The sequence below is a fragment of the Malus sylvestris genome, chromosome 1 (assembly GCF_916048215.2).
Source record: "Malus sylvestris chromosome 1, drMalSylv7.2, whole genome shotgun sequence".
Taxonomy (NCBI): domain Eukaryota; kingdom Viridiplantae; phylum Streptophyta; class Magnoliopsida; order Rosales; family Rosaceae; genus Malus; species Malus sylvestris.
The window spans coordinates 11981108-12053196 of NC_062260.1; the positions used below are offsets into that span (position 1 = coordinate 11981108).

General features: G+C 36.1%; 3 protein-coding genes, 1 long non-coding RNA gene and 1 pseudogene across 4 annotated transcripts; 1 reads left to right on the top strand and 4 right to left on the bottom strand.

Moving 5' to 3' along the window:
• Positions 1-25499: 25499 nt before the first annotated feature.
• LOC126634158 (small nucleolar RNA Z107/R87) lies at positions 25500-25593 on the bottom strand (annotated as a pseudogene).
• Positions 25594-30266: 4673 nt separating this feature from the next.
• LOC126603690 (transcription factor bHLH93-like) lies at positions 30267-32063 on the top strand. The gene is made up of 4 exons (XM_050270974.1): positions 30267-31011; positions 31277-31447; positions 31525-31692; positions 31780-32063. Exons 1-4 carry the CDS (start codon positions 30268-30270, stop codon positions 31864-31866), a joined length of 1170 nt encoding a protein of 389 aa, XP_050126931.1. The 5' UTR covers position 30267; the 3' UTR covers positions 31867-32063.
• An 865-nt stretch (positions 32064-32928) lies between these two features.
• LOC126602935 (uncharacterized) lies at positions 32929-39148 on the bottom strand. The gene is made up of 3 exons (XM_050269948.1): positions 38717-39148; positions 37696-38624; positions 32929-33871 (listed from the first exon to the last, which is right to left on the bottom strand). The coding sequence occupies exons 2-3, from the start codon at positions 38563-38565 to the stop codon at positions 33131-33133; spliced, it is 1611 nt and encodes a 536-aa protein (XP_050125905.1). The 5' UTR covers positions 38566-38624; positions 38717-39148; the 3' UTR covers positions 32929-33130.
• Positions 39149-56438: 17290 nt separating this feature from the next.
• On the bottom strand, positions 56439-58499 carry LOC126606807 (uncharacterized). The gene is made up of 3 exons (XR_007617489.1): positions 58320-58499; positions 57561-57622; positions 56439-56505 (listed from the first exon to the last, which is right to left on the bottom strand). It is a non-coding gene; the product is annotated as an uncharacterized LOC126606807 (long non-coding RNA).
• A 5562-nt stretch (positions 58500-64061) lies between these two features.
• Positions 64062-65027, bottom strand: LOC126605861 (uncharacterized protein At5g65660-like). Its single transcript, XM_050273569.1, has 2 exons — positions 64648-65027; positions 64062-64358 (listed from the first exon to the last, which is right to left on the bottom strand). The coding sequence occupies exons 1-2, from the start codon at positions 64876-64878 to the stop codon at positions 64191-64193; spliced, it is 399 nt and encodes a 132-aa protein (XP_050129526.1). The 5' UTR covers positions 64879-65027; the 3' UTR covers positions 64062-64190.
• Positions 65028-72089: the final 7062 nt, after the last annotated feature.

Consider the following 72089-nt stretch of genomic DNA (forward strand, 5'->3'; position numbering starts at 1 on the left):
GATAAGTTGAGGGACCAATGGTAATACATTTTTAGTTTAGGGACCATTGCTTCAATTTGATTAAAATTAAGGAACCATTGCTACAATTTACTCTCAATAAAATAAGGTTTAGTTTTTTTTTTTTTTGGCGTAGTAAATCTTTGATTAACTATGAATTTTTCTTATACGAGCGATAATGGGATGAGGGAGAAATATTTACCCGCTTAAGCTAGAATTCTCTTATATTGGATTAGTCAAGTCATATTTTCTTTAAGACATGCACGTTAGTAAAAGTACAAAGGGAAAGTGAAGTATTGATAAATTATTTTTCATTTTTATTAGCATATTTCGGCTTAACAAAGTTGGCTAAAACAAGATGACTAGAACAATGTGTAAAATGGCGGAGTCAAGTTCTTACATAACCCCCGGGGGGGGCGCCTTTCACAAATATGAAACTTTATTTTTTAAAGCCTAAAATATGGTATAGATTGATTGTATTTCTATTTATTTATCTCAACTAAGATGGAGAGACATCTTAGGTTAATATGCAAGATAGAGATAGATTAAAATTTTCATACCGCATCGACCATATAGTCACTTTATTTTTTAAAGCCTAAAATATGGTATAGATTGATTGTATTTCTATTTATTTATCTCAACTAAGATGGAGAGACATCTTAGGTTAATATGCAAGATAGAGATAGATTAAAATTTTCATACCGCATCGACCATATAGTCACTTAATCCAACTAATATTTAAGAGCAAATGGACTAGAAGTTCAAGCCAACAAAACAAAAAAATAAATAAATATTAGCCAACATTCTTAGCTTAAAACCAGTAAGTGATAAATCCTAACAATTAGGTTTAGTTACCGCGCTCGAAAACTTCGATCCAGATTAATCTCCTCCGCCCAAAGATGAATGTGAAGTAATTAACAAATCGAAGAAGCTACATCATTATAACTAGAATAAGAGGATCCCAAATTCATGAACTTCATTATTGCAACTACACATACCAGAAATAAAAGGAGGTTATGTTATATCTTATATATAGAAAAGGGAAAAAAATTGCAAGGTAGGCCCATGACTACCCTTGTCCTTTACCAGCTTCGCCACTAGTGTGTGATGCAGGGAGCAACGTGCTAGAAAATAAAAGGAGTGGGATTCTCTCCCCTCCTATTCCCCTCTCATTCCCTCATTTCCTCTCACACTTTCCATTTTGTCTTTCTCTATTTATAAAAAATATTAATAGAAGATGTTGACGTAGGTTAATCGTGACCGTTCAAATATTTGGAGAGAAAAATGGGAGGAAAAAAAGAAGGGAATCCTTCTCCCAAATTGAGTAGATATGATATAGGTAGGGTCCACTATTTTCAAGTGCAAGGAGAGACTTGAAAACCACAAATGCTTCCATTCTAGCACTACCCTACGACGTAGAGAATAGAAGAACAAAACAACAAACTCTTAAATAAGAGCAAGGCACTTAAGAAATGAGTTTACAACTCAAGTTTCAGTATTATATTTATAGGTTTACAACTTAAAGTGAGAAATATGAAAAGACAAATGAAATATAACTCGTACAAAACTAAAAGATTCAGATAATGTGAATAGAGATCTCATAAGCCACAAACTTAAAGCCGAAAACATGCATTAGGGCTCCAAAAATGCATGTACGTTATTATAACACTTAAATCTCTTTATTCCATAGTTGCCTTTAATTTCATGTAATAATGAGTTAAGTCCATGGCTTGCATCAGTGTGCTCAATTTGTTTGGGCCATAAATAAAAATAAGGCATGCTATCGGGGCAAATTATTTTATTTACGCAAAAGTCGCATGACTTCGACCTCCCAATTTCGAAACCTAATTTAGAATCCTATTCAGGCTCGAATGACCACCTAACACCATCCCAACCAGTCTGAGGGCTCATACAAGGTTATCTCCGAACCACAACCGACCAAAGCCGAAAATATCTCGCCTTCTTAAATGCTTTGCACGTGTCATCCGACATGCTAATGTCAAAGCTGCAATCGTGAGATACCCCTCAAGGCATAGCTGAAGGCTACCTACCAAGAATTATAGTCATTGCCAATGCCAAATGATCGATCTAACTCTGCTCCTACTCAGTGATATGATCAAGGTTGCTCATTTTCCACTACCTATAAATAGAGCCAAAGCTCTTCATGATCAGGACCTTTGTCAAATTCAATCTCTAAAATTATACAAAACCTTGAGTGATTCTTCAATCAATCCAACTACTTTTCAGCATAAACCCAATTGCTCTTAGTAAACCTTTAGTGCTTCATCTACAATATCAAAGTCTTCCTTAAAAAAAAAGAGCACCGCCTGCATTCCCTAATATCTAAAACTATTACAGCTCTACCACCCTGTGGTATGATTCGGTTAATGTGTCATCCCAACCACCTTGGTTTCTTCTCTGAGACATATGTTTTGCACTAAGTCCAATCTAACACCAGTGACCTCAATGGACTCCTGTAGCATTATCTTGTTCTTCATGGCTTGAAACTTGCTAGAGTTTTATTGCTTTCTTTACATCTTCCAATCAATGTACATTTCAAGTCATATCGTTTGGCCCATCGGCCTATATTTTTATTTCATAAACACTTATAATCTTGCCATCATCATGAAATGATTATATTCTGTTTCTCTCTTTAATTTTTGTCTCACTCTCATTTACTTTTTAGGCAAGTATACATGAAGTTACACTGAATTTTTATGCTATAGTGTACTTGAGATATACAAAAGAACTTAATTGAACCAGCGTCCCACTCAATGCATTATCATTTGGTTAAAAAATCACATTTACGTGCAAACTTTTACATACTTAAAACACCAACATTGTATGTTGGCAGCCTCCAACAGGGCACACCTATTCTCTCTTCCTCTCGAGCCATCATGTTGTTCTAAGAACAAAATCAACACTCAGGGCAAATACATGTTGAACCAGTTAAACCTCCGTCCGAATTTTAACTCCAATACAATGCTGTTTATTTGCATCTAAGTTTGAATCTATATATCATATTTATTTTAAATTAAGTTAATGTTGAATATCATTCGGATAATATATGTTTAGGATGTACTTGATAACACATTTTTTATTTTATTTCAAAGCAGAAGACAGTGGAGAGCCGGAAATAAAAGATAAAATATAAATATACATAATTGTGAAGGAAAACGTGAAAGAGAAAAGGTGTTATCAGGCAATCGAATTTGCTTTGGAGGGTATTTCTTTTCTAAATTAAGCTCTTTTATCTGTTTCCAAATACATTTACCGTGGACAACAATCGATCTGGTGGAACTAAGTAAATTAGAGGCAAAAACAATAATCACATGAGCTGTCTTGTTGGATCGATCATGCTTTAAGTCTAGGGTACGAAATAAACATTATTCGAAGTAGCATTCATCTGCACAACATGAGGAACCCCTTCAAATGCAACATGAGCTTACCAAAACATGATACGGAAGATTATATTTATACATATAGTTATATAATTGACACAGCTCTATGGTAACCTGGATCTGTCTTAATTGTAAGTTTCTCTAACAAAAATGGTTGTCAATACTGTTGGTCAATTACACATTTTTAATGTCCTCGTTTCTCTTGTGCTGATGTGATGCATTGGGGACCTCATCAGTCTTCACCACTGTTCTAAAAATTTCAGCCTAGCGCCGCCTAAGCATTAGGTGGTTGGCCACCGTCTTGATTAATGCTTAGGCATTTGAAAATTAAGAAAGGATGTCTAGACCTGCTGAGGCGCCCACCCAGATCCGCCTAGACACCTGCCTAAGTTGCGACTCACTTAGATAGAAAATAGATAATTTTCCTTTTGCATTTTATTGTTTACAATAAGTTGTAAGAGACTTATTGAACACTTAAATAAACACACATTATATATTTGCTCCTTATTTTTTCATTATGTTCCAATACTTCATAATATACATGTCATTCTATTTTTTTTAGTTTATGATGAAATTTTATATATTTTAAGTATAAACAAACATTTATTTACATGGAATACATTAGATCTACTTAAATCCGCCGCGCGCCTGGGCTCCGCCTAGTTGCCTAGGCGCTAAGCCCCAGCTCGCCGCCCGACTAGCGTATGACGTCTAGCGTCTTTTAGAATCTTGGTCTTAACAAGTCGCACAATCCTCCATTTCCTCTGCCAAATGAAGACCTCATCAGTCATCCCTCCCCTCTGTATTGAAATAGCAGCTCAAAGTTACGTGTTATGGATTAAAATTTTGCTTGAGTTCTAAATTGGAAATTTTTGAAAGGCCGTTTTTGTTTCAAGAGAGGAACCATCATGACGAAACTTAAACGAGTTGGTCATTTGAATCGTAGGAGAACTTCTCTCTAGAATGCATAGTCTTAATGGCGTTTCCGATCAATTGAATGTTTGCCACGTATTCATTAATTACTTCAACTATCCATTTTGCATATGATGGTTACATGAAAGTATCTCTGTGTCATGGGGTGACTATATACTCCAGACTTTATTTGTTCTCACATGTTTCCTATTTGTATTGAGTACTAATTTTTTATATTTTAGGGTTCCTGGTTACAGTACTTGATTGTTATGTGTCTTAGCTTCCTTTGTGACTTCTAGTCACTTAGTTTTGGTGTATGATAATATGAGAATTATCTATTGAAATGGTTAGATAAATGAAATCACCGGGGAAGTGTTAGAATAAGTTTATCTCATTTTGTTGTACTTATTTTTTTTTTTACCACTGTGGATCACCCACATCATCCCCGGTGGGTATGAACTCGATAGTTGACATTGTTGGTTGAGATTTTTCAAGTGAGCCTTACATCCTCCTTGTATTCAAATTTTTCCTTACAGTGCCTAAATTGTTGGTGAGAAACTTTTTGTAAATACTTCTCCACACCGTATTAAATGTTTGAAAGCGACCAACAAATTCATCTTGGGCGATTGACACCCAAACTAAGTATAAGGCGACATCTTCAAAATTCCATCAGGGGTGGGTACCAGTCCCAAATTCCCACCACCATACTCAAAATTCCAATATTTGCACTTCCAAAATACAAGCCTTTAAGAGGTTTTAAGCCTAAAAATTGGGGTTTGTTTTGTTTCCCACCCCTCCCTTAAAAATATGCTAGTTTTTTAATTACTAGTATTAGGGGTGGGTTCGGTTTCAATCGGTTTGGTTTTTTGCCAAAATCAAAACCAAACCAAATTTTCGGTTTGGTTCGGTTCATTTTTTTTCGGTTTTTATTTGGTTCGGTTTAATTTCAGCTCAGCTTCAGTTCGGTTCGGTTTTTTTTTTATAAAACCAAATTTTTTTATTTATTTGAAAATTGGTCTATGCTCTACAACTTTGGTTACAGTTTTTCCATTTCAAAGAAAGTACAGGAAGAAAAAAAAAACAGAGAAACAGAAAGAAGATGCAGGGAGGGTCGGGTGGGGAGGAAAAAAGGAAGAAAGCAGAGGGTTTGATGGGGAGAAAAAAATGGAAGAAAGAAGAGGGTTGGGTGGGGAGAAGAAAAATGACTCGGATTATGGGTTAATGGTTGGCCTAAAACAAAAGCTTAAAACACTACTACGTTTAACTATTAGCGCGACGAACACAAATTAGTCGCACAAAGCATATTTCTGTTGCACAACAGTCTGCACGACGAAAATTTTGTCACGCAGAATCTGTCGCGCAAAGATCATGAAGAAAGACTTGGCGCGACGAATAATAGCATTGGTAGCAAAGAATAAGGCGCGACAGTTTAGCCTTTGTTGCACAAAATTTTTAGGAACGAATGTATTTGTCACACAAAATTCTAGGATACATACATGGGATGACTAATCTTCGTCTCTAAAAACTTTGTGTGATGACAAGTTATTCTTGTGTGACGAAAACGGATTAGTCGCAAAAAATTATGCAAAACGAAGGTATTCGTCGCACAAAAAGAAAATAATATATATTTTTTCATTTATTTTTTTGTTTTGGTTTTAATTTTGTAATAACATAATAAAATAAAATTGCAATTAAAAAATGTAATTAAGAGAAAAATAATTTATTTAAAATAAATATAAAATGTATGTACAAGGAAAATGTTTAAAAAGTAAGGGAGTAAAAAACTAAGAAAAGAATGTGGAATAATCTACGGGGTCGTCATTCGCAGGTGGCTAAAAGGTCTTGGGGTTGAGGACGGGCTCAGAGGTCGAAGGGGCGGAGTTCTGGGTATGCTTGGGTTGGAGGGGCTCAGACGTTGACGAGGGACGAATGCTGGACTGACTAAGGTCTTGTACGATTAGTGACATTTGGCTCTTATACGAGATGAGCTTAGTCCTAAGGTCGGCCACCTCTGCTCTCAAAGTTGTCACCTTGCCCTTCGACTGTGAGGATAAAGAGGGTCTAGGTTCCTGCCGCCGGGCATTCTCATTCCCCTACAATACGTCCCCGGCCTCTGTCCAGGAGTCTGATCCAAGGTGTCTGTAAGGATCTGAACCCTCGCATCATCGGCAGGATCCACAGACTCAAGTGGAGTCTTGGGAGGAAGCTAGGAGGCAGACTCCTAAAGAACCAACTGCCTCTTCTCCATCATCGTCGCCTGTGTAATATAACATGAAATATTAATAATAACATTCAAATAATAACCATGATACTTGAACCCAAATGGTGGAGAAGAGTCTTCTTCGCCCGGTTGTTCATGTTGGTTTTCGCCTTCTTCTGTTATAGAAATATAAAAAAAATCAATAAACATTAGTAAGAAACGCATAATACTTTTAGACTTAATATAAAAAACGTACCACATAGTCGGGCTCCTGAAAATGACTGCAAAGCCACCCCAATTACCTTCTCGATCCTCAAACTCCTTCGAGCAACCATCAGTAAAAGTGACATGCGGATCATCAAATGTCTCAAAATATTGGTGCATGTCGTTCTTCCACTACTTGTACCATTCAACGAAGAGCATGTTAATGTATGCCAACATATCGTCGTTGATGTCGTCAAAATTGTAGTTCATCTGCAATGTAACAAATTAATTACATACATTAAGTAATATAAATATATAAAATTTAAAGGAAAAGCAATAAAAAGGCAAGATACTTACCGACAAATAAGCGCGCATAGGGTAATAGGTCCGAACGACGTGACCAATGTCGTGGGTCAATGCACTATGCTGCTCCAGCATTGGTGCAGCCTGATGTCCGTCGTCATATCCGATCGTGATACGTCCGTTGGTCACCCGGGTGACCTTCGCCGTCTTCAACTGGAGACAAGGTCCCTTGGTATTTTTCTTTGCTGAAAAAAAAAATAAAAAACAGTCAAACAAACACTACAAATTATACTGAAATTTCAGTAGAACCTCCCCTAAAGTTATAACAATTCCCAAACCCTGGACATTGTGATGAATAATATATGATATCCAACAACAATCACATTAGTTGAATAAGCCAAATTTGGACCTAACGCACAGTTGCAGTATGTAAAAATTTTGATTGCACTTAATATATGAATAACTAAATTCACAAGGCAATAAAAGGGAGTTATTTAACTTTACCTTATTGTGATCCCAAGGCATTAGTAGTGGATGTCAATGTCGTGTCGGGCGTACGGGGGCGGCAGTGACCACGCCTGGCGCTAATAGGTAGCGCCACTTAATAGGCTAATGACGCCGACACCTGGGATACCCAGGGACCAACCAGATCAACCGGATCAACTGGATTAACCGGCATGAGGTCCATTTCTGCTGGAGCAGTGGTAGTTGAAGTAAGGGGCGGGGGAATCGAACGGGGTGCAGTCGTCCCCCCTTACGACTTCTAATAAGATGCGACATCTGCACAATTAGAAAATAATAAATTGCTCTTTGGACTGTTGATCAACCGGATTAAAGCAACAAGGAACTTTGTTAAAGAAAGCAAGACGAATATGAACATGTATTTCATCGTTGTGTTCAATCAGTTAGTAGTATTCTTTGCCCAAATGTTCAATCTATTAAACTGAAAATATAACAATGCACGAATATGACAGCTTGTAAAACATATTTCATCCTTCTTGATAGGATAGCAAACCTTATTAAAGAAAGCAATTGCAAATAGATTGCAGTCAAAGAAAAATTAGTACCCTTTCTTCTAGTAAACCAACTTGAGAGGAGTAAGGGTTGTTTGTGGATGTTCTGTATGCATGGCCCTTGCTTTATGTGTTGGCTAGTGTATGAGTGAGTAAGAGAGAGACTTCGGTTGCAATGATTGTGTAATAAAGAGTAAACACAGTAAAATAAACACCAACCACATATATTTAGCTCAAGATTGGGGAAGACAACAGTAATTCAAGTGTACCGTCACAACCCAAATCTCTAATGTATAGTACAAGCGAAATTTTTGTTTGAGATATAACATGTGTGAAGAATGCAACTTAGAAAAGGAAAACAAAAATCACAGTAGCAATTCAAAATAAAACAAGAAAATGACCATAATAATCACTTTTATGTGCTTATAAGATTATGAACCAATATCATGTTGAAAAGATCTTTATTTAATTTTGAATCGGAAGCATAAACCTACAACATCACTCCTAAGAACTAAAAGCAACCACCTCAAAATATACGGAAAAAAAAACGTGTGAACATGGGTAATAATGCAACATTTTTCAATTGTTATTGTTAATCCTGAGGTTAGTGGTGACCACTAGTGAAGGACTTGTTCAACTAAATACAAAATTACAAATCATATCCTTAGAGATTTGGACAAGAAGCTAATCCTCGTTCTCTATTTTTTTTTTTTTTTGGGTCAGCCATTAGCTGTCATTGCATTCACATGACGTGAAAATCTTTATTCTCTTATCTAGTTAGCTTTGGTTCTCCCTTATTCTTTCCTCTAGTTTGCCTTCATTTAACAAAAAATGCTCACTTGTCAGCAACAAGACTTTCTATAGATAAGTTCCTGGGTTAATCAATATATCATAATAGTTTCAAATAATACAGATTGAGCTCTAATAGGATCTCTAAACTAAAATAAAAGCTAAATTCTTAGATGGTTATAACAATAATGACATGTAATGAACAACCCTTTCAACTCCACCAACACCATCACCCCACCCCACACTCATCAATCCGAAAAGGGAAGCACAACTAGCACAAGACTAAAGACAGATAATGCAACAACCATCTTGACGCGCTACACTAGAGAGCATACAACAATATAAGAAAATCATATTCCCCTACACTACTAAGAATGTTCAGTCAATACTGAAATTTAGGTATGTAGAGAAATCATGAATTATTCAGGATGAAAGCAAATTTACCAAAACATTTACAAGTTAATATCTCATACTCACGTTCTTCTTAACACTTATGGACCTCAATGGTTATTCAGTCTCGAATGAGTACATATGTTTGTTGAATTAAATTCAAACAACTCAAAAGAAACCCTTCTCAGACCAAATGCTAATGTTGACATTTTTAACATGACTAGAAAAGCAATTAAGTATTTCATCTTGTTGCTTTCTAGTTAATATTCACATGATAAGAGCTTCTGTCACCTTTCTATACAATCAGCTCACTCTAACTCTATACTGCGCCAGAATCCAGAGATGTTCCCTAATTTTCCCTCGAGTACTTGTTCATATATATGTGGTTTCCTAAGCCTTACTAAAGTAGCCACTGTCTTCCCACTGCAATAGGTATGCAGGATTTGGGGTATCAGAAGACAACAACTAACATAACATAGTTCTTCAACCAGCACAACCCATCAATGGCAGTAACTTTGTAATACTACCATCTCCCTCCTACCATGAATTTGCACTCGACAAATTATTTGTATAAACATCAATTATAAAAATCAAAGCAATTATCAAAGCAGATTAGAACCCATATTCAAAGCATTAGATTTCGAGCAACCATAAATCAATTAATTATAAAAATCAAAGGACATTAGAACCCTAATTCCTAAATTTACTAGAGTTAAGTAAATTGAAAATTATCTTAGAGAGAGATGACTATCGGAGGAGGAAGAGAGAGGGTTGTCGGAGGAGGAAGCGAGAGTGTGAGGGAGAATTAAGGGAGATGGCTGTCGGAGGGAGAGTTTACAAAGAGGCAGAGGTGAGGGGAAAGTGTTTGCGATTTCAGTTTAATCCCGAGGTTCTTGCGCGACGAATAAAAGATATTCGTCGTGCAAAAAATTCAAATTTTCACAAAATTATTTTCGTGCCCGCCCAGAAAGTCAAAATTTTCACCTTCTTGCGAGACGAATATTTTCATGTTTGTTGCACAATGAGCTGAAAATTTAATTCCCCCGGGTCAAATTTTTTTAAATTTATATGTATTCAAATAAAAACAATTTATTTATAACATAAGATAAATAAATTACAAAAAAATTCATTTAAAATGTTTTACATAGCAAGTCACAAATAAATTGCATTATTCATCATCCGAACTATAATAACTTTCGCTATCGTCGCTATCATCATTTTCGGTCTCCCAATCCTCATCTTCGATAGGTACGTCATCGTCGTCGTTCAGGTCCACTGCACCATCGTATCGTAGAATATTACCGAGGCCAATTGTAATTGACTGAATCGGTATTTTGATTGAAACCACTCATTGTATCTGGAACGGTTCTTGGGTAAGATTTGTATCTTGAAGTGTTTTCGCATCATTTTCCATTGAAAATTATAAACGTTGGTCAGCGACGTTGTCGGCGTCATCGTCAGTAAGGTCTTGTTCTGGTATACCATACACATTCCTTTAATCCATCTTCTGAACAACTTTCTAACCTCTCCCGGCTTTAGGCTCATCTAGATACACAATTTATTTTGCCATGTTTGCCAAAATATAAGGGTCGTCATCGTACCAAGTTCTGTTAGTGTTCACAGATAGTAAGCCATGGTCGATTTTAACATTTCCCTGCCTATTTGGGTTTGTATCAAACCATCGACATTTAAACATGATCACTTGGCATTGATCTTTGTAAAGCAATTGCACGACAGTTGTTAGTTTGCCATAGAAATCAATATCCGTACTTTCGCCTCCACCTGGGACATGGACACTGTTGTTTTGCGTACACAACTTGTCATCTCGTGCAACACCCAAAAACTTGATGCCGTTAACATGGCAACCCAAGAATAATTTAGCATAAATTGGGCCGAACGCCAAGTTATATAACTATTCACTGTAAGAGGGGAAATTCGATGCTTTCAATTTATTCACTTGACATTATACAAAAACATACATCTGTTAGTTTGAGAAAATTAAATATTGCAATATATATGTCAAATACAAAACACTTATAACTTACATATTCGAGAAACCACTGTGGAAACAATTCTCGGTGTTTCTTGGCATACAAATGATATAGATGTTCTTGCTTCATCATCTCTTCATGCCCATCTAGGTATGTCATTATCTCGTCACAATTGTTCAGTACAAACCAATGCGCTACCTCCATGTCATTTTTAGAAAACAACTTGCCTTGTACATGATCTCCAAAGGGTCGTGCCCATTAGGTAAAAATAGAAAGTTTATCCTTTCTCACACCCTTATCATTATTGCACTAAGGACGATTGAAGGTCATCTCCACATCTTTTAAATACATTCCACAAAATGTAAGAGCTCATATTGAACCCAAGCCTCTATCATTGATCATTCGGGATTCGCCCTGTTGCATACATTTTTTTCAAGAAGCCTGCCAAAATAAAATGATACGATACAAATTAGTAAGTGTGGGTTAATGATGAATAAACAAATGATAAGGATTATATACCTTTCTATTGGATACATCCAGCGATAGTTGACAGGACCAGCAAGCAATTCCTCTTTCGGCAAGTGAACCATCATGTGGATCATACTTATAAAGAAAGTTGGAGGGAATTTCATCTCAAACTTGCATAGGACTTGGACAATGTCATGGCGCAACTGATTAACGTCTGTCTTTCGCAACGTTTTTTCCTTCAGTTGGGAAAAAAATCTGAACAACAACATGATTGGCTTCATAACATCTTCCGACAGTAGGTATCAAATACCCACAGGAAATAGGCGTTGCATAACCACATGGCAGTCATGGCTCTTTAGTCCAGAAAATTTACCCCCGTCAACATTCACACAATGCGCGATATTATAAGCATACCCATCGAGAAACTTTGCAGATGATATAAACTTTAAAAACTCTTTTTTTCATTCGGTTTCATGGAAAAAAACGCAAGATCCCTTATGGCTTTATCATTGTCCCTATTTATCCATAAACCCCTTCATATTAGGGGTGGGTTTTAAAAATTGAAAACCGAAAAACTCGAGTCGAACACCGAAATGAAGCTGAAAAAAACCGAACTGAACCGAAATAGGTTGGTTCAGTTTCAGTTTTGGTGGTCTAAAAATCAGACCGGACCAAACCGAACCGGTTTATTTATAATCGTAACAAATACTCATGTGACATCCTACATCACCCAGGGGAGTTATCCTTAAATGTATATTCTCATCTCTACCTAGCACGAGGCCTTTTGGGAGCTCATTAGTTTCAGGTTCCGTAGGAACTCCGAAGTTAAGCGAGAATGAGGCCAGAGCACTCCCAGGATGGGTGACCCACTGGGAAGTTGCTCGTGAGTTCCCAAAAACAAAACCGTGAGGGAATGGTAAGCCCAAAGCGGACAATATCGTGCTATGGTGGTGGAGTGGGCCTGGGATGTGGTTGACCCCGGGCCAAGATGTGACAATTTGGTATCAGAGCCTAACCCTGGCCGTGGTGTGCTGACGAGGTCGTCGGGCCCTTAAGGGGGTGGATTGTGGCATCCTACATCGCCCAAGGGAGTGATCCTTAAATGTATATTCTCATCCCTACCTAGCACGAGGCCTTTTGAGAGCTCACTGGCTTCGGGTTCCGTAAGAACTCCAAAGTTAAGCGAGAAGGAGGCTAGAGCACTCCCAGGATGGGTAACCCACTGGGAAGTTGCTCGTGAGTTCTCAAAAACAAAACCGTGAAGGAATGGTAAGCCCAAAACGGACAATATCATGCTACGGTAGAGTCGAGCCCGGGATGTGGTGAGGGCCCGGGCTGGGATGTGACAAATGGTATCAGAGCCAATCCCTGGCCGGAAGTGTGCCGACGAGGACGTTGGGCCCCTAAGGTGGGTGGATTATGACATCCCACATCGCACAGGGGAGTGATCCTTAAATGTATATTCTTATCCCTACCTAGCACGAGGCCTTTTGGGAGCTCACTGGCTTCGGGTTCCGTAGGAACTCCGAAGTTAAGTGAAAAAGAGGCCAGAGCACTCCCAGGATGGGTGACCCACTAGGAAGTTGCTCGTGAGTTCCCAAAAACAAAACCGTGAGGGAATGGTAAGCCCAAAGTGGACAATATCGTGCTATGGTGATGGAGTGGGCCTGGGATGTGGTGGACCCTGGGCCAGGATGTGACAACTCAAAATCTAGAGGCCAGGTGTTTCGAACCCCTGACCTCCTGGTTAAGAGTGTTTGCTTCAGCTAACTTGACAACAAGCTTTATGTTGCTATAATTGTATTAGTAAAATATTTATACTAATTCTGGATCTTTAAGTCTTTATAAGATTTCGAAACACACAATCCCAGTCGTCCCATTTACTCCCATTTCATCTCCTCTTTCAACTGACTTCTCAGCGTCTTTCTCTCCCACCGTCAAATTCTTGCACCTCTATGCTTTGCTTTCTTAGTTTCTTCATCTTTTCCTCCAAACCAGACTATCTCTTTCTCTTCCTCTTCTCGGTTCTCCTCGTAAATTTCTTCTTCAAAACTATCATTTCCCCTCACCATTTTCGAATCGGAACCCCCCCCAAAATAAAAGATTATAATCCGGATTTTTCAATCTTTTTTAGTCTCGACCCACGACTTCCTTTGCAAGGTTACTCTCATGGTAATTTCTCTCATGTTCTACAGATTTTCTTTCCAATTTCATGGGTTCTGTTGCGAAGGCAGCAATTGCAGCTACCAATGTTGCATCAAATGTTGTATTACAGGAAAAATTGATGGCTGAAGAAGCCTTGGTTTCCTATAATGATGGGAATGCAAGCCAAATAATAAGAATGACAACTCTTGTGCCCATTTTAAGGGGTGAAGATGGAACAAATAGTTCAACTTCAATCTTTATTGCTGCTAGGGGGCTATTAGAAGGAGAGTTAAAATTGCATCTACGCAAACTTGTGGTGTGTTAATGTTAGGATGATTATATGTTTCAATGTTTTTCATTTAAATAAAAAATAAAGACCAAAATCGAACCGAAAAAAAGTGAACCAAATCAAACTAAACCGAAATTTCAATGCGATTTCGGTTTTGGCAAAAAACTAAACCATTTTGAACCGAACCCACCCTTACTCCGTATGCCCATTCTTTCCAAATTAAGACGAGCTTTGATCATGTCCTTTGTCTTGCCTTCGATATCTAGAATGGTGCCCACCAATGTGTCAAATACATTTTTCTCAATATGCATAACGTTGAGGACATGTCTTAATTTTAGTTTCGAGAGCTTAAAAAACATAGACTTGTGCGTCCAGTTCATATGTGTAGAAAATCTAGTCCTACTCACTGTTTTCCCAAACAGAGCAAAATCCAAACGGTTAAGCTGTTCCAAAATCTGATCATCGAACCATTCTCTAGGTTTGAGACGATGTTCTGTTTTCCGGTCGAACTCTTTATCCTTTTTCCGCCACTCGTGGTCCTATGGCAACCATCTCCGATGACCAAGGTAACAAACTTTTCCAGCGTGCCAACCAGATGTTACATCATCCTTGCAGACAGGACATGCCATATAACCCCTAGTGTTCCACCCAGAAACCATTGCATATGCGGAAAAATCGTTCACAATCCAAATAATTGCTGCCCTCAAAGTGAACATCTTCCCAGTACACTTATCGTACGTGCGCACACCGTTTGTCCATAAATCTTTCAGCTCATCAACCAACGGCCTTAAATAAACATCGATTGACCTACCAGGATCCTCAGTTATCAAAATAGTCATCATCATGTATTCTTTTTTCATGCATTTCCATGGCGGAAAATTATATACGAAAATCGGCCAAGTGTTGTGGTGTTGGTTTAGAACCCTGAACGGATTGAATCCGTTAGTGGCGAGTCCCAATCTAACATTTCAGGGATCGGCAGCAAACTCAGGGAATGTTCAATTGAACTATTTCCATGCCTCCCCATCTGCAGGATGCCTTATCACATCGTTGTCTACCTGTTTTTCCTTATGCCATCTCATGTCGGAGGCAATATGTGTTGACATATACAATCGCTACAACCTAGGTTTCAAAGGCAGATAACGCATGACTTTTTGTGGGATCTTAGTCGTTCTATTCTGAGATGTCAGTTTGAACCTCGACTCATTGCATATAGAGCATTTATCCAATGTTTTATTCTCTTTGTAGAATAAAATACAATTGTTTTTGCAAGTGTGAATTTTTTCATAACCCAATCCCAGACCCTTCAACACCTTTTGCGCATGGTTTTTCGGCAAACGATTGTCCTTTGGAAGCATTCTCTTGAAAACCCCCAAAAAAGTAATGAAACACTAGTTCGACATACGATACTTTATTTTTTCGTGCATTAGTTCTACAATGGCTGTGAGAACCGAAAAGCTCTCACACCCTGGGTATAACTCTTGGTTGGCATTTTTTAATAGTTTTTCATAATGTTTGAACTCTTCACTATCCATTGGTGTAGGCACGTCATTTTCCCCTTCTTGACTGGTGTTTGTCAATGCAAATGGAATAACATCATTTATAATATCCATGACTTGTTTATTAGGATCCACAATAGGTTCAACATTGCCCACTCCTGTGGCGCTTGAAGACAAAGCATTGTCTAATTGTTCCCCATGATGGTTCCAAGTAATATAGGTCTCAACTATTCCATTCCTTACTAAATGAAATCGAACATTTTCAATTGTGTCCCTTAACGTATTGTTACACCTCCTACAAGGACACCGGATTCTAGTTGCACCCGGATTGTGTGTACGTGCAAAGTCAATAAAATCCTCGATTCCATCCAAGTATTTGTCCGCACATCTATTCGAGTTCTGTATCCACATTCTGTCCATAATTCCTACAACCACAACAACAGTACAACAATCACAACAACTTCGTACAAATGATATTGTCACCTTATGCCTCCGGTAAGGGCCCTATCTTATTCGGGAATGTAAAGTTATGTCACGTAATTTACGGCTACATCAGATTAGATTTCGACGTGGAGGAATTTCAGCAGCATCTCGGTATAGTTTTTCAAATGGACGATGTAGATATGAAATACCTATGTGCCACCTGAAGAACGTACAAAGATGACACCAACCCCACAGCCGAAACCTAATCCTTCAACCATAAACTACGCGTCATAACTGTGCATTCACAATCTGTCCAAATAATGGGACAATTCAAGAATCATTTGGACCGCATCCATGCGCAAAATCCAACTAATCCTTCAACGGGAAACTAAGTTTTACTATAAAAAAATAAAATTAAAAAATTAAAAAAACAAGTACGAAGTTAATTACAATTAACTCCTTACATCACAACACATATTTATACGTCACATACAATTTTAACAACATAATATAAATATAATTTCACAACATAATTTCAACATAATTTCAACATAATTTAATTAATTTTATATGTTTAAAAAATAAAACAAAGAAAATACCTTCTAAATCGTTCTCCCCCAATATGACACACACCGACTTAGATCGAGGCATGCTGGCCATCACTTGAGGGTAACGTAGTCATGTGCACAGTGCGGAAGAAATATTAATATAAGGAATGCGAATAAACATAAACCAAATCTACTAGAGCACTAGATAAGAATAAGTGCAAAACGAAATTAAGTGTGACTAAACATAACCAGAATGGAGGTATCCTAGATGCAGTCCAGTAGGATAAATACTAATTATACAATACCAAGGATGGTCCTACATTTATGATGATCTGTCAGAACTGCCGATAAATCCTCTTGAGCCACCAACGATCACTCCTACCTAAAACCTAGAGGGGCGCACAACAGAAAATGTGAGTGGGCAAAAACAAAGCATTTTAAAACCATTTCATTTATCAAAAGTAGTAACTTCTCGCCGTAAAACCTGTATAATTCCCAGAAAGTAGCATATACGATTATATCACAAATTCATATTCAAAATAACAATTCACCGCATATACCATGTCAAATCTCAGCAAGAAATAATTAAGCCAGGTGTAATAATTAATATGAAATAGTATGCCAGCCGAAGTCACCTAAAGTGACTTGTACGGCTGAGTCCATAACTCATCAATCAAATTCTGCACACAAGTCAGAACCACCTAATGTAGTTTGTACGACATGCTAGGTGTAAATAAATACGCTCAAGTGCTACGGTCACGTAAAGGCTGTGCGAAGTATCGCAAGTTACCTATGAGTCGGAACCACCTAATCTGGTCTATACGAAAGGCTGGCACCTGCTTTAGATCCAAGGTGAGCGTGTGGTGTGGGAGGTGAACGATCACGTGAAGGCTAGGCCTTGTCCTCAGGCGGAGCACTAACACCGAGGTGCATGATAAAAATCTCGAAATATATCTCGCCACTAAAGTATTCACTACCATTAATATACTCACTTGAAACTTACCTGAGCCTCCACAACGTCGAGCAACAATATATATATATAACCATAATAATGCACAATTAAACATAAAGAGCATTTGACATGGCATTTCAAGGTATCAAACCATTTAATTAAGTTTTCTGGGAAAAATATCAAGTATATAGATATATACTGAAAACCAAAAGCCCACTCACTGATATGTGGAAGGGTCGTAACCCCCGAGTCTTGCTTGACTGCGCTCGTCCTCAGGATAGGTCTCACCTATATGCGAAACAACTATTTAAACGTTATTTTTAAGCACATAAGCAAACTAGGTAATAACTTCTCATACATTGCTCAATTGGGGTATTTGAATATACCACTGTGACCTACTCAACCTCAGGAACATCCCCATACTTTTAGAAAAAAATTTCGACCACTCACGCGCCATTACGCGCCGGCCAAGGCATGACCAAACACGCTGCCCACGCGTAGGCACATGTCTGGCACACTGACGGATTCCCTAATGGCGTTAGGGAATATTCCGTTAAAATATAGAATATGTCATTAAAGATACATGACGCCGTTAGAATATTCTGTCAACTTTGACAGAATATTCTCCTTCTTCTTCCTTGGTTCGCCGGAGTATGGCGTAACGCCGCTGCGATCGCCGATTTCTGGAAAAACTTATAATCATTATAACTTCTTCAATTCTTAACCCGAATTCACGAATTTTATACCAAAATGAAGCTTGAGATGAGAGGAACAAAACCTTACCACTCTTAGGTCTTAAATCCACCTGAAACTCGCCGGAAAAACCCACGATAGTCTGACCACCTCTGCAACTCACTAGCTCGAGCTTCTTGACGTCTAAAACACTTCAAATTTCTTCCCTAAGCTTCGCAAAGACATTCTAAAGCTCCCAAAAACCTTAAAACTCGATGAAACCTCCGCGATCACGACGGGGTCACTATGCACCTCATCGAGGTTTTTGGTTTCTTAGGTTTTCGAGGGTCTCACGTCCAACCAACACTACAACTCGACTCCTGAGCTCACAAGGAACACAAAAACCACCTCTTCGACGTCGATCCGTGACTGAAATGGTTGGTTGAAATCTTATCCGTACAATCGTACGGAAAATGGATAAAAGTCGAGAGAGAATGAGAGAGAAAGAGGTCAACGAGTTGAGTGGGTGTGTCCAGTTTGCAGCCAATCGAACACGACCTTAAGTCTTTTAGTTCTAATTGGGTCCAATTAATTAGGAATAGAACTAATTGGTCCAAAACCTTAGCCTATACACACACACACAACTCAACGATTAAAGGCATAACCGTCACTTCACACTATCAAAGATAAAATAATAAGAACATTCGGGACGGGCTGTGACAAATAGCTAATCACACGCAATGTAGACAACGAATTTCATGGCGTTAGTATGAATTTACATTAATACTTTTACCCTAACAAAAAAACGCTTACCAGACACAGCGAGATAGCTTGATCAACCTAGAGAAGAAGATGGAGGGAGTATTGGATGATGAAATTGAGAGAAAATCGAAGTGATGGATGTCGGATTGAAGAAAATCTGTAGTAAAACTACATATTCAGCATCTGCAGCTGAACCAGATTATAAAGTTAACTTTTGGACGAATGATTTTGTGCAACAAATATTGTATTTGTCACGCAAATACACTTTGCGCGACTAATATATTTTCGTTGCACAAGTTTACATTTTTTTTCGTTTACTTTCTAATTTATTAATTTAAACAAGTTGCGCGACAATACTACTTTCGTCGCGAAAAATGCATATTTTTTATTTAGTTATTTATTTTCCGTTTTCTTTTTATCTAATGTTAATTTTTATTTTAATCTAAATAAAAAAAACTCAAACCTAATTAAACATTACCAAATTAATTAACAAAACTAATTTATTATCCCAAATACATATTATAATTAATGTAAATATTAATAGTCATCCACATAACATAAATTTATTAATTAAAATCAAATATAAAGTCCTAAAAATCTTATTTCATAAAAAAATAAAATAATATACAATTCAACTTCAATCTTTCTCCTCCGGGGCAGCAGGACCTCGCTCCGCATCTTGCAGCACATCAAACTTCCATTGCCAGAAATGCTTCTTGAAAAGCTTATCCAGATACTTTCGCTGCTTCTCATTGGTTTCATCAGCATCCCAATGAACCTACATTAATGCCAATAACAATAAATTTGTAATTTAAAAAATACTACTTTTTAACAAAAATAATTATACATTATTTAATACAAACTTACCGATAACTCCCCTAGCATGGACTTCTTCAACTCCTCAGGCACCTTTTTCCAAGACTCAAATTTGGCAGAACATTCCCTCTGCACCAAACCCCCAATTTCAAACCTAAGTTCGGCATACACATCAGCCATACTTTTGTCTTCAAAGTAGGGCACTTACTTACATCGATACCTCTCTACTCACACTACAACTTTCTTTTTGCTAGAACCTTCTCCCGAATCGGCCAATGCCTTTGAACAAAATCTTTGAAAATTAGGATTCTGAAATTGTGTTTATATAGCACTCGGAACACTTTGCGCGACGAACACCTTCGTCGTGCAAACTGCTTTATTTGTCGCGCAACATGCGTCATAAATGCGTAGTAAATGGGAGCGTTTGAAGGCATTGATCGATTCAGTGAAACTTTGCGCGACGAATATGTGGAAATTTTCGTCAAGCAAACATTTTTTGGTAAAAAAAAATTTCCCTCGTTTTCTTGCGTGACGAATAATTTTGCCGCATAAATATATATATTTTTTTCCTTTCTGGCCTTTTTTACGCGACGAATATATTTTTTCTTCGCGCAAGTGCCAATTAGGCGACAAAATTTGTTTCGTCGGGCAAGCTGTTTTTTCTACTAGTGAAACTTGGGTCTAATTTGATTTTTGAATCACCGAAACCGAACCAATAACTTTCAGTTCGGTTTTTTTCGATTTTCGATTTTTCCAACCCACCCTAACTAGTATATATGATCTTCAACCATAACTTTTGGAATGCGAAGATCGGTTTGGAAAGTAGAATAGAAGAGAGGAGTACTGTGCTACTACTACCTTTCATATCACATAGGAAATAAAAGCAAGATTAGAGTGACAGAAAGTGAGAGAGAAATATGGAGCTTCCCATTTCCTATCATGCATCCATTGATTTCATTTCACGAAAAGCCAACTACAATGACATAGAAAAGTGTATTAATTGTATGGATTGGAATACCATCAAGTCGCATAACTAATTTATACGTTAATTTTGTTATGCGTCAACGATGTATAACTTATGGTAAATATACATTTTATAATCTAAGTGATTTAGTTAGACTACACAACAATACATTTTCTAGCATCATGCACTCACACTGAATGAATTTTTAATGACTGTGGATGTGAAATTAAATAAAACGAGTTCTTCGCAACTGTAATATTTCACACTAATAACATAACATTAAGTGATATAATATAACGCGTAAATTTCTCACCACTTATCTGTATATTATCTAATTAAGGTGTCACCGGACGATTAACATGTTTTCAGAGTGAGTCACCCACTCATGAGCCCAACACACAGCTACTCTCATGCCAAACGTGCATCAGCCATTCAGCAGCTAATAAGCTGAGCTCTCGCACAATTCTCGAATACAGCGCAAAATCAACATGCAAAAGGAGGAGAACAACTTATATTAACATCAAATGTCACATTAAAACAATAACATGGATAAAAAATTTACACATGTCATTATTTATTCGAATGAAACGCGATGATTGCGATGAATTCATTCCATACAGATATTCTTCGCGGAAAGAGGAGTCTGTGGGTAGGACCCTGGAAAGGTCATGCAGAAAATGGAAAAGTGAACGAAAAGCGGTTTTGGTATCGTACTGAGAAAAAGTGAGATGATATTGTGGGCGACGTTGGATTCTTGAATTCATGCAAATGCAAACGCCACAATCACGTACGAATACCACTAACTAATGACATCGCTTTCTGTCACTCCTCACAACCAAAACCGCTTTTCTTTAGATGATTTTGTAGCTCGACAGAAATTGTTCCACGCGAGCTCAACACAAATTGTTTTTTGGAAAACGCTCAACACAAATTGTTTCATGCGTCTATTAATCCCGATTCCTACCACCTATATATCCTATGCACATAATTGTTTCCATACTTCATTAATTTTATGGATATACACATATTCCCAACTGTCAAATTTGCTCATCCGTTTATATAATTATTTCTCTCTTTAAAGTTAGATGTTACAACCTAACAAAATAACTGATAAGCTACATAATATGTCAAATTATGTAGCGTAAGAATTGTTGAAATTAATTTGGCTCCTCAATGAATAAGGAGGAGCTCATCTTTAATTCACCACGTCACCGATTTAGTGAATTTCATTATCATGATCAAAATCATTCATATTATAATATACTTTGTAAAGATCATCTTTGCACAAAAATAGTAAAATATGAAATTGTTAGTCATCTAATTGTATAAAAACATATAGACGGATTAGGTAAAAACATTCAGAACCGTTATTTATTTGCTACAATTAATTGACTAAATAACCTTTATTTTAATTGTTTTTTTTTAATGGGTAAATTTGCTTGAGATTCACGTAGGTTCACATTTGACATGCTTATCCTATGTTAGTTATTAATAGTTCTTAAAAAAAATGTCAATTCATAGTATTTTTCCAAACGTTGAAGGAGATAACATATAGACTGAGTGATGGTTTTTTTTAGCAAACGATATTATCTATATCAAGAGGGAGGAGGTGGGCTTAGTCTCACAACAGACTAGCAATAATATTGTTCAAATTCATTTTTACGAGAATCGAACTTGAGATCTCTTACTTACAAGTAAAGTGAAATATCATTTTACCATAATACTAAGTGGCATAGGCGGAGTGATGTTAGAGGCCTTGTTAATTTACTTTTCCAAAGGTCATTTTCATTTTATAAACATAATTCACTGCATTACACAAACATATTTTCCTAATGGTCATTTTCTGTATGACGCCCAAAATTTGAGGGAGAAAATTTGTTGAGCACTTGGTGAACCTATCATCATATGCAATCATATCAACAAATGCCAAAGCAATTTGACAAGTGATATTGACCCATGTCGAGCGTTATCGACATGTCCTGTCAAATGTTGACGAGATATTCTTAGAAGGCGTTTCGTCAAACACTTAATAGACACAAAAAAAAGTCCTGTATCAAATTTTCGGAGGGTCTCCAAAGAACTTTCACATGCATTTTTTCTGCCTTCTAGACGATCCGGCAACCACCCGTGTGGAAATTTGGCGAAAATTGGTTTGTTTTCAATCGTCCATAATGTTTGGCTCTTTAGGTACAATCGAGTTTTCTATATTACCATGCTTAGTCATGTTTAGAAATGGTTGAAGTGCTACAATTATATATTTAATTTCACATATTTTTATTAATAAAATTGGTACAAGGGGGAAAGCTGGGGGTTTCTTGGTGTAACGGTTATATTTTTATTACTAAAAAACCCGCAGCAGCTTGACCATTAGCTTTTACTGATCATCAAAGGAAATAGTTTAAAACAATGATTATTAACTGGTTTCCAACCATAGAAGGAATATTTTTCTTTTTCCAATTATTAAAAGTGATTTTATTTGCTTGCCAATAACCTAAGGAATAGCTCTTAATGTGTAGGACATAAGCCTGATATTAGGTTGTTGATTTTAAATTACTTTATTACATAAATTCCATATTTTTCAGCAAACTGTATGACATTTTTTTTTAATAAAGGAAGACATTATTCAAAATTGACATGATACAAGAAATCAAATTTATATCATCAGATGGTTTAGTAATTCCAATATTAGAAAGAATATTCCACAAGTGTACCAAAATAACACGTATTGAAAAGATGGGGAGTTTTAACGAAAAGCTCGCAATACTGTTCACTTTAACGAAAAACCACATTTTTACACTAAAAAGTCAAACATGGTACTATTCACTTTACCCTTTATTTTGTCCTTATCATTAAAACTCAAAGTTTTCAAACTCTTTTTATTAGTTTTCTTATTATTTAATCGATTTTGGAGCATTAACCAAGCAAAAGTTTAATCTTAAGTGGAACCTTTAGCTTCCAAATTTTGGATATATAATTATCAATTCCTCGATTTCTTGTTTGAATTGCATATTAGTAACAGTCTTTATTGTAAGGATACTATTCAGAGAATTCATTATTTTCATTTTGTTTGGATTACATTTCAATCTTAATAGTTTTGATAGTAAAGATACCATTCAGAGAATTCCTTAGTTTCATTGTGTTTGGATTACTAGTTGGAAATTAGGATTGAGTCTTCACACATTAATTTCATCTTATTGTTGCTTGTGCAATTCACCCTTAACTTTGGATTTGTGCCACTTAGTACTATGGTTTAATGCTATTTTTTTCATTGTAATGTAGTAGTATTCTTCTTCACTACAATGCAGTGCTCTTTATTTTCACTTGTAAGTGAAACGTCTTAAATTTGAATTTCATAGATAGCAAGTTCGATATCTATTAAATCCTTTTAGTGTTAATATATCGTTACATGAGGCAGATAGTGATACTACTTCTTTTACACAACTGTTGACACACGTTTTTATAAGGCCTACTCCATAATGTATTTTGACGGTCTGAAGCGTCTATCTTTTAAAACATCATTAATAGATTATCCTTGCAAAAAATTAGACAATTCAAAACCATTAAAACATTCATTTGTAGTAAAGAAAATAAACAATATTGTTTTTTAAAGAAATTCTAAACCCTTTAATCCAGCGGTCATACAGTTTCCACATCTGGGTGATTTTGGTAAACATAATCTTTGAAGAAAAACCTAAAAGATAGATAATTCAAATTGTTGAAATACAATACTACCTTCTAAGTGGGCTCTGCAAAAATATGTGTCAAAAGTTGCATAAAAAAAAATATTGCCACGAATGCGTCTCCATCGTTATATATAATAAATAATGGAATTTCTTTATGTACTAGTTGAATGACTCATCTATTGATTTCATTATTTGAGTTTGCTATGCTATAAACAGAAGGAAAGACAACGAAAAGACTACACAAAAACAGTGTCCTAAAAGGTTATCGTAAGAATAATAATATGGGATTTTCTAACTTTAATCCTTGAAGGTGATTGAAATTTAAAATAAATTTGGTGTTAGATTATATATTGATTATAGTCATTTGATGTGTCCTTAATTCAAAATAATTAATATGTATTTTATTCAATGTCTCCCATTAAATATTTAAATTTATTAATATACACATTTTAATATAGTTTTTTACCAAACCAAAGTTTTTTAAATTTATTAATTTTGTTTAACATTCTTCAAACTCGAAAAACTTAATTAATGTATCTAAATGTTAGTACCGAAATGTATTATATTGAATTAGGTTTATTCTATTAACACCCCCACATATTGTTGATTAAACCCAACATACTTAATACACCCCACATTTGCTTTTTCAATTAAAAATTATATTAATACACCCCACATACTTTATCATAATACACTTACACCCTACATTCTCATACACCTAATATTTTCCACACACACACCCCACATTCTTTGTCACATCCCCGCCCGAGTCCACCACATCTCGGGTCCGCTCTACCACCGTAGCACGATATTATCCGCTTTAGACTTACCATTTCCTCACGGTTTTGTTTTTGGGAACTCACGAGTAACTTCCCAGTGGGTCACCCATCATGAGAGTGCTCTAGCCTCTTTCTCGCTTAACTTCGGAGTTCCTACGGAACCCGAAGCCAGTGAGCTCCCAAAAGGCTTCGTACTAGGTAGGGATGTGAATATACATTTAAGGATCACTCCCCTAGGCGATGTGGGATGTTACATTCTTCAAATCTTATAATACTTATTTTCAATTTTTATAAATTAAATTGACTTAGGATTAAAACCTTAACATTCTCTAAAAAGAGAAGTCTACAATCCGGTATGTTGAGCTTGAGTTTCAATAGGTCATCACAGCCAATCTCCTTTTCTCTATCTCTTAAGCCTTTTGCTAACAAAAAATGATTTCTGCTAAAAAATGGCAACTGGGAGAACCTAATAGAGCAAAAGTAAACCCCAGAAGATGAATAAGAATGGAAAGGGCATTGCAGGGTTGGTCTCCTATGAAATTGGGTAGTGTGGAAAGCATAAGCGGGCTTAAATAATTACTGATGTCGTTGAATAATTAAAACAATTACAAATATGAAATTTTACCTCATGTAAAACTTCTGAAATATTGATATCGTGTTCCATTTGTTAATTTTTATCTCAATCAACGTGTTTATAATTTCAATAGTTAGAATTTTATTCAACAATGGAGTGGAGGGTGAGAGGGGATTTGATGGTTGAAGAAGATAAATAACACGTTAAAAGTAATTTGGGGTGTATTTAGAAATTGCTTGTTTTCTTTAAACCTTATAAGGTCAAAATTGTTATTGCATAGTAGGTTACATAAGTCATTTAATATTAAATTTTAATGTGGGGTGCATTCAACATTATGTGGGGTGCTAATAAAAAAAACCTTGAATTAATGTATTTAAATGTTAGTAAAGAAATGTATGTACCCAAATATATGCACCGAAATGTATTATATTAAACTAATGTACCTAAATGTGTGTACCGAAATGTATTATATTAAACTAATGTACCGAAATGTATTATATTGAGCTAATGTACCTAAATGTTTGTATCAAAATGTATATACTAAAATGTGTGTACCTAAATGTATGCATCGAAATGCATTATAATGAATTTAATGTACCTAAATGAAAAAAAAACAAAGTATATCGAAATATATTGTAAAATAAAAATTAATGTATCTAAATGTTTACAACAAAAATATATTACAATGAATGAAATGAAAATTATAATTATAATGAAATAAATGAGGTGATTAATGTATCAAGGAATTAAAATTAGATTTTGATCTTACTCATGATTTTAGTTTAAAAGTCATATTTACCAAAGATTAAAATGAAATTTCCTATAATAATATTTTCTTGTTAGCGCAAATGGAAAGATTAATAATGTGTCACGTGCCACTTTTACATGCATAAATAATTAAATTAAGACAATGGCATTACCATGTCAACCATACGAAATTCCAGATTTATTCTTATATATATCAGAGAGCACACATTTTGTGTGTATGAACAATTTCTCTTAATAAATGCATATTTTTTTAATATTACATAATTATTGTTTTGTCCTTCTTATGTAAATAGTGTGTATCAAAAATGAGAGCAAAAGAAAAAAAAATGACAAAAAGTTGACGAGGATTTTCTTAATAATAGTATAGATATATATACACACACACACCACTAGTCTAATGAATGTGCCACTGCCAAGTGCCAACTAAAGGTAGGATTAGTCGATGTTTCCTCGAAACGGCGCGGCTACATTTCCCCTTCCCTCCAACTTCAATAATATTATTGTCGAATTCTCTGTCTGCTCTCTGCAACGTGTAAATTAGTTTTCCACCGTTTATGTAAACGCCAGTTATCAAATTTATAATCAAAATTTAATATGTGAGATTAACGTACAATCCTAGTGGGTTAACAATTAACTAATGCTCATTAATTTCTAACAAATACTTAAAGGACACGATCATCCAATCTTGATACCTAAGACAAAGCATAAGACAAAAGATGCGCCCCAGAGAATAGTTTTGACTCTTAATACAAGATTAATGATTATTAATCCATTACGTAGTCTCCAGTCCAGGATGATAAACCTACAGTTTTGACATGTGCTTATCGTAATTATATGTACATTGGGGCCGCGCCGCAGTGCTAGTGTTAAAAAATTATTATGCTGATTAGTGAAAAGAATCAATTCCTAAGCTAGTCTTAAGGTTTTCAATTCGTTTTATAATTTGGATCGATATACGCATATATTATATATACAGGTACAGCTTGCAAAGGAAATACATGCATGTTCATGCAAGAATTCTGTTTTCCCGTAAAAAGAATAATGTATGTATTCGGCTATTTGCCATTTATGTTTTCCACCAAATTCAAAAAAGTATTGACATTGGATGTTATGTCCCAAATTCTTGATTTGCTGACTATCGGTGGAGAATTAGATTAATTCCAAAAATTGATGGGCAAGGCTATTAGCAATATTAGCACCCTTCATTTAGATTAACAGATCTTACCCATGTTACAAGCGATGATTTTGTACCTTTTATTTTGTCTAACAAACTATGATTCTTTGCTATATATGATTTGCGGTAATTGTGTACTACTTCACGATTACATGTAGTTAATTTTTCAACAAATACTTCACAGGGGTTTGTAGTGTTGAAGTACATAAATTCACACATAATATATATGACAAAATTGGAATCTCATGGTTCCTCTACTAATTGTATCGAGAACTATTTGTACAAAACCCTACACCTATTAAATTGCACCATATCTAATTAAGTTGAGAACAATGTTGATGTGGATTAGTAGTGAGTCGTTCAAAACTCTGACATGGTATCATAATGGGCCGCCTCTAGACCTCATTGAACCTGAAAAATCTTTGAAACCCAAATCAAATCAAATAGGGTCATTGATATGGAATTGGTGTTACGTGTGACAACCCACTAAAGCATGGTCAATCATGATCAAGAGCATTTGCTTTTGCACTAGCAGTCTTATACACAATTCATCCTGGGAATTGTTTTGGCGCTCCAAAATTCTCATTCTACACTTCGAACTTTCTATATTTAGAAAGAAAAATACACTTGTGAGGAATGTAGAATGAGATTTTTGGAGTGCCAATAACACTTCCCTTCTAATATTGTCTGTATTAATATGATAAGAGCTTGGCTTCTTAAGGTTAAGGAGGAGTTCCTCCTTAAAATACTTCGTAGCCTGTTCTTAGAACTTCGTGTTGATGTTCAGAACCATTCATATTATAAATCACTCTGAAGATCCTTTTTGTAAAAAAATAAATTAAAATTAAGATTGTTTAGTCAATCAATTGTAACAAATATATATACAGTTCATAATGATTTTCCAAAGTTGTTCATCTATTTTTATAAAACTCGATGACTAAATGATATTAGTTTTAATTGCATTTTGAGATGATCTTTACATAGAGAACACTTCGCGTTTTCTTATCTTCTTCTCGTCCTATGAGTAGGTGTAGTACAAAAGGAGGGATTAGCAATAATGACCTAATAATAAACTAAATCATATAAATAAACAGTTCTGATCATAGACACAAAGTTTTGTAAATAAATTACGAGATATTTTATAAAGGAGTTTCTCCTTAATCCTTAAAGAGCCAAGTCTTTCTCTCTGTGAATAAAAATAAAATAAATAAAAACTTTTTCTTTGTTGTATCCAATCCAATCATACCAAAAGAGCCAACAAACGTTAAAATATTAAAGTGAAATTCTCTCCCCTTTTTTTTTCTTCACTTTCTTCTCCTCTTATTTGAACAATCACAATTAAATCATGTGAAAAGGGAAAGGGTACATGAGGGGGCTAAGAACTTATTATGGGATGTGCTATCCACACACTACATTTTACTTTTTACACATTCTTATTAATTTTTGTCCACTGATTTTCTTCAATTCATTTGATTTGATGGCTGAAAATTAAAATGGTGTGTGAGAAGTAAAAAATGAATGTGTAGATATCATATCCCTATATTTATTTTCGTAAGAGGAAACGTGTGCGCATGCAAACCTACTTTCCTGTTTCCTTGATTATTCCTTAAGCCAGGACATGATAGATAATTAATTAGGTTACTTGCACTAATCACATAGAACAAATTGAACAAATAGACAAATTAAATTGTTAATTTCAATTAGGGACAATTATGCGTATTTATCCATGACAAGTTGCGTAACCCATCTGCATGTTCATCCAGTCCTATTGAGAACTTATAGAAAAATAAACGCCTGACAATCTGATGCTAATGCATTCTTTTCGAATCAGACAGATTTGTGGGTCAAACTTTCAGGGTATTGGATTTTTAAATTATAAATTTGTCTGATTATTAATTCGATGAAAAGGACATAAATTCACCTTGAGATTTGAGTTGGAGAGAGAGAAGGAGAATGAAGAGAGGAAAAAGCAGATTCCATTTCAATCTTTAGGGCTATAGCTTTAGCTCTATGTAATGCATTATATTTTTATAATGCATTCTGGTGTGTAAAGTTTACGTGTAACTTGTTATTATCTGAAGTTATTATTGAAATGTCATGGGTAGAAGATTTATACATAATTTTATTACTAGTTTGAAATATTTCTGTTTCACAATAACATTATTTTTAAAAGACATATGTAGCTTGGTGTTAGTAGTAGTCCACAACGTCACGGTACTGGCAAGTTCGACCCATGACAATCTCTCTTTGATGTGGAATGAGTACGCACATGCATATGTACATATATACGGATACGCATACCCAATTTAAAGAGATTTTTATTTTAAGAGAAATTAGTTATGAGATTCGCTTTATATCAATTCAAACATTTTGAATCGTTTATTTGTCATGTTACACCTAATAAATTATTCTAATAAAATATTACCTAATTCAAAATCGTTGGAGACATTTAATTAAATGCAAAAAATTGACGAACGTAGTGTCCAATGAAACATAGGAATATATATGCTATTTTCGGAATATATATGTGTGTATATATATATATTTTTATATGTGTATACTTACAACTTTTAAGTGCAACTGGTTCATGTTCTTAAGTCTCTTCTCTAGATTTCCTAGTAACTATTCCTTGAGCAGTGTGGAGAGAGAGATGGAGCTTAGCGAACATGGTTTCTTAGAGGAACTGCTACTCGCTCCAAGAAGAGACGGTTGGAGCAGCCTCAACTCTGGATTGAATGAGTTATTTCCCATCAATGGATGGAGTTTAGATTCTTTTGAAGAGAACCCAGTTCTGGTTTCCTCACTTAATCCACAATTTGTTGGGTTCTCCACACAATCAAGCTTTGAAGAATGCCCTTTCACCACCACCACTACTGCCTCCTCCTCCTCCTACCCTTTTGTTGTTGATGGGCTCTGTGCAGTCCCAGAGATCAATGGCACTACTACCCCTCCTCCATTTCCACCACAAGATCATCCAGATTACCCTCCAATGGTGGAAGATGAAGAGTTTGGTAATTTTCTTGGGAGTGAAAACCACAGCAGCTGCTTGGAGTTGGAAGAAAGCAAGAACAAAGATAATCTCGGTACTTGCAAAGTTGAGATGGACCAGCAAGCAGCAGATCATCACATTATTCCTTCAGCTTTTTCCATGGGATTGTGTGGTGAAAAGAGAAGCAGTAAGTCTAAGAAGTTAGAAGGGCAGCCTTCAAAGAATCTTATGGCAGAGAGAAGAAGAAGGAAGCGCTTGAATGACCGCCTTTCCATGCTCAGATCAATTGTCCCAAAGATTAGCAAGGTGATCCAACTTTTGCCTTTGTCCAAGTTTCAATCTTCTTTTTATTTTTATGTTTTAAAATGGTGGCATTTCATTGTTTTTGTTGTTTCAATCATGTTAACTTTCGGGAAATGATTTTTGCACTCGCGTTTTTTTCTTTTTGAAAGATGAGAGCGTGAAAATCACTAACTAAACTTTACTTTTTATCTGCTTCTGATGCTGCCCAAATTCTCCCTACTAGTTTTGAGAATTTTGTTGAAGGGTTAATTATTGTGAAAAATGGCAGATGGACAGAACATCCATACTTGGAGACACAATAGATTATATGAAAGAGCTTTTGGAAAGGATCAATAAGTTGCAAGAAGAAGGAACTGAAGAGGGTACCAATCAAATCAACTTAATGGGCACCTCCAAGGACCTAAGCTCAAGTGAGGTACTAGTCAGAAATTCCCCAAAGGTAAAATCCATTACTTCAATCTCTCTCTCTCTCTCTCTCTCTCTCTCTCTCTAACTTTTGCCTCATTGGATATACAGTTTGATGTGGAGAGGAGAGATGGAGATACCAGGATAGACATATGCTGTGCAGCCAAGCCAGGATTGCTGCTGTCAACAGTGAACACTATAGAAGCATTAGGGCTTGAGATTAAACAGTGTGTTATAAGTTGCTTCAATGATTTTTCAATGCAAGCTTCATGTTCTGAGGTTTGTCCGTAACTTAATTTTTTTACAATTTTTTGCCACTAATCTTTGGTTTTTAATAATTAATCAAGCGTTTCTAATGATATTTAGGAAGCTGAGCAGAGAAATTTGTTAAGTCCTCAGGATATAAAGCAAGCATTGTTCAGAAATGCAGGATATGGAGGAAGATGTTTGTAGGAACAAGGGATGCAAATTGCACAAGGAAAAAGGGGGTTGCTTAGAATTAAGGTGTGGATCTAGGACTTAGGAGGGAGATGGATTTTGACATGACTCCATGAGATTTTCCAATAATTATGCATTTATCAAATGATCCATCTCTGTATTATCTACTCAATTTGGGGTATATATCTTTCAATTTAGGGGATTTTCTCGTATTGCATCAGTGTGACATCCATGGTGGTTGGATCTTTTGACCGCTGTATCATTGGCCGCACATGTAATGCTCTATTCATCATGTTTGTCATACATCAGAGCATAGTAAAACTTTCGCTAATTAAGGCACATGTGAACAAATCTTGTCTTCTTGGCCAAAGAATATGCGAAGAATATCTAAAGCGCCAGCAATGATAAAACTACACACAAGCCACAGCAACCTTAAGAATTCCATTCACCAACACAAAAGAAAAAAAACACATCTTGCTCACAGGATGTCATCAAATATTCTTTTCCCATCATGTCCAAGGCTTAAGGCCAAAACATTTGGTTTTTTTTCTTTCGCTAGACATGATGTTGTGACGAAATGAGGATGGTACATGTTGAACAGATTAACAAAGGATTCGGATTCGGATCATTTGCTTGGACTTTTGTATGCCGGGATCTGCTTCACATCCCTTCGATTGCCTTAATCGGACGCAATCCCTTACTCCCAATCAAACCAATCAGGGTTCGTTTCGTCGGTACGAGTGTCATGATAAGGACCATGTCTTCTCCACCATTTTTGTTTTGAACGTGCGATTTAGATTCACAGGTTGAAATTTTGCTATCATACAAGGGCGGGCAAACCTTCTTAGAATGACAAAGATTAGCAGAATTTAAGCCCAAATTGACGCAAAAATACACAAAATCAGATTGATAGGCTCATGTTAGTCAAATATTAGCCGACATATCTCAACCATCACTGTCTTCCATTCTGTTACTTCTAAGATATGTGTTAGCTAAACTAAAAATTAGATGATGCTTAGCAGAACTTCAAAATTTACAGAACTTGGATATGAATTTTAAACGAATTGCACGAGGATATGAAACAAATAATGAAATCATCCAAGAACTTGGATTATGATTAGAAAGAAAAAAAAGGTAAATATTTCACAGAATTTCTAACTTTCCAAATATGGATGATAGACTACAACAGTACAGGTTCTGAAGTCAGCAATTGCAGAAAAATAATGCTACATCTCTCTTCATATGGTACATTTTTAAGGAAAAGAGAGGAGTTGCACTTCTAAGTATCATCTTCACCTTCCTCATCATCACTTACAATGCTATCATCGTCGAAATCAGAAGAGTCGCCGGCGACATTGGCCTGCAGATGTTGGAGTTTATTGATAGCATCTCTTGCATCAGAAACCAGGGCAATTTTTGCAGTTCTTACCACATCCACCTCATCAATTCCAGAAGTGGATTGTTGAGTGCATGTAGATGCAGCTTTTCTCTTTGCTTCCCTGGTATGTAATTGATCAATATATTTCTCATGCCAGACCTTGTTTCGGACCTGCTTCAGTACCGGGGGGCTAACGAGAGGTCTGCCACATGAGCTACTAAATCTCGACAGCAGCTTCTTATGACCTGAAGATCTTTGACTACGGTTTTGAAGAATTCCCTTTTTTACCTGTAAATTCTTTGGGGTAGAAGGTATAACACTCGCTTGACTCTCGGTAGATGAACCTAGACTGGGCTCAAGCACTGAAAATAGATCTCCCTCGTAATCTTGGTACACTTGCTGATGTTTTTGTAACAACTTTCGGACAGTTTTCTGGGCAAGATGACTCCTCTGTTTACTGCAAGCTGGCCTTTTAGACTTTGGCTCAGTGGGTTTAAGCAGTTTACTTGCAGAGAGTGAAAACTGTCCAAAGGGAGACAAATTTGTTAATGTGTTTGCCTTCGACCGGGTACGAGGTTGAGGTGGAGTTCTATGCTCAGAGTGGACTCTATCAAAGCACTCCTGTGCAGATTTTCCAGGCACCTGAGATCAATTTGTAGGTAACATAAGCTATCATGGATATATGCATGTCAAAGGACAATGATACATGGTTACTGTCTCAAGAACCAATCCAATGAGGCCGCTAAATGCACAAGGAACTTTAAAACAAAGCATTGATTCATGGCTAAAAACTTCACTGGCAGCTAACTATTCAAACAAGTAACTGTTCAGGATAGAATAATGGAGAGAAATATGCAGTTGGTTGTAAGTAACGAAAGGTTAAGTTTAAAAAGCTTTTCAACTTAGGAACATGAACAACTGTTAAGGTTATCCATGCAAAATTAAAGGTTGAATGTAATCCCTATCTCATATTTGTATCATGTAGCAGAAGAACAATAAGATTTTATAAGTGACTCCAATGGAAACGAACGCGGTGTCAGTCTGATAGCTATCCTTAATTTTATGAATTTACTGCTCCTACTAAACACTTTGCTGCAAGTAATATGGTTTTTGTTATGAAAAATTAAATGGAGTGTTCAAAGTTCAAACAACATAATGATGCTTTAACAGCCAAAGAAAAAACAACTTAAGGAGAACCAATAAGGTGAAAACCATGTTAAGCAACATCAAAAGATTGGTTACAAAAGAATCCTTTCTTCAACGAAAACTAAACCATTGCCGAAGTTAATCAATAAGAAATATTTGGTTGAAAGAGAAATGCCCATGATTATCAAGAGTGTGGCAACCATAGAAACTTAAAATTCCTTTTGACATTCGGTCTAATTTAAACATATCTTACAGTTACTAAGAGTCATTCTATTTGGTTCTTAGAGAATCTTATTGACCTTGTCTTTTAGCTTTTAAAGAGTTTTCTGGCCTTTAATAAATAATAAGTCTTCAGTATTTCCAAGTCTTTTTGGTTCGATGTATGACGTCTATAAATTTTATTGAAAGGCTTTGTTACCTTGATATCTCCATGCACCTTTCTCCTCTTTACTTTTCTCCATCCCTCAAATTTCTCAAAAACTATACACAACAACAACAACAACAAAGCATTTTCCCACTAAGTGGGGTCAGCTATATTTCTAGAACACCATTGCGCTCGGTTCTGTGTCACTTCTTCCGTGAGATCCAAGTACTCTAAGTCTTTTCTTAGAGTCTCTTCCAACGTCTTCCTAGGTCTTCCTCTATCCCTTGGTCCCTGAACCTCTGTCCTGTAATCACATCTTCTAACCGGAGCATCAGTAGGCCTTTGTTTCACATGTCCAAACCACCGTAACCGATTTTCTCTCATCTTTCCTTCAATTTCGACTACTCCTACTTTACCTCAGATATCCTCATTCCTAATCATATCATTTCTCATGTGCCCACACATCCAACGAAACATTGTCATCTCCACTACACCCATTTTATGTACGTGTTGATGCTTCACCGCCCAACATTCCATGCCATAAAGCATTGCTGGCCTTATTGCGGTCCTATAATATTTTCCCTTGAGCTTCAGTGTCATACAACGGTCACACAACACGTCGGAGGCGCTATTCCACTTCATCCATCAAGCTTGTATTCTATGGTTGAGGTCTTCTTCTAACTCTTCGTTCTGTTGCAATATAGATCCTAGGTAGCGAAAGCGGTTGCTTTTTGGCACTTCTTAATCTCCAATCCTCACCCCTAACTCATTCGAGCCTCCGTTTGCACTGAACTTGCACTCCATATACTTTGTCTTTGACCGACTTAGGCGAAGATCTTTAGATTCCAACACTTCTCACCAAAGATTAAGCTTCGCATTTACTCCTTCCTAAGTTTCATCTATCAACACTATATCATCTGTGAAAAGCATACACCAAGGAATATTATCTTGAATATGTCCCGTTAACTCATCCATTACCAATGCAAAAAGGTAAGGACTTAAAGATGAGCCTTAATGTAACCCTATAGTTATGGGGAAGCTTTTGGTTTGTCCTTCATGAGTTCTTACGGCAGTCCTTGCTCCATCATACATATCCTCTATAGCTTGGATATATGCTACTCGTGCTCCTTTCTTCTCTAATGTCCCTTGGAACCCTATCATACGCCTTTTCCAAATCTATAAAGACCATGTGCAAATCCTTTTTCATATCTCTATATATTTCCATCGATCTTCGTAAAAGATAGATTGCCTCCATGGTTGAGCGCCCTGGCATGAACCCAAATTGGTTGTCTGAGACCCGTGTCTCTTGCCTCAGTCTATGCTCAATTACTTTCTGCCAGAGGCTAGAGCTTCATTGTATGACTCATTAACTTAATACCCCTAGCTAAAGAGGGAGAAGTGGTTGTACTCAGAAACTATAGTAACCTAAAAAATTTCTCCTTGGTTTGTGCTTGTACTATGTCATTTGAAAAAATAACCTTTTGCCTAGAGACTTTGTAGCTATTATTGTTATCAGTTTTTTTGTTCGAGAAAATTTTGGTCATTAAACTCTCAAGCAAGAGAAGAAAGCTATGATGTTCATAACAAGGAATATCGAAAAGGGTCCTCTTCTTGGCTAGCCCCTACCCAACAGAAGTTATGGTTCTTAGCGAACACAGGCATTCTTCTATCAGGTTGAGTCTCATGTCTGTATTACAGTCAAATATTAAAAACCCCAAGTGCTTGGGTCTACAAGGTATGTGCTTAGGTCAATTGAGGTAAAAAACTTCATACCAGGTCATTCTCAAAAGCCATACCTAAAGTTCAGTTCTTAGTAAGCCCAATTTTAGCCTACCACCATTCACCAGTACAATCTTTCCTGACAATTAAGAGGACTATTAGTCTATCAACCAGGCCTATCACCTACTTGCATAATCATAAGCCTTCATAAAATATCATACATAAAACCTTCTCAGGCTAGTAATACTGTTGAGTTCTATAAGGTGGACTACCGTATCAGCTCCAAACCATATATCTGAAATATCCAAAACCGCACCAAATTTGAGAAGAACTGCTTAAGACCAGTTCCCAGTATACAACCAAACTTACCAGCATTGTCACTCATTGGGAAAAGAAATGCATCATCTACCTATATCTTAAAAATCCTCCTTTCGAAAGTTAGAGTGATGTTTTGTTCCACAATTGAACTACATGAATTTCAAACAGTATAATATCTTTCCCTCCGCTCTTTTGGCCTTTAGTTGAATTAGATAACAAAAGACTTGTTGAGATAAAAACAAAAACAAGATGTGTACTTCCAGTCCCACTATATCAACAAAACATAGGAGTAATTGTCAATGACTCAATATCAGTGACAAAGTTTACCATTTTTATTAATATAATCCGGATAGCAGACTTCAAAAATCATACTTAAAGACACACACAAAATTAGTACTCTTTTTCAATTTAATTTTAATATTAAGAGGCTAAATTCTACTTTTGATCCCGATAGTGTAGGACTGACTCCACTTTAATCTTACAGTTCTAATGTCCAGACTCCACTTTGATCCCGATAGTATAGGACTGACTCCACTTTCACCTTGTAATTTGGTAAGTTTTGAATGTTGTCCAGAGTATACATTTCCATCACATTCGTTAAGAAAACAATCAAAAGGGGAAGATAATTTCTTCATCGTGGTGTGGTGTGGTTCTATGTTGCTGTCACATTAGTTTTCCCAGCTTAGCAAATACAGGGGAACATCCTTTTCATCAAACAACGATGAAATGTAATTTTGACCATATTAAAAACTTTAGCAAACTATAAGGTTGCTTCTTTAAATTAAACTACAAAAACCGAACAATTGGGCATAACATAATTCAATCTTCTTATAGCTAGTAATATGAAACAAAACTAAGCAGCTTGACATGAAAACAAGATTTTCAGAATTTAAGGATCATAGAAGGAATAGCAACTCACCAGTTTAGAAACCTTCTTCCAGAAGAGGGGTGTTGGCTTCGCTATCAAATAAGCTCTTTGCAATACCAGTTCTTGTTCCTTTGTCCACCCTTGAACAACCCCAACACCTTCTTCCTCCCTCTTCCCCCCTTCCTCCTCCCTCTTTCTCTTCCTCCTAACCGTCGCTTCTTTATTTCCACCGTCTATCTCTTGCATTTTGCACTTTTTCAGAACTCTTTTTGATGAATCAATACGAGCTCCATCTTTTCCAACACTTGAGAACTCATCTTTCTTCAACGACCTGTTGTTTCCACTCTTAGATCGAGAACCAGTTGCCTTATCAGTGCATTGATCCACAACAGATTGCTCAATACACAACCTGACAGATTTTCTTCGACATTTTTCTGACCCAGAACTCAAATTTCCGCAATTAGCCGTCCCATTCTCCAATTCGCCCAATTTCTTCGAGATTTTCTTTGGGGGACCCTTACCTTCATGGACGAGGACGAGCTGCTTGTTCAAAATCCTTGAAGAACGTCTAAGACTCTGAAACCCCTCAACCCCATTGTTCAATCTCGGAGATCTCCTCAACCCATCGTAGGATTCACTCGATTTCTTAGAGCTGAGTGGGAGACTCGAAGGACGTACGACACGGTTGCTTCTGGCTGTGGGTTTGGGGGTTTTCGGATTTTCAGACTCCGCAGCGCTCTTTTCCGGGCGGACAAGTCTCTGACTTTTCCAGAGAATCGCTGTGGACGGCTCTGCTTCTTGAGTTTTCTGGGGTTGGAGAAATCTTGGAGATCTTCGGACAGTTGTGCTCTGTTGTGCTGTCTTGACTACGGAGGCTCTCACGGGCATTTTCGCAAACACTTGGTGGGGCTTTCTTTTCATAAAAGAGACTTTATTTTTTAAGAGGGAAGAGAATTTGAAATTCAAACCTTTACCCTGTTCTGCAGTCGTCGATAGAAATCGTTTTCATGAAGTATTCAATGAAAATAAAAGGTAAAATACTCTTAACTTGTTCGGCAGGTTTAGTCCGAACCTCATTATCTCATTACGAAATCACTCAGCAGTCGTCGCTCGAGTCCATGTCCGAGTTCATCGAGTCCAAGGCCATGCTCTCCTTTTCTCATTCTCTCTCTCTCTACCCATCCAGGTCTCTCTCTCCTCATCGGGTCTTTGGTGGTTCCAGTGCCGTCTGCTGGTTCAGTTGGGAGGTAGTGGGTTTGACGACCATGGTTCGATTTGGTGGTTGTGGTGGTTTGATTGGGTATGGGTGATGGTGGTGACAGTGATTCAAGTGGGTTGTGGTGGTTCCGGTGACGTTTCTAGTTTTCAATGGGTGGTGGTTGGTTTGACGGCGCTGGTATGACGGTGGTGACTATGGTGGTGGTGGTTCAAGTGATTGGGAATGACGGTGGCAGTGGTCGGTAGGACGAATCGTTTCTGTGGGCAATGGTTTCTTGCTTAGGAAATGAAGAATACTGAATATGGGCTTTAAAAATGGGCTTTAGCAACACTACCGTATGGGAAAATATTATAAACTGGCCTTATCCGGTAAGTCGACAAGTCGACAAGTATTAAAAAAGAGTGGGCCGGAAACAAGAAACCTTAAAACGATCCGACCAAGTTCTACTTTGCAAGTTATTCTCTTCTGGGCATGATTTGACAACAACAAATGGCTGAGATCTAACTAAGAACTCGTTTTGATGAAATTAATTTTGGATTTCAACTTTGGAAGAAGTACTAGATATTTGTTTTTTGCATAAAGCATTTAAAGTGCTTTTCTATGATCTATTTTGGAATTTTACTACGGATTGGTTTTTAAAATATTTTCACCAAAAACATTTTCAATCATTTTAAAAGCACTTCCAAACAAGTCATAAATATCTTTTAGTTAAATCCTAACCGTTTATTTGTAAAAAAAGCATGTGGGAGAAAAATTACCGCCTACTTTACTACCCCTCAAATTATCTAAAATTTTGACTTTGCTTTTTTTTTTTTTTTTTTTTAGGAAAACTAATAAAAATGACTTGAAAACTTTGAGTTTTAAGGATAATGACAAAGTAAATGGTAAAATAAATAGTACCAGGATTGAATTTTTAGTGTAAAAATGTGGTTTTTCGTTAAAATGAATAATACCGAGAGTTTTTCGTTAAATTCCTTTTTTTTTTGTCAAATGGTAAAATTCATTACCAAATAAGACAAGTACAATAAAGGCCCACACACAGGTTAATTACAACAAAAGAAAAGGCCACAAACACACAAAAGACAAAGCCACAAGGCAAGCCTTGGAGCCCAACCCACAAAAAACAACAATACAGGAGAACCTAAAAAAACTATTATTCCTGCAGCTGCAACCGTTGTTGCCATCACCAAAAACCGCAAAACGAACTTCACGATCTGATGCATCCTGCGAGCACCTTGGATCACGCCATCAAGAGCTCCAGAAGTGGTGAAGAACAAAGTCGCCACATCCTCCAAGGAGCATCTCAAGTACCGCCATCACGAAACCAAAGAAGCACGCAGAAAGATATAACCCATGAGCAACAACGCCAATAAAGGTGAACATCGGGAAGGACCAACAACAGCCAACATGGGCGGTGGTGCGAACACCTGAGCTAAAGCTCTACACACCAACTCATAGATCCGTGAAAAATCACGAAAAACAGAGATGGTACCCGAACAGAATTGAGGATGGGCCGAGAAATGATGAAAGGGGATGATTGAGATGTTGAAGGGGAATGGGTTGGGGAGGATGGAGGAAAATGAGGATTAGGAATTAAAGCTCAAAATTGTAAGATTAAAAGCCAAAAGAGAAAAGGGAGGAGAAGATCGTGAAAGGCAGGGACGGGGAAAATTGCAAGCTACCAAAAAAGCAAAGAAAGGAAGAAAAGACAGGAAAGGCATGGGACTGCCACCGACCCTAGCAATAGCTAGGGACAACGGTGACGCAGAGCGATGGAACCGAGGACTACTCACATGAGGCGGTGAGAAATACTCTCATAATAAGAGAAGATATCTCTCACAGGAGGATAGAGACTTTGCTATCTTTTTTTGTCTCACTATCATATACTCAAACTATAGTTCTCTAATCACTTCCATGCCTCTGTTAGTTGGACTATTAATTCTTCTGTTAACAATGATGTGGTGGTACGGAATTCATTTATCCTTCACTTATCAGGGTCTAGCCTGAGTCCAAGAGCTTTGACGATATAGGTAAGCTCCAATGAAAGAATATTGGAAGGAAAACATACTTCGAATATGAACTTGTTCCCATTCAATAGTCAAGAATTCTTGACTGCATCGAGCTGGAACAATCTATTCTTCTGAATACCTCAATTCAACGCCAATTTTTTGCTGTTACCATATACTATTCACCTCTAATCGGTGATAAATAAAGCATTCGTACTTTTCATTTTGTCTCTCAAAACGAGCTTTCAAGAGACACTTAATAACCAATTTTTGAATGATAAGCTAAGGATCCTATAAGTCCAACATTGATTCCTTTAGACATGTCAATGGAGAAGTGCATCCATAGTGACTATGGTGGATATCTAGTATACAAAAACTAGCAATTCACCTCATTTTGGGCCCATATAACTCAATTTTTATCCATGAACTATTTTTTGCTTGATCCAAGAGTTTCGATGATGCTGAAATGCCCAAGATCCTGTCCAGATGGAGCAAAATGCAAATCGGGCCTTGATTTTGCAACAACTATTTGCAAGGATAAGCTAATTCAAAGGAAAATGAGTCCCTCACAACAGGTACAACCATGGGACCTATACCTCCGACATTGTCGCCCGGCACTTGCCAACTCCAGCCTCATTTGATATGCAAGTGGAACGGCTCGTTGAATGGTGCCTCACATACGCATCGCCGACTATAAGGTGTGTTATAGCACCAAATGTTTAGAGTTGGACATTCTTGCGGGCTTGCACAAATCGGGCCATCGTCAAAGTCGTCGATGTCTTGTCGTTCTCTTAAGGTTGTGAGGATGCTCCAAATTCACTTGTATCGTCGAGTTTTCTTCTACTTTTTTTTATAAGGTGTTGATGCACAAAATCAGTGAGGACTTTGGTACAACAGAAAGTGTTAAGTTTGTGACCTTCGCTAGATTGCTCCGATCACTAGTGTGGATAAGTATGTAAATGGAGCGACAGGGAAGCAAACATAAGATGTACGTGGTTCACCCAGATTGGCTACGTCCACGGAGTAGAGGAGTTCTCATTAATTATGAAGGGTTTACACAAGTACATAGGTTCAAGCTCTCCTTTAGAGAGTACTAGTGAATGATTTAGTACAAATGACATTAGGAAATATTGTGAGAGAATGATCTCTATTTATATAAGAGAGTTTCTAGTTTCATTCTGACATTGACACGTGTCGTGTTGTGATTGGCTTCTGATGTTGACACGTGTCGCGCTATGATTGGCTTCTGATGTTGACACGTGTCGCGCTATGATTGGCTTCTGATGTCGACACGTGTCGCGTTGTGATTGGCCTCTTGGTTGGAAGGAAACTCTTATGGGTCCTTGACGATATAACGTTGATCGGTGCTCAGTAGTTTCGGGATTGGTCAAGTATGGTACAAACATAAGGTATCTATCCCAACCTTTTAAAATCCGAAGTCTGTCCCTACTTGCAAGTTTTCAATCTTTTGATGTGGCTGGTGCTAGGTTAAAAATTATGTTAAATATTGCTCAAACATGTGACTCGACTTGATAGTGTGAATTTGAATGCTTTAACTTTTCGTGCATGAATTTTCTAGTTTATCAACTAAAAAAGTCGTGCACGAATTCATGTCATTGAAAATCATCCCTGACTAAAAAAAACCCTTTATATGGGAGGGGTAAAATGCAAGTGGTTTGTAGCTTAGTTGGTTAAGAACATTCACCCTTACATTCGAGGTCCCGTGTTTTAGAATTCTCCTCCCCATAGTTTAATGTAGAAATCTTATCGTTTGAAAAAAAAAAAGAAAAAAAAAAGGGGGGGTCAAACATTTTCTTTGTTACTTAAACAAACCATTAATCTTATAATGTCATCTAAATCTTAGGATTAAGATTCTCCATTTGGATGGACCCTTATTATGCTCTCTATTACAAGGCAGATGTAAGGGCTAAATAATGTGGATTTGCTCACCAAACTTGAAAGTTACTAGTTTATTACTGGTTGAGTTGATAAAGTATGGGGAGTACATCTTCAAACGGGAGTTGAAAACAAAGGTATAAGATGTACAACTTTCAGAATCTTCATCCAAGCGGATTCAAGAAATTAGAGGATGTCTATGTAGGACCAAGTGTCCCACTCATGCAACTTGATAAGTTCTTATTAAAATATTATTTGATGAGAATATGCATACTTTCTTTAATAGGAAGTAGTACTGAGTAGTACGAAAAATGAATAGTAGAGATTAAAAGTAAAATATCTAAAATCGTGAAAATTAATTATAACAACTAAAACACTCGCAACAAGTGATGCATAGTAGTGAAGTCAACATCTGGGCAACCCATGTAAAATAAGATATCCAGAGCAGATTGGAAGCTGCCAGGAGAGCATTTTGGTTGGTATCCACATCTCTTTCGAAAAGAAAAAAAAAATCGCAAGAGAGAAAATTAAAGAAAGAAAATGTTCAGTGTTCATTCTTTTTATGACTTAAACCTAACTTTGTACATGGACTTGCACTATTAGTACTATTACTGATCCTTGGACAAAGCAGCCCATGATGGTTTATTTGTGCCTGCAGTGCCCCACTACATCAACATCAGCTTATTGAGTTGAGCTTGAAGGAGCAATGACCTAATTTTCCCAAATGGTAATGTTCTCTGCCCTTTTTTCTTGATGCAGTGATGTCCTAATAGGGCTTGTTTTCATTTTCTTTTCAAATCCAACTTTTAACCTCGCAATAGAAAGGCGAGCGTTATTTAGCATGAAATGAATGTCAAAAGGAAAAGTCTTAACTGTTGCTAGTTGCTCATATTCACTGTGCTCAACTTCAACATGCATCAATAATTGTCGATTCTTTACGCGCATTAATTAGGAATAAGATTTACTCCAGATCTCTGTGTTTGGAACTTGCAAATCGAGAAATTCAGACCGTTCAAGAGTGAGAAGAGATCCGTGCCGTTCCCCTTATGAGGAGATTTTTTAATTTATGGAAGACTCGTTTGAGTTCATGAAGGAATGTAGTTCAATTCCTTAATTTTGATTACTTAGGCCCCGTTTGGGATTGAGGTGATTTTAAAAAAAGCCACTGTGAAAAAAAGCTGAGGGTCATTTTTGTGTTTGGTAAACTGAAAAAAAAGGGCTTATTTTGGAAGCTGCTGTGAGAATAAGCTGAAAATCAAAGGAAAAGCTGAAGCTGCTATTTGCTGCTTTGAAAAAAAACCAGTTTTTTCAAAGCACATGGAGCTACAGTGCTCCTTTAATGAAAAGACACACTATCATCCTGCTTTTTTTTCCAAAAGCACTTTCACAAAAAAATTTACCAAACACTCTACTGGCTTTATTTCACAGCCGCTTATTCTCACAGCACAACCGCTTATTATCACAGCAGCTTTTTTTCAAAGCACAGCAATACCAAACCAGCCCTTAATCTTGTTGATTGTACCAGGATACAAATTTGAACTAATTTCAAGGATGTACTGCTGAAGCAACTTCTTTATTCATGTAGTCGTGAAACATGCATGCAGCTCTTAATTTCCATGGACCATGTTTTACTATATAATAATGGGAACTTTCAAAGCTCCCGGTACTGTTCACTTTAATGAAAAATCATATTTTTACATTAAAAAGTCAATCATGATCAGGGACAGAGCCATAAATTTCTTTTAGTGGGGGCAACCGAAAACACCTAAGAAACCTTATTATAGTATGGTTATACGCAATATGATATTAAAAATAGTTTCAAATGATGATATATCGCAATTCCAATGTTACAAAAATTTCAATATAGTAGTGGAAAATGGCAAAGTGATGAGAAAAATATAAGTACATGAAAAGCGGGATGTGGTTTTTTTGGTTTGAATGACAAAACAAGAGCATTATTGCTCATATAATATTTGATATGGATATTAGATACATATATTTTCTTCAAAAATAACCCGTGTATATTATATAATTGTAGTCTATAACTAAACAAACGATTTACTTGAGGGGGGGCATCTGCCCCCAGTGAGCCTTCAATGGCTCCGTCCATGATCTTGATACTATTTACTTTACCCTTTATTTTGTCCTTATTGTTAAAACTCAAAGTTTTCAAACTTTTTCATTAGTTTTCTTATAATAATTGTACAGTAGCAGACATTAACGAGATCCAATCCAATCCAAGAATATATCAGCCATTCTTTTAATCTTTTCCTTTTCCTTTCCGTCAATTGACTCAATTATGCCATCTCCCAGTACTCCCACCATGTTTAAAGCAGTGATTACAAAAGATTTGATTCAGGAGATGGCTAATCTCATGTGTGATGGCCTATATATAAGAACAAAAACAAAAAATGCACGTTACATCAGCAGGCACTGTTGAGATAAAACCACTACGGATTCCACTAACAATTGTCCATCAAAAGCTTCTATGTACTGTCCCCATGTGATTTTAGTGCAATTTGGGACCCGAGAATGCATATATATATATAGCTTGCTTATCATCCGTACGTTTAAAACCCTACTATTTTTCACTTGATTTTCTTCGAGAGAGTATATATATCTGGTGGTATGGAAGGACAAATCTGAAATGAGATATCTTAAGAAAAAAAATGGTGTGTTGAGCAGTTGGTTTGAAAGAAGTCACTTGGATCATCATGGCATATAAAAAAGTTTATCAAAACTATATATGTAATAATGTAAAAATGTGTGGGAGTCATGTTTTACGGTGAGTTTTGATCCAAGTGCATTTTCTTCAAAGCTACAAAGTGGTTTGAAAGTTTCATCTCTAGTAAAACATTATTCATGCACTAATAAGCACATAATTAGCACACCACGACATAACAGCACACAAGATCAAAGATACAATATTTGCAAAATATATTAGTTGACTGCTGACGAGTGAGAATCAAACACGAGACTCAAGTTTACGACAAATATATACGGATCCACAACATTTCAAAAATATAGAAAAGAGTGGGAAAATGTGATATTTCTCATATGGTACGGGTGCAGAGATATTTTATTTGGGCCCCAAAAATCCCCTATGCCCTATGGGAGAGAATGTGGGTGGAGATACGTTGTTTGTGTAAAGACTAAAGAATGTGATGGAATTGTTTTTTTTCACAACACACCAAGTATTTGCCCACTAGCTAGCTTGTTTGTGATTGCGACGAACACTCTTGAAAATGGCACTGTTGCTGAAAGATCGAAATGAACTGGAAAAGTGAGATGGCTCTGGCAATAACGACGACAACAACAAGAGAGAGAGAGAGAGAGTGTGTGTGTACAAAGCTTCAGTACAGAGAAGAAAAAGGTCGTGAGTTTGTCATGGATATTATGGATATATTTGAAGTTCGAAAGCACCATGGTCCATGGAAACAGTGAAATTAGGACATGAAAATAAAAGATGATCAGTGTGGGGCTAATAAAAGTTGAGTGGTTGAAGAATGAAATGTAACATGGTCTTTGTTGGTTATCATGATCTTTGGCGTCTTGGAATATCACTTTCCGTGACGTCAAATTAATCGGCTAATGAATTAAATTGTTTAATTTCCTTGAAACTTCTCGCTTTATGTTGCATGTCAACACAAATTACGTGAAGCACGCATGGTTGTTTGGATTTCACACATGAAACAATCTGCTTTGATGCTATAAAGAAAGTTACGTTTCACAATAAAACTAATTAGCAATATGGGAGTAGCCCAATTACTTATAAGCACACGCAAGGTTCCTCTTTTTCCCGATGTGAAATTCATACTCTCAACAATGTTAACATTGTTGTAGGCATAATTTACTAAACAATTATTAAGGTCATGGAGAGAGAAAGGGTGTGGCACATAAAGTCTTATATCTACTAAGATTTACACAATCACATTCCTAATCAATAAGACTGCAACACTCCCCCTTGAGTGTGTAAATACTCAAGTAAATGGCGCATCAGGTCTTCAGCGATGAAGTAAGTACAGTTGATGAAGTCGTCGGCACAATGAGCGAATACGAGTCTCATATCAATGGAAGAATGCATAAAAAGTAAAACTCACAAAACCTCGCTATGGTAAAGCCCAAGGTGGGAGAAAAACCCATAGTCTAAGGAGAAAAGTGAGAAGTTGTATTAAGTCAAAACTAAACGTCTTTTGGATGCAAGTAGAAGAGCTCACAAGGGTATGATTAGCCCAGGATGGGTGCCTCGTTAAAACCTAGTTAGGTAGCAAAAACCCAGTGGGAAAAATGCTCCTAATAGTAAGGAATAAGAGTACACTAAGATCAAGTGAGTATACTTCTGGATACTCTCCTTGAGTTTGACATAACTTCCAAATGAGAACTACAAGCATTGCATATGAATAGTTAGGCATACCAATTCCTCGGACAAGCTTCTGGAAGGTTGACTTCGGCTATGGCGTCGTGTAGAGGTCATCAAGGTTGTATGGGATCGGCTTGCATGACTTCAATCTCTTGATGCTTTGCTGATGTAGATGTAGACGCAATATGTCTTGGTGTTGACTTTGTTGATGTATCATGGCTTGGTCGGGTTGATATATGCGACATAGTCTTCATGGATCGTCATCGAGACTCAACGATGGATGAAAACACAACAAGTGTTTCAAATATGCTCAACAAGAACTCTTAACCATGTCTCACTTGTGGCGTAGTGAAGTAAGGTGAGTCTTGGAACGATTCGAAGATTTCGCAACTAAGGTCATATTGTGGACCTCCAAGATATTGTGATACCCCTAACGGTAAAGACATAACCATTTGGGGATTTTGCCTTGTGCGGGTTTGATAAGTAAGCTGCGTCAGTATAACAAGCAAGGCAAGCATCATTTCAAGGATCAAGAGGGTTGGATCCGCTACGTTGGGATTTGCCCTCGTAGTACCTTCAGAGTACGTCTTTAATACTAATTCAGTGGATACGTGTAGGCACGGTGCTGCATCTTTACCTAGATCAACAGCGAAAAAGATGTCATGTCTAAATACAATGTGCTAAGTACAACGAAGCACAAAGTTGAACTTAGATATGGAATTTCGGATTCCATAACCTCTTCAAGGGTCTCATTTGCATATAATGTATGGACAATCATAGGTATACTTAAAGATAACACATTCTGGGTGTAGTTCGACTGGTAGACCAAAATACCGTCAGAACAACGCTTGAACTTCAGGTCAAAGCATAAACGAGTTTTCCTAATATCCTTCATCTCAAATTCCATCTTTAGGTGCGAGGTAGTTTTCTCAAGCTCTGTTAGAGTCTTAGTGAGGTGCATGTCAACAACATAAAATGTAACTCTAGTAATTCGGAATAAGACTTCATAGTTTAACACGCAAGGGCATAATTCATATCATGACTGATCAAATAATCACTTAGACAGGTATACCATATCAATCGAATTGTAAGTGAATGCCTCAAACAAGTTAAGAGGGTGTTCCGTGGTTTGGAACTATTTGAACAAGTCCATGTAATTCTTCGAGAACTTACATGTAAATCTTCGTATCTATATCTCCATGGAGAAAACACTAACCACATTTCATAATGCTACTATCAATCACATGACGTTTGAGAGAAACCTTGCGCCGTAAAGCATGCGTCATATTACACTATTTCATTCATCTCATAACGTTTCCTTTCCTATTTGTAACATAAAAGGGTTACCTTGGGCAGTGTAGGAACGACAGGTCCAAACACACTTTGGTAAGGAATTCAACCTGGATTGTAATTTCAATTGTTCAATCAGTTCTACGTTATCACTTAATCAATTGAACACAGTTCGATATCGTCGATTTTCATTTTTGTCGGTAGCTACCATATAAGTGAAAACATCATCGATGGTAATCTCATTTCAATTCCATTTAGCTCATCCAAACTAGTATACTAGACCAAGAACTTCAAGTCTCGGGAATAATCCAGATTAATCTCATGAGATGGAAATGATTTGAGACAGGGATCAAGTATAGATTCATTATTGTGCCGCGTCTTCCTCTTCCAGGGAAGTGAATCCTACGAACCGAGTGATCTGTTGTGCTCCAGGCCAAGACAGATTGATTGGATATCCGCCAGTGTACAGAACCGTCCAACATGGGTGTCTAAACCGTCTAACATAGGTGTCTAAACCACCCAACAGGGGCGGCACAACCTCCAGGGATGTTAACTCGACGTCCGTTAAGTACATCTATCCTTGCAAGCATGTTTGCAACTGGTATATGATCTCGTCACTTTAACTAGATCAGAGGAATGTGTCTAGAGCAACATTCTGAAAGCAAGAATTCATCGCACTTGCTTATCACACTTGTGCGCTATGGGGATCGAAATGAGACATAGTGGGAAACGTCCACGAAATTCGTGTCGTTCTACAGGAACGTTGACGTTCTTATCTCCCCCTAACGACGGAAAGACTGTCTCATTAAAATGACAACCAAATGAGCGGTAAAGAGATCACATGCAAGGGCTTGAAGAGAACTAGTGTGAAGGAGAATCATAATCGACAAAGATTCACATCCTTCTTTGAGGACCCATGTTGGTACGTTGTGGCGGCGCAACTTGGCACAAAGAATGCACACCCAAATGCATAAATATGAAAATCATCAGGTTCGTACCCAATAATCAACTGTAACGTCATATAGGTTGGGTGGTAATGGGCCTCAAGGCAGACCAACATAACTGCGTACAAGATTGCATAACCCTAGGCAAAAACCAAAAACTTGGTACGCTTACCAAAATTTGGGCAATCATTTAAATTGCGTTTTATGATCGCTAGGCGAGGCTATTTGGGGTGAACATGGGAATTCGATGTTCAATTATAAACCCAAAATACAAGCAATACTTTATCGAAAATCGTCGATATAAACTCTCCGGCATTATCCAGTCTCTCGAACCTTAAAGGATAAGTAAGGTGGTGAACCCTTAATCGACCGGGGGTTTAGCAGTAATGTGTGTGGACACACATGTGACCAGTTTATTGATTCATCAACCAAAACCATAAGTATTTATATGGTCCGCATTTGGGTTGGATTAGTTCACATATATTCTCTTGAATCTACTATGAAAAGAAGGGTGATTTCGTATCTTTGCGAAGGATGATTTAGAAAATCAATTTCCCTAATGAGCAAGCTTGGCAAAGTGTGCTTGTAGGCACAAGATCCTTACTTTAGGTAAAACGATGCGTCGTAGCATTATTGTTCGATCTAAGTGTCCCAAAAGTTCGTCCCAAAGCAAGTAAACTGCTCAATCACCAGGCTCAAAGTCGGCCATATGTGGTGTATTCCTAATTGGGAGACAACCCATTGGCCCCAAATCAAAGCTTCAGACTCATTTTTGGAGGTGGTGCAAAGATATTTCACTCTATTTTCTTCAGTGATTCATTTATAATCATTGTCATCTCGAATATCCTTAAAACTCAACAACATGGAGAATTTAAGGTCCCTTAAATGGTAATTCGGTACCATTCATACAACGAAGAGCTTGCCAATACTCTTAATCAGGTTGGTTAGACCTAAAGTCATTGTTAGATATGTGATTTAGGTGTAAAGTTGGTGTGCGTAGTACGCATTCATCCAAACAACTAACTTTCCCACATTCCTACCTAATCACGTGTTTAATTGAATTGGTCACATGTATTAAGAAACATGATTCAATTAACTCATATTCGAGGATAATATCAATAAGATTATCCATAAGTAAAACATACATCAAACTTGAATCCAAGAACATGGAAAAATGTTCACAAAGTAAATGGTTTACTAAGGGGATTTGGCCAACAAGGCCATCCATGTCAAAATTCTGCTCTTCCAACAATGTTCGGTGGAGCAAAATTAGTCTCACATATTAACTACTAGAATGGTACTTGATGAATAGATTTTATATTATATATTTTACCCTAATCTTAGTATATTTTGGTTAATATATTGGAAGAATTTTGATACTTTGAATTGTATTTTCAATATAGGACTTTCGACTTCCTCTGGAGCAAAACAGGATCAAATGGACGAATTTTGGAGTAATTCCAGTTGGAGGACGTTCGTGAGTCACTTAGCTTAATCGTATCAAAATTTGGGATTTTTCCACCAAGCGGTTATTTTCTGGCGATGAAATAAAGAAGCAGTGCGCAGTGCTGGAAAATGACGTTTTTGGGCTTAAATGACGTTTTTGGAGCCCAAGATGACCTCGGATGGGTTCGTGGCCTTCTGGAAAAGTGTTCAGAATACTCCAAAAATTAAATCCAGCTATATTGGGCCAGTTTTTGAGCAGCTTATGGGTCAAAACGTGGCTGTTCAGATTTTGGACGAATTTTTACTATTTTAATTTAGGGTTATGTTTGTCTTTAGGGGGATTAGGGTTTGTGTGGTGGCTGAGTAAATATATTGCTTAGCCGTCTACAGTTTCAGACTACGCTTTATTTTATGCAATATTGGAGACAGAGAGAAGTGTTAGGGTTTTGAAGATTTTCTACTTGAAGGTGTTTTCAATCCTTTTCTTAAGAGATATTTCTATGATTTCAATTATGAATATGCGGAACTAATTTCTTTTGCTAGGGCGAAGCCTTGAGCCTTAGCAGGAATATGTGATTTTTATTTAATTGCTTATGATCGATTGCATGCGTACTTTGAATTGTTAATCACCGGGATAAAAACTATCTAATTATCGTAATGCCTGATCACCATTAGGATCTTTAGAAAAGTAATTTGATGCAATTTTGGTCGGAAGATTCCCTGAAATTGACGATGGCTTCTTGTGATTAATAATTGTAATTTCTCTTAGGATGAATATCACGTCTTAAGGATTGCATGGTTTTTCAAAGGATTTTCATAAAGCATAATGAGTCTTTCATGTTTAGATTTGATCCAAACGTCCGGACGGGTTGCATGTTAGATATACGTTCTATATTGGAGGTTCCAAGTGGAATATGAATTAGGAAAATCTAACCTTCAAAGAGCATGTATAGATCATAAGTAATTGGTAAAAATTCATAGGATTGCTAGATGATGGTGGAACCCTAGTGCTTTCTTAATTTTATTCTCCCAAAACTGTTTTCTTTCTCTCTAGCTCTAATATTGCAGATTGTTTATTTTAATTCATTAAATTCGTTTTTATTTTAATTAGGTTATAAAATCAATCACTTCAATTTCTACTTTACAATAATTAAATGGAATCTGATTAGTTCGAATTATTTAATAATCCCTGTGGAGATGACCTTGCGAAATCCGTTTATACTACAATAAACCTTGTGATTCTTGCAAGTAAAATAGAAGATTTAAGCCCGTTCACATGAGTAGTAAAAATCCTATCAAGATTCTGCTCTTCCAACAATGTTCGGTGGAGCAAAATTAGTCTCACATATTGACTACTAGAATGGTACTCTTCAACAACATTGGTAGGGGCATGAATAGGTGCATAACCAATTATCTATTCCATCGAGACGAAAGTAGATTCTGCAGGGTTAAGGTTTGGAAATATTATCCTTTATTCTTGAAGTTTTAAGTCTTAGGTACAAAGGATCATGCTTCGGGCATGATGCCATACCTTGGTAGGCCCTGATTCTACCATATGTTGTAAAAAAAAACTCGAAATTGGATTGTGAGAGAGTATGCCATTCGGTGTATCCTTGCCAAAGCAGTGTATCACCATTCGGTTAGGCTTTGACCGAACTGGGTCGAGCCATTAGGTAGACTCCAGCCGAACTGAGTCTATACCGTTCGGTAGACTCCAGCCAAACTAGGTCTATACCTTTCTCTCACGTTTGTGGTAGTAATCAGATTCGAAAATTTGGTAAACTTCCATTTTCTACACTTGTTGCTTTAAAAACATGGAAGGATGAGAAAAGTATTCTCCAGTCAAAATTCGATCGGATTGTACTCATTCATGGACGTAATCATGGTATGCTTTAGGCAATGTCATTCATGATTAGACAGTCCATAGAAGCGAGCCAAAGAGCCATGGAATCCTCGTACAGGAGGTACTTCCATTTATAATGCTTCGGGTATAAGTCTTCGAATGAAGATCATGGGGGAGGCTTATTCAGCTCTTCCATGCCATTGTTGGCTACAATGGTTTCTTAGCTTCTTGATAGTCAAGTGGAGATTCACATCTTGTACCCCACATAAAGTGGTTTCTATTAGAAAAAGTCCAAATCAGGAAAATCAAACTTGTGTCGGTTCAACAATCCACTGAATTGGAGGAACAAGATTATGATTGGTGCTATGGGAATGAAACATCCATATGCATCAAAGTTAGAACATTCAAGTTCTAAGACATAGTTTTCATGAAAAAAACGTCGGGTTTTCATGGGTGTATTGTTTTATGAAAACTTCGGGTTTCAAAGGCACTAAATTTGAAACTACATGTTCAATTTAGTTTATGAACGTTTAGTTCATAAAAGAGAGGTTCATGTAAGAACACAAAATGCAATATGCTAATTTAAGTGTAGTGGATTTAGGTTGCTTCATAAACTCAAGTGTGAGTGCTTCGGGACTGCAAAAGTGAGTCAACGGTTCAAAGTATAAAAATAAATTATTGAATTGTTAATATCCAAAAGTGATATTCATGTCAATAATTTTGGATTCATTATCAGATTAATGGACTGCAGGTCACTTTTAATTAATTCAATAAATCGAGTCATACGGGATCGATTGTAGAAGCTAAATAATATTATTGGGTCGAAAACATAGCCTCAAAAATATTTGGGATAGGTGTCGTGAGTAGGCAAGGCCCTAAGGCCTCGGGGGTGGGCTACATGCCACAAGTCCAATTAAAAATAGGCCCAAAGGCCTTACGGGAGTGGGAGGAAACTCAGCCGCAGCTGGGTTCTTTGTTTGGATCGAAAAAAAAGGGTAGAGGTCACGGGCAGGCCCAGGAAAACTGGGTTGCAAGCTTTGTGCACGTGGGACAAGGCCCAACCCCGTGGGCTAGCTGACGCAGGCTTGTGGGAGAGGTCCCAGCCGACTGGGCTGGTGGAATCAGTTGTGGACCGAGGCAACAACGAGGTCCAGCAAGCATAAAGGCTTACGGGCGCTAGTGTGGGCAGGGCTGCAAGCCCATGGTGAAGGAACCCAAACCAGGCACACGGCCTGGTTGTTTACACAGTGCCACGGTGGTGCGGTGGGTGTGCCACGGTGGTGCGGTGGGTGTGCCGCACCATGTCCAAGTTCCCCTATTTTTTTCAAAATCCCCTAAGGTTTTAGGAAACCCTAAATATGCTTCTAATTTAATTTTATACTTTGACTCACATATTCCACATAACAATTTAATTGTGCAATGCATGAAACAAATATATGTATTGACAAATATATAAACATATACAATATATATATCGGAAGGAAAGTATAAATATAGGGGGTTCATGCATCATGGGGAATGTTTTCATGCTTCATAGTCATTTCAAATATCTTACTTTATTTTAAGTGTACCTGATTGGCAGAAAACAACAAAAGCCTTTGAATTTGTAGAAGATCCATCTCGAAAAGCCAAAATTTCATCTCTAATGCGTTGTATCACGTTCAACACAGAAAAATTAAATTGAATCAATAGCATGTAGATCAATTCAAAATAATAAATTAATCATAAAAAGAATGATTAAAGCGTAATACTCTCCTGATTGAAGATCAAACTATCTTGGTAGTGCAGCGTCAAGAGCGTGCTGATAACGTGTTGTAGGCATAATTTACTGAACGATTATGGAGGCCATAGAGAGAGAAGGGGTGCGGCACATAGAGAGAAAGAGAGAGATGTGTAATTGAGGTGTGTGTTATTTCATCCCATTGTGCCTTTATTTATAGTAGTATGGAAGGTTAATTTCTTACCCTTTAAGATTACAATATTTAATAGGTAATCTACTCCTAATAGGAATATAAGATACATTCTCATATCTACTAGGATTTATACAATCACATTACTAATCTAATAGGACAGCAACAAACACGTCATTTTTCTCTTTTCCGCATATTTGTGCTTATTTTGTCTTTTATTTCTCTTTTGATTTATTAAATTCAAATGCCTGAAATAAATAAGAATGCACGAAGAAAAAATGTGGAAAATCTTTTCCCCTTCAAATTTCTTTTGGTTGTGGAGTTTATTCTTAAAAAATAACCACCATAAGCATCATGATTCATACATTTAATATATTGCTAGGCATGCATATCATTACTCACATTAAAATAACGAATAAGACTAATGTATTTGTACCACATATTCCAAATACTAGTAATGATGTAAAGAGAAATCTCACATATATGCCTAGATCTTATTAGATATTAACAATATAGGGTGGAGTTCGTAAGTGTGACTCAACTATCGTACTCTGAAAAAAAAATTATAAAGCATAAAACGCGTACCAAACGCGGTTGGAGAGATTCTTCAATCGTAATCACTAATTTAATACTTACAAAGGAAGAAAAAAAGGGAATTCTTGTGCCCTAAGCAATTGGATATTCATGCACTGTGTGATCCACCCTAAACAACAAGTTCCACGCATATTTTTGTGAGATTCATGCTCATTGCGTTTTGGAGAGAACATTTTTCTCGATCAAACCATTGACTCGTGTACAAACTGTGATTACTGCAAATTCAAAGTAGCTTATCTACAATTGGTTTCACTACAACAAATATGGGCATTGCACACAATAAATTATCTGTGCCCTTTGAGGTCAAAGAGCACCCACAATTGTGCCCATAGACCAATAGCAACAGTGCAGAAACTAAAATATTGTATGTGCCCTCTATGGGCGTCACCATTTGTCAAAGGGCACAATACCGTGTTTTGTGCTAAAGATGCAAGCACAAATTAAGGGTCTTTTGTGCCTCAATTCTGACAATGCTGTCAGAGTACTTTCTCATCCAATGTTGGCACAAATTTTATTATTGTGCCCAATAGGTCCAATATTAAAAAAAACACATAAATTCAAATACCACATAATAAAACGAAATAGTAATACCGGCGCACCCATTTTTTCAGTTGCTGAGAGAAATAATACTTGCAAATTTAACTAATTAATATATTTATTAATCTTTAGGTGGCTTGTTTTGGAGTTTTCAGTTATCTTTGCTTCTACTGTTTGACACTTGTTTACAATTGAACTCACAATTTGATAACAAGAGTTAATGAATAAATTTAATATGTCAACTGATTAATCATTTTTCAAAGATGCAATGCAACCTAGTACTTAGCAGATGACATCAAATATTTTGCAGATGCATGTAAACATTTAGATTTGATGTTATCATTTGAGAAACAATCAAAGAACTAAGTTAACACCCATAGGCTTATTCCTTGTATTCCTCAAGAGGACCTAATTAACTTCTTAATTTTACTCAGTAAGCACAAACACTTTACAATTTATATACAGCCGAAAATAATGGAGCAATATAAGAAACTGTAGAAAGCAAACATTAAATTTGCCATTACCCCAATCTTCTACTTGATCATATAACAAGCTATTGAAGCTGACATTTTTAATCTATAAGCTTAGAAATCATAAGAAAAACAAATGTTTAAGTTGATAGTAATCTCAAATAGCAATCTCTAACAAAAATTTGACCATAAAAATGTATATCCTTCTCTCAATCAATATCAATCTTCATCCTCAACAAAAAGTTTCAATTTTTCTTGCAAAAACACAGATAGCCCAGTGCTTAGTTTTCCAAAGATTATAACCAAATGGTGCAGCTGCTAGTGTTGGTGCCCGAAGAGCTGAAAACTGAAATTCACCCACCAAAAATCCAAATAAACACAACCTTGCAAAGCAACTAAACTAATTTCAGCAATTTTACCTAAACATAAATAGAACAATTACACAAACTTTACTATCAAAGGTCTAATTTTTCAACTACATACAACAAACTCGGATCATTTCAGTGTGAATCAAAATCATAACTGCCCAAGTCTAAAATAGAGACTTTGAAGACCCTATTTGAAATTAATATCATGTATGCTTTTAGTTTCTAATCATAATGGAAATGACATGGAAAATTTATTCATTGAAACACTACATGAACACAACAGTATCATGCCACAAATTCCCAATTACAGTGATACATGCTTGATCACACAAACTTTCTGTTCAGCAATCTGATTATGAAACCACCAAGATACTTAGTCTGAGGAGTTTTAGAACTAAAATTCTAGTGGGTAAAGGGTGATAACATTTTTGAGGTAAAATTAAAGATCAGTAAACATATATTAGCACAAAGAAAGATATACAACTAAACATGGCATTGACATGCATTGACATGCATATTAAATCCCACTAGAAGTCAACTGATTATTTCTAGTCTTCTTGTTTGTGTTTGTCCATGGTTCATCACTTCTGGCTTCATATAGATTTAGGATCACTGGTTCATCTAGACTATCAACCAAGAGACTTCTGAAAATTTATCAAAAATAAACTCCCAGCACAACTAAGGCAGAGTCTAAGCCAAAACTTCTGAGAACAAAAGTCTGGTATATTTGACATGAAATAACAGCAAGCTAGCTTCGATGTCACATCATTTCTTTAGCAACACTTTAGCCGATTTACCAAATGTTGGTCTGGTAAAAACTTTCATACCATGTTCTATATAGTTTTGAGCTATTTTCAAATTTCGGAAACTCTGAAAAGTATAGCTGAGCCAGGAATGACTAAATGAGTACAAATAAAGAGGTTTTGCAAATGGGTTTGGTCTAAGATATGCATATTTGAACAAGGTAAAAATATCAAGAAGAAATTTAGACTCAGTATATATCCAATCAAATTTTATGTAATCAGAAACTCACTCTTCAACTCCAGGTCATAAAGTCAAACTTTCTGACATCAGAAACTCTTCCATAGCAATTTTCTGTCAAAAACGAATTAATATTAGCTATTTTCATTCTACATATGGGAGAGCTAAAAGACTAATCATCCTAGTAAATTTGAATCTCAACATGAGTTAATTAGATGTTTAGATACAAGTGGGAAATAAAAGGATATTTATTAACCTTTCCCATTCGTTAATGTATTTTACACTTTTACCTTGTATTGTAAGATAAAAAAAAAGCTATGAAAGTAACAAGTGAAATGAGTTTGCAATTATCTCAAATAAGCTATTATTTCTTTTGTGTAAAAATGATAATTTTCATAAGCTATCTAGCTTTGTTGTTGTTGCTGTTTGTATCAAACCAAATAAAAATATAATTTTGAAGCGAAAAATAATAAGAAGGTTCAGTTGTTTTAAAACCAGCCCCTACCCTGGAAAAATATACAAACAGTTCTCTTAATTTAGTGATTAACTGAATCATAAATGCTTCCTTATTTTTGTTCCTCAGTATACATAACCATATAATCAAAAATACATTGATTGAAATACTAACCCAGGATTATCAAACCCCAAACCATTAGTGTGGATTTTTGCAACTTGAAAAATGCAGGACACGTTGTTTGGCATGTTCCAGATTCAGTAGTCTCGAAAAGTCAGTGCAAGATTTGTAATTTGGTAACTCAATATAACAAAATAAAAAACAATTGATGAAATAAAGATGCAGAGATGTACTTACACTGAGGAAATGGAGCAATCAGAGACCTGCACTTCACATATTCAAATCTTCTTTTAGAATCAACATGCACTGTACCCAAAGAATCACCCCAGAAGTAAACTACATATTCAGAAATAGAATAAAAGAAATCTGAAATCATAATTGCAACTTTAAGCTTCAGAAATACCCATCTATATGAGGTTGTGGCTGGAAGCTGAGAGCAAGAAAGATATACAAAATATAATCCTAGATCCATCCATCAAAGAATTCATCAAATCCAGATCAACATAGCTTGAAGAAGACAATCCCAAAAATTAAATAGCACGAAAGAAACTCAAACTTAAAAATTAACTAATACTTGAAGAAGAGAGTGCCAAGAGGGATCTTACTCTTAACTACAACCTGTAAACTTACAGAAAACATTCGTCCAAACCCATCTAGCGGCGAAGTGGCGGATTGATGAGATTTTTTTGCCCCACCCCTGCGACCCACGATATTTTTATTGATGTAGCCTTGGATTGGTTCATCAAAAACCACCAGATCAGGAAAGGGAAGCGAGATGGACCAAATATGGGATTGGTTCATCAAAAACCACCAGATAGAGAAGGAAAAGAGAGATGGATGAATCCAGGAAGGTAGAGAGAGAAAGGGGGTCAGAGAGAGAGACATAGGTGAGAGAGAGAGAGAGAGAGAGTCTGAGGGAGGCGGAGCGGAAGAAGAAAGTAGGGGAAGGGATAGTGGATAGATGAGAGAGAGACAGAGAGAGAGAGAGTAAGAGGAAGGGGAAAAAGGGAAAGAGGAGAGAGGGACGGTAAGCGGAACTGTGGAAGAGAGATTGAAAGAGAGTGAAAATGTTGAGTGGGGTGCGGTGGTGGGCCTTGATCAATAAAAAATAATATTAAAACGATTTTGTGTTCAGATTTGTTTAGTAAGACACATATACTTATGCGATTATAAAAGTAGGACACGTACAATTGTGCGCTTAAGTCTATGTATGGACACAAATATCCCTTTGTGTGTATTTTTTATCAAAAAGTTGTCAGCCTAATGTGTTTGTGTCCATTTTCTTTTACATTGGGCACAATGCATTGTGCTCTTTATTGAATGGACACTGTTCCATTGTATTGGTGTTCATAGAGACACATACTCTTCATTTGTGTCCTTAGTTTTGTACCCAAAGCCCTGTTTTGTTGTAGTGTTTGCTCAAATTTGGGTGGTTTGCGCATGCTTGGGTAGATAATGTATTCACAACATATTCTCATCATATAAATATTATATAGATAGTGTATAGTTATTATATTGTTAGTATACTGTTAATATGTTGAACACATACAAGTCACGGCCACAAACTATGCACAACCCAAATGCGCAAGTGAACACTTCTGTATCTATAATTATCCCTTGTGTTTTAATGTGTACAGTTGGACGTTTATGTTTCAAACTGAACCGTGATCACATCGATCCATACCTAAATGACTTTGACAAAAAAACAAGAGAATCAAGGACATGAAGAAAACGAATTGGAGAGAGCGCTCTCAGATTGTCACTATACATTAGCCTGTATTGCAACATAATTGTACGCTTTGTCTAGTTTATTATTTATAAGCTGGTAGTGGTGCTTGTTGGTCTTGATTGGGTGCTTTTACGATGGTGCAACAAATACAATTTTCGGCTTAAAATCGGTCGCCTCTAGCCATGTAAATTGAGTGACTGAAGAGTAAAGTATTGGTCCTGAAAACAAAAGTAAACTACTGATTTGTTCCCCCTTTGTATAAGATTTAATTAGACCACCAATGTACTTTATGCTTAGAAGGATATCTAGACGGTATGGGGATCCTTTCCGAATTCTCTTTGTGAGGATCTGGGAATCTTTAAATTGTGTCCGTTTATCGTACATTGTACAATCAGTTTTTGACATGTACTGTTTATATTTAATTTTAAATAAAAGTATTTAAAATAATTTCTGACTGTACGATTTACGATGAACGGGCACTATTTGAAAATCTCTAAGATCCTCACAAAAAGAATCCGAAGAGAATCCTCGTACATCTAGACCATGTCGTTGAAAGATTTTGATGTACTTATCACTTGTCTGCCATCATTAACAAGGCAAATATGCTTGACATTTAACCATGGCGTGCTCCCAATAACAAAGCAAACCTTCCAAAGAACATGGAATTCTTCAATTGGCCGAATATACTTATTTAGCGGCCATTTCTATCATTTATACCTGGAATGTGGTTATATGTACTTTGAAGGAGGATTCTCTCCGGAGAGGATCCTAAGAATCCTCAAATTGTGTCTATTTATCGTACATCGTGAGATCAGAAATCATTTTAAATATTTTTATTTTAAATTAAATATGAATAGTACTTGATAAAAATTGATCGCACGATACACAATGAACGGACACGATTTAAGGATCTCCAAATTCCTCATAAAGAGGATCTAAAGAGGATCCTCCTGGATGTACTTTAATCATGAGATGGGTTTTTATATATTTTATATAATTGTCTCCACTTGATCTCTACTCATGCAAATAATATACATTTCACATCAAGTTTGAAAAGAGTTTTTTGGAAACTTAATACTACGATTTAGTGATTTTTTTTATTTGTAACTGAGAGGTCCAAGGTTCGACTCATGTGGATAGCTAAGTTTGATATCAAATGATTGTCTCATTGTATGGCTTAGTCAAAATCTCTCACTCGATGTACATCTATCGTTATTCAAACGAACTTCAACAATCTGAATCGTTAATTTTTCAAGTTGCGTCTCATACATCATCCTTGAAAAATATTAGCCAAAGAGGAAATATTTGAGGCATCTAATTAAGTTCAAAGAAATTGACGAACACTACGTTTTATGAAACATTGAAATGTTATCCTAACAATTAAAAGGGCAACTGGTTTTGGATTTAATTGAGTTTTTGTAAAGATGAGACTTGCAAAATAAACAGTTTAGATCATTAAAATTCGATGTGATTGAGTCCCACAACTAATCTCCATTTTTTTTTTCAAAAAATAGTGATCCATTCCATTACTGGACATGTATATATACAAAACCCTTAATGGAAGATATCTCCATTAAAAAATAAAATAAAATTAAAAAAACGGAATTAGTGGTGGGGCTCACACGACATCGAACGTCAAAGATCCAAACCGCCTATTTTTCAAGTTGCACCTCATAGATTATCCTTACAAAATATTAGTCAAATATGAAATATTCCAAGCATCTAATTAATTTCAAAGAAATTAACGAACACTATATTCTAAGAAACATTGAAATTTCATCGTGACAATTAAATAGGCAAATGGTTTCGGATTGAATTAAAATTTTGCAAAGATAATCTATGAATCGAGACTTTTAAAATAAACGGTTCGGATCGTTGAAGTTCGATATGGTCTAGGCCCTACAACTAATCCCATTTGTAAGTTATATTCACTAGATTACTTTTAAATATATTTTGTATACACACTTAAGAAAGAACATAGGGATTTAGGACTCAAAATCTCATATTTGAGTTCAGATATGAGAAAAAAAATGTCCCCAATGCAGGTTACTCTTAAAAATTCATATTTGAATTTCCCACAAAAGTGACTCATATTTTAGTTTCAATATGAGATTTGAGTCAAGGTGGAGCCTATGCCAACCAGGATTAATTTTATTCAACCAAGACCTCCAAATGCATAATTTTGAGTTGATTCCATTTTTTTGTTATAAGTCTTTACATTGGAAGAGAGAATCAAATTACGCAAAACACTTTTAAGACCCAAATATATTTAAGAGCATCTCCTGCGTACTCAAATCTTAAATTTATATTCTTATATTTGAGTCCAAAAAAGGTGTTGAGTTTGAGAAATTTGGTTTTCTTCTTTAATGCAAAGACTTATACTCTTATACCTATATTATTATCTTTTGAATTTTAAGATTTGAGTTTTTACTTGGAGGAGAAAACATGAGATTCAAAATTAGAATTTGAGTTTTAAAAATTTGAGTATGAGCATTGGAAATCATTGGACATAAACTCAAATCTTATTTTTCTTGGTTGTGGAATATGTTTCTTTTTTGGCATAGCCTTCACCTTAGACTCAAATCTCATATTAAACTCAAACTTAAATCTCATTTTGGCCGGAAACTTAAACTTAGATGTAAATATCACCTCGGTTTGCATGTTCTTATAAGTAGTTTGACTACTTTCTATATCGTCAATTAGTTTTATAGTGAAACTTCGACTTTTTCGTCCTAGAGACGTTCCAAGGTGGGATCTTTGTCGATCCCATGTTAAAAATCTCCAATAAAGTAAAACCCAAATGACCGATTCCGCAGATTCGGACGTTCATGGCATGGTTGCTGCCGAGATTGGCGATCTTCCCCACTGCCACTCTGACGCGAAAGTTGATGAAGGTGAAGGAGAAGAAGATTGGGGTGGATATGAATCCAGCAATGTACCACGGAAGCCTAGTTTAGGGACGGTGGTGGAGCTTTTGAGAATGATGGATTAGGATTGACAGATTGCAAGGGAAATAATGTTTTTTTAATAATTTATTATTCTTTTAGAAACAGTTAATATTACAGTTTAACTATGATTTGGTAAGAGAACACGTGACAAGCTATCAAAGAGAGGTAAGCACTCATCAAAGTTAATCGTGGTGAACAAAAATACTCCCAACTTTAAGTCCTAAATCTCCGATGCACTGGAGATGCTCTAAGAATATAAGTGAGTGGTTTGGTGCTAAACTCTTATGTAAGCGTGGTTTGCGGTCCAACTAATGATGGCTCTTACTTTTGAAATATTTCTCACACTCTTACTTTGATTTATTTTTAAATTTTGGTTGGTTTGGTTTCATTACCGGTTCAAAACTTATGAACATATTTCACTTCCGGCCGGTTCGGTTGGTTCAAGAGGTCATTCGGTTTGAAATTCCAACCGTACTTAAGAGGCAACACTAATGCCACTTAGTACTATGGTCTAGTGGTATTCTTCTTCATTTGTAAATGAGAGGTCTTAGGTTCGATTCTCTCCAAAAGCGAATTTGAATCACATTATTGCTAGCTCATTGTGAGACTTAACACATCCCCTCTCCGCAGATAATATCGTTTGTATTAAAAAAAATAAAAAATAAAAAAAAACACTAAAGATTTTAAAACTAGTAGAAATAAAAAGTCTAGTGCCACACAGCCATTATAGTATGGTGGATGGTATGAATGGTAGATTGATTTTAGTTTTGTCCTCCCATATATTCATATAGTATATCAATCTGCAATATATTACTCTCCAAATCCAAAAGCTGGTGTTCCCTTCAACTTCAAGCCTGCCAAGCTGCCTCTTCAAGTTAACTCCACTTGGCAATCCAAGTCTGAGTTGGATATTTTGGCAGCAGATCATTACAGCGCCGAATCCGAATGGTTCCACTTCCATTTTAATCACCATCAGTTAGGTCTTTCGAAAATGTTAATCAACATTTGTAGTACTTAAAAGGATATGCCTAGTTTGCTAGAAAGCCCCAGAAAAAGACAGTATAGCAATTAGCAACGCACTCAATTAACACACACTTGCACCATAAAAAATGATTACTTTGCCAAATAGTGGCGATCGTATTCGACTTTGCCAAATCTAATAAATTAAACTCGTAATGGGTGCAAGTGGGGGATTGCCTTATGGCTAAGGTTTTTCTCTTTTAACCGTTGTGTTTCAAGTTTAAATCTTTCTCTTTACTTAGAGTAGAATATCGCTATTAAATATAAAAATAAAGCAAGTAATGATAGTGGAAAATTTGTAATTAATCTCTCTGTCTAATAAAAAAAAACTGAGCTACAAATGTAATTGAATGGTAGATATTATATGTCATTATGTAATATGTACAAGACACCAAATGATTAACAAATTTGCTAATACAGAGGCACAGGAAATCGAGGTGGCTTGGGCTGCTTCTGCACCTTCACTGCAATCTTGTCATCTCTCGGAGGTTCTCGAGGACATGGCAATGCCATAAACTTTGGAATCTGGTCCCCTGCCATTATCACTGGCAAGCTTTGCCTCTGCTTCTGCTTCAAATCCTAATTAAGAAACAACTAACATCATTAATCTCTTCAATATAAAAGAAAACAAAAACAGGGTAACGTTCTGTTTTTTATATCCGACATGCTATGATAGAAACAATTCATATTTACGGTCTGGCAACATATACTACGACGTATCATGATGAAAGACTTGAATCCAAATTATTATTTAAATTTACAGTTTAATAACGTAACATATAGCAGGGAGAGAGAGGGAGAGAGAGAGAGAGAGGGAAGCAATGATAAAGTAAAATTACTGAACTACTGAAAGTAATTAATTAGTTACCATGTGGGCAGGTTTAGATTTGGCGGGAGATGGCGGTTCGACGTCGGCCTCGGGGTCAGCGTCTTGGTTGAAAGATCTACGGAGTGATCTGAGCTTGTCCCAGTGGTAGCAGCACGAGAAGATTCCACTGAGGCTAAATATGATGATCAAGAGGAGAGCCGTGCCAAGAGGGAAGCCCAAGGACGGCCGTGATGCATCCACGTGGGGTGGTGAAAAATCCGGGCTCTCCATCGCTTGAATCCGATGATAACAACAACGGTGGCGGCTGTGACGGTGGTGGTGATTGTCCTCTTCCTTCACTCATGTGTTGAGGAGGACCCAGAGGAGCCAGAGTTGTAGGGTTAAGGAATTGGGATTTTGGTTTTGGTGTCTGGGCGTTTGGAAATGAGGGATATATTTATAAAAAATAAGTGCGGAGAGAGAGAGAGAGTGAGTACGTGTAAAGATACACCCAGGTCCTTGGTACGGAATGATGGTGGGGTTAGTTAAACTGGGTGCTACTAAAGATAAGCTTGTTTGAAAAGTATTTTTAAAATAGTAGAAAATATTTTAAGATAATATATATTTAGGTTTCAAAAATACTTGAAGTAATTCTTTTATATAAAGTATTTTTACTATATTTATTAGCATTTTTTATTAAGCACTTCCACTTATTTTAAAAATACTTTCAAACAAGCATATAACGAGCGGATTTGAACTTTTGACTTCTTACTTTTCCTTGTGTCCTTGGTAATAAAGAAACAAATTGATGTTAGAAGTCGCTTAATCGTGGAGCACAATCATATTTTATTTTTTATATTGTTCCCTCTAGAAACAAAATGATGAAAAATATGGAAATAAAATGTTGAATTTAAATGTGGAAGCAATTATAGTACAATTATAGAGATGTCATCTGTCAATTGATCAGATTTTTACCAATAGTAAATCCGAATTAATAGAATATGGATGGAGATTTCTAATCCGATTATTCGAATTAGATAATTTGGTTATAAATGGATCCATATATAAATTAAGAGTGATCCGATTTGATAATAACCTGATCTGACATATTATTTTATTTTATTTTTATTTATAACTATCATATTTGTGTGAGTAATTTAAGCCTATTATGAATATAAAATAAACTTATACCTTCATTTTATTAATAAATATTGTATTTTTAGCAATGATATTTTAATCTTTTTAGGTCGTAAATTAGATTCGATAAGGATCGTATTCAATTTGAACCCAATGCTAATCAAATATGGATCGACAAGTCATATCTGATGATTCAAATACGGTCCAAATTTGATAAACCGATTAATATGACTACCATTTAATTCAATAGTCAACTAGCTTCGAATTTCGGTGAATATTTGTAGAAAACCTGTATCCCAACGGGGCTTAGAACATTTCGTTTTTGCTTTTGTTTGTTTCCTTACAAACAAAGAAACAAAATGATAGAAAAAAAAAAAAGGTGGAAATAAAAAGTTGAGAAATATTAAGTTAGAAAGTTGCCCTTCAGCTGGCTGCATTGCGTGCTTGATATTTTGCACAAAACCATTCAATTTTGTGTTCATGAATGGCTGGCTGTGCTGCATGTTACTGTGTGGAAGGAAGAAATAATGCATTCATAATTAAAGCTCACATTTTAATATGGCTCAAGGATTTGGTGATTAACATGTGCAAAGCATTAACGGGGAACCAAAATTCACTCCACCAATCGTTGATGCATGAGGTTGGTGGCTAATTCTTTCCAGTTTTTTTTTCTCTCATTTTTCTTGTCGGTGATAGATAATGAAAGAAAAGACAATCGATAACAAGATTCCAAGCGCAAGAGTTCTTAGCCATTTAAATTACAAACCCTCTTACATTAAGCTCAAATTTAAATTAAAAGAGCCTATTGTTGCAATATAAGTATGACAGTGGAACTGTAGTGTTGGTGAATTCTTAATTTTAAATAAATGAGTAAATTATGGTCGTCATTATTTGTTGTTAGTCGAAAAATAAGGTGGAGTCTATTAGCCTTTCATTTTATGTAACTATTGTAACTCTTTTTCTTGTTAATTTGTGTTTTATTACTCTATTCACTAAGCGTGATACTAAATCTATAATTAGTAGCCTTTTCTCCATCATCATTTTTATATATTATCCCACTACTCAATTTCTTCTGCAACAATTATTCTCTCCATTCTGCCATTTTTTCCTTTTTTCCTTACTGGCCAAAGAAGGATGTCCTTGCGGTGGAGCTTTGGACTTTTCCTTTTGTGCATATAACTTTGAGTCACAGGACAATTCAGTTGGGCTTTTCTATTTTGGAATGGACAAGTTAATGAATATATTGTAGCACCGATTCGTGGAATTTGTCAAACCACATTGGGTTTGAATCTCTTTAAAAAGAGCGAAATACCTGCACCTCAGCCTAATTGTCTAAGTGCTTATTAAAACAATATTATTTTATTGTAAATTTTTTATCATAATTTCTTTATAATTTCCCAAACACTTAGTCTTTGGTGCTTTTCTTTTTTGGGCTAAAATGGTGGGCAACTATGATATGATATGTGAGCTTTTTTGAGCAAAAGTTGCCAAGTAGGTGAGTTGGTGAGTTTTCCCAATTATGAGACTGATACAACTTTTCCATACAAAGCTGCACACCCAACGTGTCACCCAACTCTTGGAGGTCAAGAAAAATGTTGCTTGTGTTGTGTAGTCTTGTAGATGAGCAGTTGGTCAGCATAAAAGTAAAATTGTACTTCGGTGTATGTTAAGAAAAAACACTAAAGTTATGATTAACAGGATCAAGTTTTCATGGATTCTGCCAAAATGATTGTATATTTTCTTTGCCTGCTCATAGGTTTTTGATCGGATGTTGAAAGTTTGAAATGTTGGCTATGAACCTCTCAGTTGGGCCTCAAACCTATACTAATACTTATTTTCGTGTGTTTATCCGTTTTATGTTTCTTTTTTAGCTTGTCGGAACATTTTGTGTTGTGCGTCGTTAATGCTTAAAAATTGGTTCAAAACACCAATTTAGTTGTTGACCAAAGACTCTTCAATCAAATTCAACCTGAGCTCTAATTTTACTGTTTAAATTAATGGAGTAATTGGAAGGGGTTATTATGGGAGCTAACTACATACACTATTTTTAGTCTTTCACACACCACTCTTTACATTTGGCAATAATTAGATTGAATAAACCAAACAAAAACAACGGACGTGATTAAATAAAGGGTGTGTGAAGCGCTAAAAGGGTTGTTTGTTTATCATTTCCCGTTTATTATAGGGATCGTTTGGACTATAATTAGCAATTGGGTAAAGAAAATGGTTCTTTAGAGTTAACCCCTTACAAGTTACAACACTTATTTTCTAGACAAAAACTCATCACTTTATAGACCTCTATATAAAATCGATCTAGATATTTTTTCAGCCTTATTTGTATGAACCTTTATCATAATGCATTACTCAACTTTACATTTTACGAATTTTAGATTTTACATAAATTGTGCTTGCATTATACTCATAATATTGCCCCTTATGTGGATTGATGTTGTGAAAGAAAGAAAAAAAAAATTTAACCCAGCGAGCAGTGGCTTCGAGCTGCGCCATTGAGCCACCAGCACCCAGGCCAGTAGCCTGAGCCACTGAAGCCGAGCTGCAATGCTTAACCGAGCCGACCCCGTGAGCCATGGAGCTTCGATGCTCCAATCCCAGAACCCAGAAAGCATGACATCAGTTTTGGCGTCGCCGTCACCATCCTAGCCTGAAGCAGAGATATGTCGTGAAAGACCATCATCGGAGAGCATGTTTTCCGTGTTACTCGTATTTTTGCCTCATTTAATGCTATCTTCATTGTAATTGTCATATTTTTTGTTTTGAATGTGATTATTATTTTCATTTGTAGTTGAATTTATCTGTGAAACTGTTGCTTTTTGTTCCTTATTGTAAATAGGGTTGTAAATAGATTTTCACATGCAAATAATATTGACTATCATATTCATATGTAGAACATTCTACATGCTTTACACGGTTTTAAAACTAACAACATCGCGCAGACATTTTTGCTAATAAACCGTTATTCTCTTGACAAAGACTAACAAAATCCGTCTGTACTAATTTTTTTCTCTATTTTTTTCCGGTAAATCCTTTCCGTAGAAATGAACAACATTTTTATTCCAAACTTAAATTACAAACCAAAGGCTCATATACACATATAAACAAAACAAAACAAGGGCCACCACAACAAACTCAAAAGGGCCCAACCATGGTCCAAAGCTAGAAACAGAAACAAAAGAAAATTCTAGAGTCCTGCTACCACCACCACAATAGTATTTCCTGATCAATCCTTCTCGCATTCCCCAGCAGACGCCATAAATCCTACCAAGCAGCACTACAGAGATTAAAAGCACGAAAATCCCATCACCCAGCCACAAACGTTGTGTCGATCTCAGCCAAAAATTGAAAGAAGTCTGTGGATTTACCACGAACAACACTGCCAACACAGGCATACATAGAGAAGGAGGTGGTGTTGTAAACACCCGAGCTAGCGTGATCATCGGAACTCTACACACCTTCTTGAAAGATCGCAACAAATTGCGTTGAAAACTGAATGCAAAACGGAATGAAATTGGTCGAGGAAGATGGACGTCCATGAGAATTGAAGAAAAGGGTAAATCGGTACGGATAGCAGGAGGTGAAGGCAGCAAAACGAACAAAAAGATGAAACTTAGAGAACGAAAGATCTTCCACCGACCCCTACCATAGCAAGGGCCGGTGGCGACATAATTAGATGGCAAGGAAACCACTCACACTAATGGTGGAAAAGACTCTCAGAATGAGAGAAAACCTCTCACACACAGAGAGAAATTGCGTCAATTTTTTTCTCCATGATGTTGACTTTTTAATACGCAAATGAAGCTAAAAAAATTTAATCCAATTGATTCCATAATTGTGTCTCCACTTGCCATAAAAAAGTTCACTTGATCTACAAGTTCTTCTCACCCATAATGCAAACTGTAAAACATTATAGAAAGAAGAATTAGAGTAAAGAAAAGCAAGAATTGAACTCATGCAATTTCAAAAGAAAGAAAATGAAACAAAGATGAAGTAATATTGGCAATTTTAAGTTTGGTTCAATTAACAATTAACCATAGTATTATCTCACATCGAGAGAGTAAAATTTAGATAACAAAATATATGATTTCGGCATTTTAGAGATCTTCAAAAGTAGAATTAAGTTTCACTCAGGTGAGCTATAATTATTTTTTCTTCTTTCTATTATGTGTGAGTGGTCAACTGGCGTTGCATTGAGAGTTGCTTGGACAGAATGCATGGGATTTTGTTGTGGGGTGAACAAATTTCTAGTGAGTGGAGTAGACAAGCTAAAAATTTGCACTAAGTTTCTGTTTATGAAAAACTTGCATGGAGCTAGAGCCCACCCTAGTCTAAGGATGAAGAAGCGAAAGACTTGAGCTATACCACATATATGGGTCTAGCTTTAACAAATTGGTATCAAATTCGTCATTCACGCGAGTCGAAGTTAAAACTTCTTACTTACAAATTTAGATGAATATCATTAGACCGTAATACTAAGTGACAGTTCATTTTGAATTAAGAGTGCTAATCCAACCATGCTATTAGACCGAACCACTTAAATCAAAACCCAACAATAACAAAAACAACATCAGCAACTAGGTTTGTTATTGCTTGTTGGAACCAAGTGAAAGTTGGCACCCCTTTCTCTTGTCCAAAGCGCCAGTCCTCACGTATACCTGGAAAACATTTGAAGCCATGAGCTCTCAGCTATCTGCTAATTCTGGGACTTACATATGTAAAGTGTGTATGTCATATCTCATTTGTGCTTTTGGCTTTTATCTTTCAGAGAGCTGCAGACCTAACGAAACTGGTTTGCTTCCCAAGAAACGCAGTCTCCTTTCTGTTGGAGAGCAAGCATCGATGATTCACATCGACGCAACTTCTTCGTAACTTCATTTTTGTTCCTACCTTCTTTCACTTTCAAGACAAATTTCATCCATGCAAACATGGTAGGCAAAAAAAAGGTTGTGAAAGCATGTCATTATACGTGTGGATGGTAATTTAGCCCATGTCCTTGTATTATTTTCCTTTTTGTAACAAAGGGTTTTCCAAAGGGTTAGAAAGTTCGAAATCCAATTACCCTAGACAACATCATCCCAAATGAAGTGTGCACAGGTTTGGCTTTGGTTGACCAATTTGATTAGAGCAGTGTGCTTAAACATCTAAACTCAAATTCAAATCACTTGTTTGCAGTTTAGATGAATTTGATGTAGTTTTTTTTTGGGATAATTTGATTGCGATCCCTAATCCTTAACATTCTTTGATTAAAACCTTAATAGTATTCAAAGTTTGATCAAGGTCCATGGACTTTGTACACCTCATTATATTACTATTAATATTTATATTCTTATAGTTTTGACATTAATTGTTTGATATTTTATGAGATTTATAATTCTATAAATTTAAAATCTCTCATTATAATACTATTAGAAACAGTTGTAATAAAAAAATTCAAACATTTTAATTGAATAAATGGATAAAAACTATGTAAAAATAAGAAATAATAAATGGCAAAAGAATGTATCCATAGTGTTAAAAAAATTGGTACATTTTACAAAAAAAAATTGGTACATTTCACATATAACAAAGTGGTACATTAATAAAGAAGAATGAGTACATTATAAATAAATTAGGGTACAAATAAAAGATTAAAAATTATGAGTACAAATGAATTTTTTAAAATATAGGTGCTAAAAGAAATTAATAAATGGGTACAAAATAAAACTAAAAAGAAAATACTACAAATTAAAAAAAAAATGTTTCAAATTAAAAGTGGGTACAAACTATAAATATAAATATATGATATAAAGTTTAGGCATAAAACATAAATATACCATATGTAATTTTTCTATCATTGATTAAATATACAATGTCACGTGATGGTATACACATGGGTACAAACACAAATAAAACTTTAAAAAATATGGGCACAAAAAGAAACTAATATATGGGTACAAATTAAAAATGAAAAGAAAATTGGTACAAATTAAAAAATATTTGCAAATTAAAAATTGGTACAAACTAAAAATAAAAATATATGATAAAAAATTTAGCCATAAATATAAATATACTAATTGTAATATTTTTAACACAAAAGGAATATATTTAAAAATAAAAATATTTTATTATTCAAATAATTAATGATGTTATTAATACCCAAGGACCTTGATCAAAAATTGAAAATGAATAGGATTTTAATCAATGGAGTAACAAAAAGAAGGATGTGAACCTAATTTTCCCTTCTTTTTTTTTTTCGTTTGTAAAGAAGAGAAAAATGAAGGGCTTTGTGCAGTGTTTTGAAGATACGCCCATCTCCAAATCACGTTCTCAAACTTTCATACCAACCCAAATAAACTGAAATTATTGTGATC

What these genes read in the sequence shown, in the direction of transcription:
- LOC126603690 (XM_050270974.1), top strand. Translation starts at nt 30,268, where the DNA reads ATGTGTATACTTACAACTTTTAAGTGCAACTGGTTCATGTTCTTAAGT. An exon ending in TAGTCAGAAATTCCCCAAAG is followed by an intron (nt 31,448 to 31,524) that starts GTAAAATCCATT and finishes TTGGATATACAG; the next exon opens with TTTGATGTGGAGAGGAGAGA. An exon ending in TGCAAGCTTCATGTTCTGAG is followed by an intron (nt 31,693 to 31,779) that starts GTTTGTCCGTAA and finishes AATGATATTTAG; the next exon opens with GAAGCTGAGCAGAGAAATTT.
- LOC126605861 (XM_050273569.1), bottom strand. Translation starts at nt 64,878, where the DNA reads ATGGAGAGCCCGGATTTTTCACCACCCCACGTGGATGCATCACGGCCG. An exon ending in AATCTAAACCTGCCCACATG is followed by an intron (nt 64,359 to 64,647) that starts GTAACTAATTAA and finishes TTTCTTAATTAG; the next exon opens with GATTTGAAGCAGAAGCAGAG.
- LOC126602935 (XM_050269948.1), bottom strand. Translation starts at nt 38,565, where the DNA reads ATGAAAAGAAAGCCCCACCAAGTGTTTGCGAAAATGCCCGTGAGAGCC. An exon ending in GGAAGAAGGTTTCTAAACTG is followed by an intron (nt 33,872 to 37,695) that starts GTGAGTTGCTAT and finishes AATTGATCTCAG; the next exon opens with GTGCCTGGAAAATCTGCACA.